The sequence below is a fragment of the Coffea arabica genome, chromosome 7e, assembly GCF_036785885.1.
Source record: "Coffea arabica cultivar ET-39 chromosome 7e, Coffea Arabica ET-39 HiFi, whole genome shotgun sequence".
Lineage (NCBI taxonomy): Eukaryota > Viridiplantae > Streptophyta > Magnoliopsida > Gentianales > Rubiaceae > Coffea > Coffea arabica.
This window is the reverse complement of record NC_092323.1, coordinates 22,290,643-22,362,731: the sequence shown is the minus strand read 5'-3', so window position 1 is coordinate 22,362,731 and position 72,089 is coordinate 22,290,643. Positions and strand designations below refer to the sequence as shown.

The 72,089-nt window shown below is 37.1% G+C and overlaps 1 protein-coding gene across 1 annotated transcript; it reads left to right on the top strand.

Annotated features, from left to right (window-relative positions):
* Nucleotides 1-34,189: 34,189 nt before the first annotated feature.
* Nucleotides 34,190-70,858, top strand: LOC113701894 (translation factor GUF1 homolog, chloroplastic). The gene is made up of 22 exons (XM_027222779.2): nucleotides 34,190-34,579; nucleotides 34,665-34,841; nucleotides 35,824-35,910; nucleotides 37,531-37,587; nucleotides 37,754-37,819; nucleotides 45,289-45,351; nucleotides 46,965-47,009; nucleotides 47,143-47,243; nucleotides 48,920-49,016; nucleotides 49,191-49,262; nucleotides 49,889-50,043; nucleotides 50,147-50,204; nucleotides 50,769-50,849; nucleotides 50,951-51,037; nucleotides 53,068-53,139; nucleotides 53,248-53,382; nucleotides 61,569-61,642; nucleotides 62,405-62,492; nucleotides 66,325-66,402; nucleotides 67,459-67,534; nucleotides 68,543-68,583; nucleotides 70,425-70,858. The coding sequence occupies exons 1-22, from the start codon at nucleotides 34,334-34,336 to the stop codon at nucleotides 70,518-70,520; spliced, it is 2,052 nt and encodes a 683-aa protein (XP_027078580.1). The 5' UTR covers nucleotides 34,190-34,333; the 3' UTR covers nucleotides 70,521-70,858.
* Nucleotides 70,859-72,089: the final 1,231 nt, after the last annotated feature.

Sequence of the window (72,089 nt, the reverse complement as noted above, 5' to 3'; positions counted from 1 at the left end):
TCCAGCAAGCTTAGCTTCCCTTGGTTTCCTTCCCTCATGACCGACCCACTTGTAGCCTTTTTCTTCCCTAGAGATTTGGTCATACTCTCAATTTTTTTCTCCTCACTTTTTTCTTGCCTTTTTCTCTCAAGTTCTAACTCATACTCCTTTTGGAATTTCATTTGATCCTCGTACGCTTGTTTTGGGGAGAGGGGTACAAGAGCCACTTTTCGATTACAATTAGTGAAGACATATTTGTTGGCTCTTTCTTTGAACTCCATATCTCGGTCGTATTGTCAAGATCGCCCAAGAATGAGATGGTTTGCTTGCATTGGAATTACGTCGCAAGTGACCTCATCTTCATACTTGTCAATTCGGAATGACACTTTCACTTGCCAGAATACACGAACTTCCCCTTCATTTTTCAACCATCGGAGGCGATAAGGTCTAGGATGTTTAATGACTGGAAGCCCTAGTTTTTCTACCATGAGTAGAGTAGCTACATTGGTACAGCTCCCATTATCAATAACAACACCACAAAACTTATCCTTGATATGACATCTCGTGTAAAAGAGGTTGTCACGTTGTATTTCCATTTCTTCCTCCTTGGCGCGGGTAGTAAGGACTTTTCGAACTACTAAGCATCCAATCTACTCATGTATAGGTATCTCTTCACTCGAATCATTTTCATCCTCCTCTAGAGGTGGCATTCCGTCGTACTCCTCTTCCTTATCTGATATAACCTCCCCATTCGGCAACAGTAGCATAGTCCTTTGGTTGGCGCATTGAGATGCGATATGACCAAAGTCTTGACACTTAAAGCACTTAGTGTCTCAGCCTCGCGGTTCGGAAGCTCCACTATTAGCCTTAAATTCAGGCATAGCTGTTGCTTTGGATGGAAAAGCATTCGGCCTTAGAGGTTGAGAAGAGACCGTGGGCTTCTCTTCCCTTTTCGGTTGAGGGATGCGCCAATTTTCAGTTTGGTATGTGGTGCTAGACCGTGTACTTCCCCTTCTCTTGAGGCGCCGTTCAACCGTAACCGCCTTCTCCAACATTTCATTCATGTCAAGGTAGTGTTGAAATTCCACTACTTTGGCAATCTTGGGCCTCAAACCATGCAAAAATTGAGCCATAGTGGCTTCTCCATCCTCACGCAAATCCGCCTTCATAATGGCCGTCTCCATCTCTTTATAATAATTCTCAACGGACATGGATCCTTGGGTGAGAGCTTATAGTCGACGGTAGAAGTCTCGACTATAATAGTTCGGGACGAACCATTTTCTTATTAGGCTCCTCATTTCTTCCTAAGTCTCCATGGGCCTCTCGCGGTTTCTCCTTCGACTTAGTCTAAGTTAGTTCCACCAAATGGAGACATAGTCTATGAACTCCATGGCTACTATCTTTACCTTTTCCTCCTTCGTGTAAATGTGGCATTCATCGACTAACTCAATTTTTCGCTCTCATTCCAAGTACGCCTCGGGGTTAGATTGATAACGTCCCTCAAAGAGATCCTCTTCCTCATTGGAGTACGCCGATTCCTTGCTTTTACTCAAGATAGTTGGAGGTCTTGAGTTCTCCAACTGATCAATCCTATCATGTAAAGGCTCAATGGAGTTCTTAAGCATTCGCTTGAACTCCACCATCATGGCCTCCAAGTGTAGTTTAATGTCCATTGGTTGGTCACCAACTCCACTACACATGCTTAGGTACACCTACAAAAGAAAATAAAACAAAAACGACTTCCTCCTTCTTTTTTTATAAAATGTATAGGTTACTCTCTCTCGTGTTTCACTCAAGTGTATCACTCTCTAATTATCTTACCAAGCAATTCTTTGGATTGCTAGTTGCTCAGGTTGAACAAACTAAGCGTCACCGTAAGGTACGTTCTTGACTAGTCAACAAGTGACACAATATAGTAGTAACGGATGGAGGTGAATGAAGACCTAGATACGACCTAAAACTCAGATTAGGGCTAATGACTCAAAAAGAAAGCAAAACAAGTGACTTCAAGGCTGAAATTTGAAAACCCTAGAAAACTCTACCCAACAACCCAAATTTTCTGGAATTCGTGAGCTGCTGTTTGTTGGCCTTTTGGTCAGGGTTTTGTGGTCTTTTGAGTGGCTGTAGGGTGCTCGAATGATGGTCAGCCTGCTCCTCTAAATCGAGTCCAATCAGGCTGGCACAAGTGCCCTATCGGCGTAGGGAAGTTCAAGAGTCAAGGTTTGGAAAGAAGTAGAGTTTGATCTGATTTGGGTCACTTAGGTTGCTCAAGGTTTGGAAACCTTGGAGTTTGGTCAAATTTAGAAATCCAAACTATACAGAATTCGGTTCTTAAGGTGATCAGATTTGGAACTTGAGGTTTGAATAAGAATTGGAAACTTGGAGTTTGATCAAGATTGGGAAACCTGAAGTTTCTTGTAGAGCCAGTTGTTCTTTCCTTTTTTTCTTTTTTTTTTCATTTCTTTCTTTCTCTTTTGCAGGTAACTAAGTTGCGTTCAAGAACTCAGATTCAATCCTAATTATTTGAAGTTTCGGATCAAGGTCCAAAAGTGCTAAAAGAATAGAAGTTTCTTCCCAAGTTTTCAAGAAAAATCAAGAAGGCTAATCAAGAACTTCAAGAACTTCAAAAAATCTGTTCAAGAAGCTCAAGAACTTTTCCAAATAGGTTTTGGTATTCAAGTTTTGGCAAGACACAACACAAAAGTTCAAGAAACAAGGGCAAACAGGTTCGGCCAGCAACCAGGAACAAATTCCAACAGCGCTACAATGAGCAACAAGGTATGCGACACAAAGCACCTTTTTTTTTTTTAACTTTTGATGGCTGGTTCCCATGACCCAACACATAATAACCAACAAGAATTATACCACAATCTAGGCAACAACCAGTAGGAATTAACGAAACAGAAATTTGGACAACTTGCGACACAAGACAACCTTACTTGATATGCGGCAATAAGAAAGAGAAACCCTAGCTGCCGCAACCCCTTTTTTGGTTTACTTGCTGGACAAATACAAAAACCCAACACCCAACACAACAATAGAGACACAAACCACGAAGAACTAATGCTGGAAAATTCGGACAGCAACAAAACACACAAAACAGATTTACGACAAGGCAATACGCAAGACAGATTTTTGACTTGACAAACCCTAACACTTGAGCTACGAATTTGGAAGACTAAAACAGACCCAAAAATAATAAAAAAAAAAGGATATACGTGATACCTCTAATCTTGCTCTAACACCAGATGATGCGAGAAGCAGAAGCTAATGCGGATCTTAGAGGACACGTTGCGGAATTGATGGAGTTGAACCCAAACTTGGACCATCAAGAACGAATTCAACGGTAGAGGATGCCACAATCAAGTGTGTTTGCTTGATTGATAAGTCAAAAAACAATCTAGAATCAATTCTAAGATGTTCAAACTAGTTTTCACAAGCTAAGGGAATTTGCCACAAGAAGTGGATGAAATTTTAGAATTTTATTAATGATATCGCAAAAACTGAATGTAACATCAATTTACGACTATTTATAACCTTGACTAAAACCTAATAAAGTTTGGAAAATATTAAAGAAATTCAGTCAGCCCATTCCTTTATCTTGGCCGAGCACTAGCCCAACAAAACATATACCGTAAGCTCCGAGGGCATCGCCCTCGAGACCCCACCGGGCAGCGAGACCCTCATACAGCTCAACGGAGCGCATCTTCAATTGTAAGCAACACTTTAGTAGTCTTGCAAGGATCTTCTAACTCAAACCCTTCAATGGGCAGTTTCTCTTGGGTTTGGATGGCACGAACTAAGGTTTGAAGTGACTCCTTGAATCTCTTAGCACGTGCTTGTGTCACTGGGACTTGGAGTACCTTCACAGGGTCTACTGAAGCACCATGGGCCTTCCGCTCAACCGCATCATAGTTTCTCTTGAAATTTGCAAAATTACACAAATCTTTCCTGAAATTAAGGTTTTGATAACAAAATTAGTCAAATTAAAAAAAAGTAATGTTAAAAAAGTACTTTAAGGAGAGAGATGAAATATTCCTTATGCATATATATATAAGTTGTATTATTAAAAGAATAAAAATAATTAAAATTAGAAACAATTAATACACATATTTCACCATTCAAAAAGTTTGTATTTGATTAATTATACAACATAAATAAGCAATAAAACTACACTAATGATCACAAGATTCAGCAAAACAAATTAGTCATCTCTTTTAATATGATATTTGTTATGATTTTGTGATTTTGAACAAAAAGATTTTCAAATTTTGCCTTTGTTTTCCCTTCTTTCTTTGTTAAGTATATCAATTGATATTATTTTATAAACTAGGGGGGAGTGTCTGAGCATCGCACGAGTGTTTGGTGCTTATGGTTAGAAAGAATTTTTTATTGAACAAATAATAGCATATTCTGAAAAGAAATAGTCATCAAATATGACAAAATTAATAATAGTACATTGTAATTGCAGCATACACTTGTACACTTCGCTTTATCAATACTTTTACAATTTTATCATTCCCAAAAGACCCCTACAGATGTCAGTTGAAAATTATTCAAGAGCTGACATAAGTTATTTCAGATAAAGGAATATCCTCCAATGGTTAGTTATGGCAACGTGTTAATATATTTTTGTGTTAATTGTATAACAAAAGTCACACTTCAATTAAATGTATTTATAACACTATTTCAGTAATTATACCAACACATAAACTTATATAAGTTGTATTCAATGCAAAAATAGTTGTAAAATAATTTCATATTCTAGAAATACCAGATGTCTCCATAAATCATAACTTTAAATATACCAAAATAAATGTATTTTGGTAAATATATCTAAACACATGTTGTCTTCAGCTGTATCAAAAGTTAAAAAAAAACTACACGATAGTCCACATTTCCAAAAAACTCCTATCTATGCAGTTGAAATTCAAACCCCTTAACCACAACTCATTCTTATATAGTACAAGGATAATGATACAATTGGACGAGATTTATTTGGAGAAGCCTTTGTCCTCCTTAAAAAATAAAACCAAAAAAGTAAAAAAAAGAAGGGAAGAAAGGTAAGTACAGTGTTAAAGAAAAATCAAAACTTTTTCTTAAAATAAGCACCTAATACGCTTGTCAAAACAATAATGTAGTAGTCAATATATGATATTATTAGTAGGAGGGGAGTGTCCGCTCATCGCGCATGTATTTGGCACCTATGATTAAAGAAGATTTTATTGTAGTTCAAACGAATATCAAAAAACTCACGCACATTGAGTTACAATATGGAGTAACAAAATATCTAATGTATACTGAAAAATGGGAAGGAAATTATGCATGCTATCTTGCTCAATTCATATGTTTTGAAACAAACACTTGTATACGAGTTTTTCATTAACAAGACTAAATGAACTTCAAACAGGTACACAAATGATTTAGAGAATGACAATAAACAAAACGATTATCCACTTAAAAATGCATCTACACAATATTCTTGTTGATGAAAGTAACCAACATTTTCAACAACGACAAATCATTCTCTCCCTTGGGAAAAAACAAATCGAAGACATGATCTTCCCTGCAGCCTCCACATCTCCACCTCACTCACTCTTCTCTAAAGCCTCCTTATAAACCCACCCCCTATCTTTCAGAAAATCTTTTATAGCAACATAAATGATAAATCAGCACCCTTTTGCAGCCTAGTCTCAAAAGATTTCATTCCATTAGAGGATTCAACAATGGATCATCAACCCCCCCAGATTTTGGGTGAACATAATTCCAGATGCCCTCAAAATAGGCTTTCGCTTGTAATTTCGTTAGTTCAATACCGATTAGCTCTTTCTATGAAGACCCGAATTTTACTTACTTTTAATTCTATTTTACTTGATTATTTAATTATTTATTCACCCATTTTCTCCGAATAATTTATTTCAATCATTTTAAATTCATTTACATGGAACAATGTCTCACTTATATTTTTAAAACGTCCCGTTAGCAAATTTAATTTTTTTAGGCTCGTTTAGTAAGGAATAACGAGTATACATTTTTCGAGACAAAATTTGATTCGAGAATATAATAATCTTGGAGAATTAAGAATGATCATTAGTAGACTAAAAAAAAGTTAATTGAGGGATTAGAAGTGAGTGAGTTCAAAATTTCGCTTTATCGCGCGCGAGTCGAAAGTTCGCGCATTGCGCGTCGAAACGACTAAGTGGAGATTTGAGAAATTAACATTAGACTCGTAAGAGTGAGTAATTACAGTGTTAAAGGAATTACATTGGAGGATTAGTGCATGAGCGTATCAAACCCGAGAGAAAATGGTAGTACGAAACCCTATTTTGCACTATTAAGATTTGACTTTTGTGCACCATCTTAAAGTAGCTTTTTCCATTCTTTCTCTCCAAGTTTTCATCACATAAAACCCTCCTCTCTCTCACCTTACTCAGCCGACCAACCAAGAGGAAAAAGGAAGAAGAAAAACTCCATTTCTTTGGCTCCAATTCACTTGCAAATCTTTATCCAACCTTCTAGTTCTTGGAGATTCATCCTAGTTTGAAGAAAGGCAACATCTTGTATTGTTTCTTGGAGAATTTTTGGTGGAGAAATCTGATTTCATCTAGGGTTTAGGAGGTGACCTTTCATCTCCTTTAATCTTTCCATTTATTCAAAGATTAGTGGTTAATCTTCATGGGTTTACAACCCTAAGCAAGAAAATAAGTTAGAGGACTTGAGGAACCATTTATTTCACATTAAATCATAGGCTAGCGGACTTAATGAGGCCTCTAGGTAGCTGACTTGAGGTTTGATTGTTTGGTTGTGGTTGTTTATGTGATATATAGCTTGATTACGGTTAGAAAGTGGAGAGAAATCGAAGGAAAACTTGGAAAGAAAGCTGGCCGAAAATTCTGTCCATGTTGTCCTGTCTTTATTTTGAAATTTTGATGCTTAGTTGGCTGTGAAATTGATAGATATATATTGTATATTGTGTGTACAAAGTGCCTTTCAAAAATCGTATTGAATGGTTACACAAAACTTGAGTTTTGGTAAAGATTCAAATCTGAAAAAACGTATAGCAGGGTACCTGGACAGTAGTCCTTTATCCGAATATAACTTTTTGTACAAAAGTTAAAATTGAATGCCGTTAGTAGCATTTAAAACTAGACATTCACAACTTTTCAACGGTATAAAAATCCCTTACTAGTTCATTTTGAGTGATCCGTATCTGTGAGGACCCGGAAAATTTCTTATTTTTATCGAATATTAATGGTTTAATTAAGTATTTATCCACCTGTTTTCCCAAAATAATTTATTACGACCATTTTAAATCCATTTGTATGGAATAATGTCTTCATTACGCTTTTAAAATGTCCCGTTAACAACTTCAATTTTCGGAGGATTGTTTAGGTGAAAAATAATGAGCACGAGTGTTTCAAGGTGATACTATATTCGAGAGTATGATTATCCTGGGGAAATTAAGAACGGACAATATCAGATTAAGAAAAGTTGATCGAGAATTAAAGGTGAATAAGTTCTAAGTGAGCATATACTACTCACGCGTGGATAGTTTTCCAAAAGATGCATGGATACAAGTTTATTGGAGATTTGAGGAGTCAATACTCGACTCATGTGAGGACTCGTAAAACTCCTATTAAAACCCTATTTTGAGCTTATTTAATTATTTACTTGTTCATTTATTCCGAATATTATTTTCTAGACCTATTGAACCTAATTACATGAAATTATAGCTTCATTATATTTTTAAAGTGACTTGATTCAAGAATAGTGAATAGTGCTTGGAAATTTTAACCGATTGAGAGTGCAACAAGCTTGGAATATTGGAGACTTATACAATGGACCTAAATTAGGTATTTTAATGTTTAAATACTCAAGTGATAGTTATTAGTATTATCGTTATAAGAATTTCTCAGAAGTTTTGCGTTATCGGTTTAAATTTGGAGATACGCGTTTTCACACGCGTGATTTTAATTGAGGGACTTTAGACCCTTATTTTGGGACAATTAAGAGTGAATAATATTTATATGAACATAAGTGCATTAGAGGTTTAGTGCACTAGTGGAATAAACACGAGAGGAATCGAGCCCAAACGCGCCTTACGCGCACTATTGAGAGTTGACTTTTGCTCCATTTTACACCACACAAATGAAGCTTCTCTTGGAAGCTAAAATTAGATCAAACACACTCTCTCATCCTCACAAGAGCAGCCGGCCACACTCTCTCTCTCTCTCAACCTTCAAGCTTCAAAAATTTCTACTCACAAATCTTGCTCAAATCATCTCCAAATCCTACCAAATTTCACACACACTTAGATCTACTCTTGGACACCACTTTGAGCTGCAAAAAGGAGTTAAAACTCACGGTTTTTCTGGAGCAAAAAGGACAAAAAAATCACTACCTTGGTCATCAACTAGAGTAAGTGGTGATCCACTCTTGAAAACTTAAAGTTTGGAGGTTATCTTACCTAGTTAAGTTTATTTATGCCTTTAGTTAGCTTGTTTATGGTGTAAAATGAAATGGGTGGGCTCTATGAACTCCCACCTTTGTCTTGGGGGCTGATCTCATGCTTGATGATGGATTTAATATTGGTTTAGTGTTTAAAATGGTAGATTAATGGTGCATAATTAGTGGAAACTTCAAGGAGTGTATAGGGTAAAAAGTTCCGATTTTGCCCCTGCTTTGTTCGGCCACTTTAATGCAAAATTTTGAGGATCTAATGGCTTGATTATGTTATTTACATGTTGTATTAGTTGTGTAAAAATTTTCATTGAAAAATATTGAGGTTTGGTTGGTTAAATGAATTTATTTCCCAAAGCTAGTAATCTGGAAACTGTTCCCGTAATGCTCAGACCAGTGTTCGTATTTCGTCCATAACTCCATGTTCCGATGTCAAAATCAAGTGCTGTCAGTGGAATTTGAAATTAGACATTCCCCCTTTTCAATGGTATAAAATGCACATTCTGGTTCCATGTGTGTGAGCCGCACCACTCTTCTGAAGTCAGCTGTTCTGTTTCTCTGTTCTGCTGGAATGAAATACAAAAGCTGAAACTTGGAGCTCAATTTCGAGCTAGTTGTGTACTGAATTTCAAAACATTTTCTTCTGTGAAATTATAGACCTATGAATGTATTTTCCAACACTATCAACCATGCTCAATTTCGAGTTAAATTGAGTGAGTTATGATCAAAATACGAAACCTGCCCTTCTCTTGAAAACTCTTGGATTTGGACAGATTTGATGCAAGACTTGTTGTGATCTTGCTAACTGAATTTTTTGATGTTAAACACCTACCAAATGCACCATGAATGTTTCTTAGTCTTTGATTATACAAATGAACCATGTTTGAAGGATTTGCCTTGACCGAATGATTGGAAGTAGAACACAAAAGGCTCAAGGCAGTTTGCCTTAGGATTTTCCGAAACTTCGATTGATTGGTTAACTACCTTCCCGAAAGTATTTTTCCATGAAATTTGATAGAGGGATACCTTTTATATAAGGGTACTACACTGCCAAATTTGGTCCCAATCCGAGTCCATTTCGTTATCAAACTAAAGACCCAAAGTTGGAAGCTCAAATCTGGAAATTTGTTCACCAGTTTTGAATTTTCCCAAACTTTGAGCTACCGTATCTCGGTGCTCGAAACTCCGATTCTTGATCTGCTTATTCTGTCCTAAACCTTACTTGTAACTCTAATTGAGTTATAAATCTCAAGAGCTGGTTTGCAACGAGTGAATTTTGCCGAATTTCCAAAATTGGCCAAAAACCAACTTACAACTACCCTGGTAACTCAAGTTACCAACTTTGAGCCAAAATTTAAATGCCTTTCACTTAGATTCGTGGAAAGGTTTCTTCTAGAAAATTTTAGTACTTTGGAAGACAATTCCATCGGTACCAAGTTTATCAATTTTAGACTAGTAGAAAGAAAGTTATGATTTTTCAAAGATTGTATCAAAAATCAAAAATTCTGGATTTCAAAAGAAATCTGCGCGAGAACTATTCTACCAGAATCCGGCCTTGAATCCAGCCAGTTTCTGACCGAATTAGCGGCTGGATTGGAGTGGAGAATTGAAAAAAAAAGGGGGGGCTTAGCCACTGCCCCCAATCCGGCCAGGAATCCGGCCGGATTGTGACGTGGCGCACCTCCTTTCGATTTTGATCGTTCGTTTTGCAATCCTTTCACTCGTACTCATTTTCATCCAACGATACCAAGGATAATAATCCGATTTTACTCGAGTCTTATACCCTTTTGAACCTTTAATTCCAATGATAACCTCAAGCGAAATTTCCTAAGGATTTCCAAACCTTACTTATGTTCGATCTCCTCATCACTTGGGGACCCATAGTAATTGTCTACTATTCGATATTCAGGCACGCACGAGGACCTCTAAGAGGACTCTACCGTGGAAGTTTGAACTCTCAATCCAACCCACTTGCTTGCATAACTTGGTGAGTGTCAAGTGTATGCTTACTTGAATTTTATGGACTTGATTCATGCTTGACTTGTCTAATTACATGTTTAACCTCCTTGGTTTTGAAAAATGGAGTCGGGTGTGTACTTTATCGCACTCATTCTCATTTCAAACAAATGACTCATGCTTAACATGATTTACCTGGTTTACATGCCTTGAAATACATGCTTAGACCTGTCAAATGCTTTATTACATGACATGGTATGCTATGGCTGCATACGTCGTTGGAGTGAATCTCCTCAACACTTACATGATACATGGGGGACGCCCAAACTCATAGGCCAACCTTGGGACTCGAGCCGGCATGGGCTTGGTCGGGAACTTTGGTGGGTCATGAGAATCATGATAAGTTTGATCTATTGGAGAGATCTTTCTTGGCATACTCGTGGAGTATAGCCTCATAAATGTCATGCGGGCCCGAAGCGGTGTATGGTGGACGGATGAGAAGTAAGTGGTGATCTACGGTTTGGAAATATCAACCCGGTTGACGGAGAGTCATCGCGGAAAGATATACGAATGAACTGACAAAGCAAGTGGAACTTAGCTCTTGAGAGCTACCATATCCTTGAATTGTTTCTGTTTACATTTCGTTGGCTTTATAAATTACTTGTAATTTATCACTTGAACTATTATTTGGGCTTGTTACCTGAACAACGTGCTTGCATGTGTGTTCTGTAGACACCAAATTTTTGGTGTTTTATTATTTATTTATTTACTATTCATTTTTTATTTGTTCTATTTTTATTTGTCACAATTATTTTATTTAGTTTTAGTTTTAGTTATTTTAGCCATTTTAGCGTAGAATTTCTCAAAGGAAAAAGAAAAGTGTTCAAAAAAAATATGTTTTAGTTGTTTTGGATTTAGTTTCATTATTTAAAAATGAAAAGAAAAATCAAAAATTGCCATTTTTGCTGTTTATTATTTCTAGTTTATTTATTTTTATCTGATGTTAATTAAATTGTTGATTTTTACTTAATTTTATTATCATTTTTGTTAAATTACTTTAAAAAGAAAAAGGAAAAAAAGAAAAAAAAAGAAAGAAAATTAGCATTTCGTTAGCATTTTTGCATTTATTTTTATTTTTTATTATTAGGTAATTAGTTATCTATATTAATTAGTTATTTAAAAAAAAAAATGTCGCGGCATGCACGCTGCAATTTTTTGCAGCGTGCAAAGGACAGCCACGGATGCCCTTTGGAGGGCTAGATGTGAAGGCAAGGGTAAGCTTTCATCCTCACCATTCGGGTGAGGGTTTAGAAGGTTGGTGAGTGGATATAAAAGAGAAAATAAAGCAGCAGCCGCAAGGTTTTAGGGGGTCGAGGGGCTAAGAGAAAAACTGGGGGAGGTTTGAGTGAGAAAGCATACAGGAACAAGAGAAATGAAGAGAGCATTGAGGGGCGGCTATGGAAAAAGGAAAGGCAGAGAGCGACCGAGAGGGAGCTAAGAGGGGGCTTGCGGCTGAAAGGGAAAAAGAAAAAATAGAAGAAGACTGGAGGAGAAGTTACGGGGAAAGGGAGAAAGCTACGCAGGAGGAAAAACAGCTTTGAGAGCTACGGGAAGAAAGGCGACGAGGGTTAGACAGAGGGCTAGAGTGGGGGGGGCCGAGTGAAAGAATAGCTGAGAGAGAAAAGAGAGGGACTGAGTGTTGGACTAGAAGTGGAAGCTACGGGATAGCATCTGAAGAGAAGAAAACAAGCAAAGACCGGGAGGAGGAAGAGCTCCAAGTTGCTGGCCAGAGGCTTTCTCACCATTTTCACGATTTTCTTGGGAGTATCTCACGACTAAACATTGCTGGAATAGAAGGTAATCCATATTTGACTCTGGTTCTGGGTAAAACTTTCACTTTAGCTTTCAGATTTGATGAGTTTGTGTATGGGTTTATAGTTTTCTGGTTTGGGTGATTCCTTGCTTTATGATTCGTGTATCACTGTTGCGGTGGATGTTGATGTGTTCTTATAAGTATGGCCCCTAGATCCTTCATGATAGTTGAGTCTATTAGGGCCTTTAGGGTCAGACCTGGAGTTGCTGCAATAAGCTTGAAATCTCGCGACCTCTTGCAGCAAGATTGACAGACCTGGTGTTCTTAAAATTCTGTGTAGTATTTGTCATCCTTCACATGTTTAGTTGATTCTTATTCTGCATGTGTATAGCCTTTCTCATTTTCTTTAATCTGGTTTTAGTGTTTGGTAATGGGTGAGTGTTGAAGTGGCGTTCCTTTGCAAAAGTTTTTAAAACCAGAAAATATGAGAGAAACCTGGAGTCCTTTATGCTCTCGGGTCTGACCAACCCAAATTATTGGGGTTTAATTTGATTCAAGTAGAAGCTGCATGTCTTTGGTTTGCGGCCTAGAGTCATTCATCTACCTCATTAGAATGGTTTGAGTTTGTGAATAAATTACTTTGCTCACAACAAAAATGAATACCGCTGATTTCCTTTGCTTGCTCCAGATTTGCATGCTCCTTTGTGAATAAGTTTTCCAGATTTGCATGTTACTCTCTTCGGAATTTTTGTGCTTAAGTCCAAGGATTTCTGTGTCGAAAAGTATGAGATACATTTGATGATCTTGTCGCCTGGATTTAGTTTGCCTTGCGCTTAGATTGGCGCCCAAGAATCTGGACAGATCCTTTTCTTTCCTTTACTTGTTGAAGTTCAGGTTTTGTTTGAACTGTTTGGTCCGCTTGTGGCTTGATGGGTGCACCACCTATGTATTCACCCGAAGCTGTCTTCTTGTTGTCTAGTCGTATGGTTGGGACTTTTGGGTAGAGGCTATTGCATATGGGCAGCATTAACAACACGGGTTGGAAGCTTTGGCCTTGGGGTTTGGTGGATAAGAAATATTGCAGAAAACCTGCGGCCCTTTTTCCTTTTTCTATTGCCGTCTTGCTGTTTAGTCGTTTACCCTTGATGGTCAGCTTCACTTCTTGTTTTAATCCTGCAATAAGAGTTGCTGTCTTAATCCTGCAATGATGGAGTGGTTATATGCTTAGATGAAATGGTTTTGATCAAAGCTTGGAAATGGAAAGTAAAAATGCAGCAGTTTGCTTGGTTTTAGAGTTGCCATTTGAAAATAAATCTTGCTGCAGCTTTCTTTCCTTCTTTTGTTGTTGATCAAAACCAGATTTGCCATCTTAATCCTGCAAACAAAATTTCATGTTTTGATTTGGGTCAATAATTTCTGGTTTGATGAACTTGTTTGTATGATGAAATGGATGTAATTATTGCTGGAATTTGCCGCAAGTTTGAGAAAAGGCAACAGGTTTTTGTAGTTGTAGAAAACTCTGTTTCTTACGTAGCTGCATGCATGATCAAGAAGGAAAAATTGTACTTTGTTCCCTCTAGTCTCTAGCTATGCTCCAAAGGCCCATTTATGTGTTTTGTTCTTACAATTAGGTCCTAAAACAATTGCACCTTGACTCCCCATGTCTATCTTAGTTCTACTATGACCCAACCAATTAAATGTTTTCTTCAATTTGGTCTTTGGCTGTTTTAATTCTACAATTTCATTGCTTGTTTGTTTTAATTAATTACTATGCTTTGTTTCAATTGCACTTAATTCATGACTTTAGGGGCTTTATGACCAAGTGAGCTTGTGTTTGCCTATTTTCCCAAATAAATTGGTACCTTGACCATTTCTTTTATTTTGGAGGATAAATAAGTGATTTCACTCCATTTAAGGCATCGATTCAAGGGAGGTACACTCTATCCCTTGTTTGCACTTTATTTGACCCTACGTGCTCCTACGTGTTATGTGAATATGTATGTCTACTTCGCTTTCCTTGCCTTTCCTTATTTCCTTTCATTTATTTCATTTACTTTTGCTTTTTATTTAAGTTATTCATTATGGGGTATGTGTACACCTCTTGGCTTGTAATAGATAGGGCTTGGAGAGCATTTTGTCCATTTCCCCCATCCCCTTTTGTTTTAGTTAGCAAATGTAATAGGTTCATTAGCTTGGTTATTCGCTTTTGTTGCTATGTGTTAATTTGCTTTATTAGGCTCTTGCATCTAGTCGAGCATGCTAAGTGTTATGTGCTACGTGTTTATAAGTGATTTGCATGTCTACTCGCTTTTTATAGTCATGAATAAATGTGATGGATGAATGGACGTCACCACACTAGTCCAATGCTAGTTGTGGCCCCCTTTCTCGTCACCACTCTAGTCCAACGCTAGTTGTGGTTCATTGTCCCGTTTTCTACTAGTCCAACGCTAGTAGGAAATTCTTAGAAAGGGCTAGTCCAACGCTAGACCCAATAGGCCGTCCCCCTTTCGATTAGTGCATATTTGCATGTTCACTACATTTCATGCATTTTTCTTAGTTTTTATCATTTGGCATGCTCCTCGAACCCCTTTTCCCCTCATTTTAAGATTTTTGCACCTCATGCTAGTTATAGGATACATTTGCTTGAAAAGTCCCCTTTCGACAAGGGAAACGAGCGAGTGTGGCTCCACAAATAGCCTTAGCATGCTAGTTCCCCCTTCTAATCAAAGGGAAGATTAAAGTCACAAAGTTAGGACTCCCCGTTCCGTCTTGATGCATTCCTATAGGATTCATGCATTTCATTTATTCGCTATACTATACACTTCTACTTTATATTCTATCCCTTTTTCCACATTCTCACTTCACACTACTTTTGGACGTTTTCACTTAACTACTCACACTTTATACCGTATCACTCGCACACATGCACTTTATGTTATTTTCACATTATCATTCTTTACTCACCTTACCTTGTAAATACATTTGCACACCTCCACTTACATCCTATTATTTTTATCACTTTTCTCACTTCACACAAACTCACATTTTCACCTGGCATGCATTCCACTCATTTTTACGTCATTTAGGATTATGTGTGACCTCTCCAAAGGATCATTATTGGGCTTCACAATTAATGTGATTGGCACCACTCAACCTTTGAAGAGAAATTTCCCCCACGTCCCCCTAGGTCTAGGTTTTTGCATTCATATAGTCATATCCAACACGCGATACATACCTTGGGTAGAAAAATTAGGAAAAGTCGGGTTAAATCGCGCAACTAGCCTTGGCTAGGGTGAGGGAGTGCCTTAGGCCTTGCCTTTGCCTTCTCCCTCATCAAATGTGACCCCCGATCCCTCTCTTTGGTTACGTAGACCCAAAAGTTCTTTAAAAGGGTTTATTTACTTTTTTCATTCAAAAATAAAAAATCATTTTTGGGTGACTTGGTACACCCTAACTCTATACCAAGTGGCGACTCCGTTTTTTATTCAAAAACTCTTTTTGAATTTCGTTTGGCCAAATCGTCGCATTTTCAAGTCCCATGGCCTTTTATTTTCATTTTACACACGTTCACATATTCCACACTACTCACTCTCTCACACACACACACATAGTCGAAAAGTGGGGCGCGACAGTTGGCGACTCCACTGGGGACTTCTTAAGAGGGTCCAAGCATTTGATTTGGCTATTCTTTTCCTTTTTCTACCCTTTTTATGTATAACATTTGGATATTAGGGTTGCATTTTCCATTTTAGGACTTTTTGCCTCGCGCGCGTATCAAACTATTCCCTCACTCACGTATGTGTGATTGGTTGCTTGGATGTATGTTGTATTTATTTTATCTCGCGCTTTGTATTGCATTTGGGGGGGTGTGTGTCACCTTTAGAGCCTCGCGATGGTTCTCAACCCTTTCCCTCAAAATAGGGAGCACTTCATACGTGCACGTTTATTTATTGTTATCCCATTTTATTTTATTTTCGTGGGCGTTTCCCACACCGCCTTGTAGGATTATGATCGATCGCCTTGGGTAGGCGGATGGTGTGCGCTGCGCCCATAGCGCTACCTAAGGGATCACTCGAGCCACCGACCAAGGGCCCTGGGAGTGATGACCCTTTGCCTTTGGGTCTGAAGGTTTGGGGACCTTTTAAACCTTATCGAGTCTAGTTGCATTAGTGAACCCCAGCCTCATGCATCCATGTTAGAATTTTCCTAGGTTAGAGTCAGCCTCATCCTATTTTAAGCACATTAGGCACGAGGGAAGGGGTTCCACCCCTTTTACTTGTTTTATTGTATTTCTTTTTCTTAATTGCTCCCAATATGTTATGTGTATTATCAATTGCACTAACCATTCTTTTGTTTTTTTTGGCTTGCATTCATGTGCCTTAGCAATAAGAGGCCTTTTTGGCACTCTTTTAGTGACTCACCCATTAGATAACTCACATGTTTAAATTTCAGTCATTATACTTAATAAATACATTTCATTTTAGACCTTTTTCCCCTCGATGCATTATTCATGTCCTTTAGGTCATAGTTGTCACATATTTACATAGTTTTAATAAGATGGCATCATGCATTAACCCTAGAAAGGGAATGCCATTTAGGGGATCCCGTGTCAGGAATAAGCCACCTTGTGTCTCAGATACTTAATCCAGTGAGACTTGCACGTTTACATTTTGTACCATCCAAAGGGGTAGTGCACAAGGTAAGGTGGGATCCGATCATTTTCATGGAGTGATCTTTGGCATATGAGCATCTAATAATCACTTTTTGGCCACATACCTTTTATCAAAATTGGTAAAAATCCCTTGCGTGAAGGACATTAATTTGAAGAAATTCACAAATGATTCCTCCTATTGAGACGATAAATAAATTGAGGCCAAAATTTGATTTTTAGAAGGTCATAGACTAATGCACCTCAATAATTTTGAAATAACCAATGGCCGGACAATCCAACCAATTCATTTTGCCAATTCATTCAATAAATCATCAATTCATTTGACCAATTTACCCTTTTTAGGGTCACTTGGTCGATTTTTGAATAAATCATCAATTCATTTGACCAACTTACCCTTTTTAGGGTCACCTGGTCGATTTTGAATAAATCGTCAATTCATTTGACCAATTTACCCATTTTTAGGGCAACCGAGCCGATTTTGAATAAATCAAGTTTCGTTCAATCTATTTGATCAATTTACCCTTCTTAGGGTGATCTGACTTATTTTGGATAAATTAAATTTCAATTCATTTGACCTGTTTCCCTTTTAGGGTCATCCGGTCGATTTTTAATAAATTGTCAATTTCATTTGACCAATTAGGGTTTCAATGTCGAATTTCAAAATAGAAAACCTAGTCGATTTTGAGAAAACCATCCATTGTATCCAACTATTTGATCAGTTGGGGTTTTGACTCGTGCTTCACTGAGAAAATTTGTCAACGAATTCCAATCTCTTCGATAAGAGGTTCGTCAAGGTCAAACCCGTGCGTTTTGCAAATCAAAGGTGATCAATCTATTCGGACGTTGTCCTCATTTTGACAAATCTCTCGTCACTCCAATTGACCAAATTCTTTCAAAATTATTTTTCACTCAATGAGTTGATCAGATCCATCAGGTATGGTATAGTGCTTACCTCAGAAGATTGCATCCTCATTCTAGGCCTACCCTTGGCACAAAAAGGGTTCCCCCATAGGACATGCATCCGAATTTTCGGGATATCTACTAACTCTTGCCTTTTTCTTTTCCTTTTCTTAATTTTCTTTGGAATAATTAAGCGATGGTTGAATCTAAAGGCAATCTTTCAAAAATTCTCAGGTAATATTTAAACATAGCTTCTCGTCGAAACCCCATCATAACGCGATCCCGTAGCCAAGCCCAGAGGAGTCGTGTAAACATGAGTTCATAACCGGAACAATCGGATAGGTCTGCTACTACCGCCCAGCCTGAGACTGCAAGTTTAGGGGTCCAACTGACCGAGATGCTTACGAAGTTTGGTGAGATGGCATCTGAAATGGCCGCCCAAAAGAAATTAATCGATGAGCTTATCAGTAGCGGAGTTCAACCCGAGCCTGTACTCGTCAGTCAATCGGGGCCAGAATCATTGGTCATGCCCACGACCAAACTACTTTTACTCCACCCTTCATCATTCCACCCGAAGGAACTTTCACCTATCCCACCATAAATTTGTCATACACTTACCCTCCTAACCCTTCGTTCTTTCCTACTCACATGCAAGGTCCCCAACCGCAAATCACTTCAAACATACCACCTGAGCCACATACCTTTTATCACGCTGCTGCTGAGCCTTTCTTGCCAGACCATACCATTCAAAACAAGCCAGCAATGGGAGAATCTTCTGCTCCCATTGATATGAAGCTTCTCAAGCGCCTTGACCGTTTTGATGAATTTATGAGGAAAAGTCAGGGTTTAAACAAGCAAGGAGTGCTGGACTATGATGAGCTTTGTCTCTTTCCAAATGTTCAATTGCCTGAGGGGTTCAAAACTCCGAAGTTTAACAAATACGATGGCACGGGCAATCCCAAGACACACCTCCGATTGTTCGCCAATAAGTTGGGTAGGCCGGTCGATGATGAAAATCTACCTTTAAGGCTATTCCCAGAAAGTTTGGAAGGCGACGCACTTGATTGGTATTCAACTTTGAAGTCTGAGGAAGTAAAAATCTGGATTGACTTGTCCAATGCTTTTGTAAGGCAATACGAGTATAATTGCGAGTTGGCTCCGACACGAACCACGTTGGAAGGAACAAAAAGAAAACCCTCTGAGGATCACAAGACTTATGCCAAGAGGTGGAGGAAAATAGCTGCAAAAGTTGAGCCACCGATGACTGAGGACGAAATCATACGCATTTTCATTAAAGCACATGATCCGCCGTATTTTGAAGAAATTTTCCGCATGACTGGATGCTCGTTCGCTGTCATTTTCAATAAATTTGAGGAGTACGATGACTTCGTGAAAGTTGGAAAGATTGTTAACGTCTCTGCCTTCAAGTCCCAGTTGGATGCCTTGCAAGGACAGGGGAATAGTGGGAAGAATCCGCAACTTAAAAAGAAAGAGGGGGAAGCTGCTTCCATATGGGATCAAAATCCTATCCCAAGACCTAAACCTCGACAATACCCCACCTACTCAAACCCTTACCTTTATTATTCCAACCCTCATCCTGTTTATCACGCCAATATCACTCATCCTCGACCTCGCCCAAGCTATCCTAATCCACCTTTAGCCCATTTTCAAATTTCTCAACCAAATTCTCGCCAAAATCGTCATCGGCCTCCATTCAATCCAGGAATGCCTCCACCAACCGTTTACAACTACCCTCAGCCCCCTAAAGCCAACAACCCGGGACGTAACCGCACACTCACCAATCTCGACAGGCCTTTGGATAATTATATGACCAATTGAAGGCTGCTGGGAAAATAGGTATCATTCCCCCTCCAACCTATCCGTATGGCATACCCGTTGGGTATAACCCACAAGCTGTCTGTGCTTATCATTCAGGGGCACCCGGCCATCCGATTGCTGAGTGTAAAGCACTCAAGCATAAAATTCAAGACATGATTGAAGCTGGAGAGATTGTAATTAGAAGAAAAGAGGCACAAACGCCAAATGTGGATAAGAACCCCCTGCCAGAGTACGATAACACCATTGGGGTTATTATGGACAATATGGAATTTAAGGAGCCTGTTAGAAACTCGTCAAGTGAGGCTGAGGTGTTTGGAAATGATGCAGAATTTCCCGACATTCCTGAAGGGTCAATTTTCAATTGAACAGCCGAGTTTCTGCCATTCAGAAGGAGTTTCGTAAACTTAAAGGGGTTTGTCATCCATGCGAACTCATTGAAAATGCTTTTGCATCTATAAATAGCTAATGAAAGCATCTTTATTTTTGACTAAAAGTTTGCACATGTTTTCATTTCATTTTCACTTGCTTTCCTTTTATTTCCGCTTTCAATCAAAGGTTTTATGAAAAGGCACAAGTCATTCTTGTCATGTTATTGTGTTTATTCGTTTGTTTATATTTCGGTCATATTGCTTGTTCATTTGTTTGTTGTATACTTGTTTGTTATCCCAAATTCCTTAATTCTTTCAGATGGCCAAAAATAAAGCTATTTGAGCCTTTGGATATACCCATTCTGGAATTTAATAATGGCAATATCTATCTCACTCACGACTTGAGAATTTTGGAACCCAAATTTCCAAGCGAGAGTGATAATAAGAAAATATTTGATTCTTTTCAAAAATCTTGGACAATATGAGGAGAAATTCGAACCAAACCAAGAAGCCACAGCAATTGTTCACTTTGGCACTGAGAATGAGGTCAAGAAGACATAAGTCAGCATTCGTTTGGACGAAGGCAGGAAAGGAGATGATTAATGGTTTGACCATGTGTCAAAGTACACAGATGGTTGGATGCAGTCTCGTTTGCAGCAGCAAAAATTCTATCTTTGCACACTCTAATGGGAGTTCAACCCCAAAAATGCCGTTTGTCATGAAAAGTTACAAAAAGGCATGGCCTGGGCCTACAACAAGAAGTTTCATCAGCATACATTTTGAGGAAGGCGACAAAGCACTCAAGCGAATTTTGCCAATACAAGACAAAGGTAGAGGCAAATATGCTCCAAATCAGAAAGGGCCGTTCATTGGCGGAACACTTATTTTTGGCAGAAATAGATAGGCGAACATTCCCTCAACCCATCAACTCGAATATGTGTAAGAAGTTTTTCATTTGATCATGCAAATTTTCTTTAGAAATTCATGCAAATGGCGAAATGCAAGTCAGGCCATCTTCTTTTACACTTAAAACATTCTATCCCTACTTGTCCCCTTTGAGCCATCAGAATTGACAAATTTTCGTTTGATAACCCCTGAGAATTGCAAACCCCACACTGGGGCAAATTTATTTCGAAAGAAAGATGATCGAAGAGGAAAGAAAACCCACACTGGGGTAAATTTATTTTTTAAAGAAAGATAAAAGAGGGAGAGAGGAAAGAAGGAGAACCCCACACTGGGGCAAATGTAGTTTTTAAAGAAAAACTAAGTCCAATCAATGCAAAAGTGAGGAAAATGCAATGCAAAAAGAGAAAATCCGATCAAACTGGGGCAAATTTTTTCTCAGTTTCGTTCAAAATTGGAGACAATTTCAAAATAATGCAATCTCAAGTTATTTCACACCTCGCATCGAAATTTGCTTTCAAGCCTCAACTTTTCTTGAAAACACCCCACCTGACCTCATTACAAGAGCCCAAAGTCCTGGCTTTCGTCACTTGCTGCATTTCTACTTGAAATTTGTTAATCAATTGGCAAATGATGTCCATAATGCCTTCGCCTAATCTTATAAGGAAAGTGCATTTTACTGATGCCCGAAATTTTTAACTCACATTTCTGAGTCGATCATGGTCGAGATATTTCGTTGTTCTTTAGGTGAAAACCCGAAAGGGCGCCTCGAAAAAAAAAGGAAAAAGAAAGAAAAAAGAAGAAAAGAAAGGAAAAGAAAGAAAGAAAGAAAAGACAAAACAAAAACAAAAAAGGAGGGTGGGGGCAACTTTGGTGAAAATCCGAGAGGGCGCCACGGCAGTTTTTCTCAACAGACAAGCACGAGACGGAACAGCTGGGGAACTGGTTCATTTGGATTTTTCCTCATTTTTGTGATACTTCTGCCAGTATCGAATTCCGAAGCGGATATATCCAAAGTCTTGAATATGATATTCGTTGGCCAAATTTGTATTGTTCTTTACAAATATCCTTTCGCAAAATGTATGTTCATAAACCTCTTGATTTTTTTTCGATTACTTGCGTTCGACTGCTTGTGGTTGTGTGTCTTCTTTTGCATACTCATTCTTGCCTGACATAGCAAATCATCTTGTATATATAATTGATTTTTATATTTTCATACATCACTCATTCTTTCACCATTGGATTCGAATGGATGATAAACTCTAAGGTTTGTGAAATACGTTGGATTCGATCATCTATTAAAATAGGTGCTACACAGATTTGTGGATGTGGCGAATGCGTACTTCATCAGTCTCAGGAGTCAAAAGGTTTTCACAAATTCAACCAAGCCAGACACCGCAGAGTAAAGGCAAAAGCATCAAAAGACTCATGTTTGCACGATTCTCAAGGAAAACTGGATCCAATGATGGTGGCAAGTTCGTTATTTCCTCTTTTTCTCGCAGGAATGCTACATCTACAAATGGAAACAACCACCATCTTTTCTCGCCCAAATTAGTGTCGGAAAAACTCCCCAGTGGACAAAAGACGAATCAACAATACTATTGGCAAGTGCAGTCAGAAAAAACAATACGTCAAAACAAAGTCAGCTACCATTTTGGCAACAAGGACCAAATTTTTCCTCGATACAAAACTTTTAGCTGTTCTCAGGCAAAAACTCAACTCATTGTTTGGGTCTATCCCATTTACATTTCTATCTGGGTCTATCCCATTTACATTTCTGTTCGGGTCTATCCCGTGGGTCTATTCCATTTTAGACCATTTACATTTCTGTTCGGGTCTATCCCGTGGGTCTATCCCATTTTAGACCATTTACATTTCAGTCCGGGTTTATCCCGTGGGTCTATCCCATTTACATTTCAGTCCGGGTCTATTCGGGTCTATCCTGTGGGTCTATCCCATTTACATTTCAGTCCAGATCTATCCCGTGGGTCTATCCCATTTACATTTCAGTCCGGGTCTATCCCGTGGGTCTATCCCATAGACCCATTTACATTTCAGTCCAGATCTATCCCGTGGGTCTATCCCATTTATATTTCAGTCCGGGTCTATCCTGTGGGTCTATCCCATTTACATTTCTGTTCGGGTCTATCCCGTGGGTCTATCCCGTTTACATTTCTGTCCGGGTCTATCCCGTGGGTCTATCCCGTTTACATTTCTGTCCGGGTCTATCCCGTGGGTCTATCCCCTTTACATTTCACTCGCGTCTATCCCGTGGGTCAATCCCATTTAAATTTCCTGCTCGGGCCAGTCCCGTTTTAAATGCTTATTCGTGGGAATCCTTCTGCAGCCAAATAACACAGGTGAGTATTTGGTGTCTACTTCTTTGTCTCAAGTTTTTTCAAAACTCAGACAAAGAGAGGCAAACTGTAGACATCAAATTTTTGGTGTTTTATTATTTATTTATTTACTATTCATTTTTTATTTGTTCTATTTTTATTTGTCACAATTAGTTTTATTTACTTTTAATTTTAGTTATTTTAGCCATTTTAGCGTAGAATTTCTCAAAGGAAAAAGAAAAGTGTTCAAAAAAAATATGTTTTAGTTGTTTTGGATTTAGTTTCATTATTTAAAAATGAAAAGAAAAATCAAAAATTTCCATTTTTGCTGTTTATTATTTCTAATTTATTTATTTTTATCTGATGTTAATTAAATTGTTGATTTTTACTTAATTTTATTATCATTTTTGTTAAATTACTTTAAAAGAAAAAGGAAAAAAAGAAAAAAAAAGAAAGAAAATTAGCATTTCGTTAGCATTTCTGCATTTATTTTTATTTTTTATTATTAGGTAATTAGTTATCTATATTAATTAGTTATTTAAAAAAAAAAATGTCGCGGCATGCACGCTGCAATTTTTTGCAGCGTGCAAAGGACAGCCACGGATGCCCTTTGGAGGGCTAGATGTGAAGGCAAGGGTAAGCTTTCATCCTCACCATTCGGGTGAGGGTTTAGAAGGTTGGTGAGTGGATATAAAAGAGAAAATAAAGCAGCAGCCGCAAGGTTTTAGGGGGTCGAGGGGCTAAGAGAAAAACTGGGGGAGGTTTGAGTGAGAAAGCAGACAGGAACAAGAGAAATGAAGAGAGCATTGAGGGGCGGCTATGGAAAAAGGAAAGGCAGAGAGCGACCGAGAGGGAGCTAAGAGGGGGCTTGCGGCTGAAAGGGAAAAAGAAAAAATAGAAGAAGACTGGAGGAGAAGTTACGGGGAAAGGGAGAAAGCTACGCAGGAGGAAAAACAGCTTTGAGAGCTACGGGAAGAAAGGCGACGAGGGTTAGACAGAGGGCTAGAGTGGGGGGGGCCGAGTGAAAGAATAGCTGAGAGAGAAAAGAGAGGGACTGAGTGTTGGACTAGAAGTGGAAGCTACGGGATAGCATCTGAAGAGAAGAAAACAAGCAAAGACCGGGAGGAGGAAGAGCTCCAAGTTGCTGGCCAGAGGCTTTCTCACCATTTTCACGATTTTCTTGGGAGTATCTCACGACTAAACATTGCTGGAATAGAAGGTAATCCATATTTGACTCTGGTTCTGGGTAAAACTTTCACTTTAGCTTTCAGATTTGATGAGTTTGTGTATGGGTTTATAGTTTTCTGGTTTGGGTGATTCCTTGCTTTATGATTCGTGTATCACTGTTGCGGTGGATGTTGATGTGTTCTTATAAGTATGGCCCCTAGATCCTTCATGATAGTTGAGTCTATTAGGGCCTTTAGGGTCAGACCTGGAGTTGCTGCAATAAGCTTGAAATCTCGCGACCTCTTGCAGCAAGATTGACAGACCTGGTGTTCTTAAAATTCTGTGTAGTATTTGTCATCCTTCACATGTTTAGTTGATTCTTATTCTGCATGTGTATAGCCTTTCTCCTTTTCTTTAATCTGGTTTTAGTGTTTGGTAATGGGTGAGTGTTGAAGTGGCGTTCCTTTGCAAAAGTTTTTAAAACCAGAAAATATGAGAGAAACCTGGAGTCCTTTATGCTCTCGGGTCTGACCAACCCAAATTATTGGGGTTTAATTTGATTCAAGTAGAAGCTGCATGTCTTTGGTTTGTGGCCTAGAGTCATTCATCTACCTCATTAGAATGGTTTGAGTTTGTGAATAAATTACTTTGCTCACAACAAAAATGAATACCGCTGATTTCCTTTGCTTGCTCCAGATTTGCATGCTCCTTTGTGAATAAGTTTTCCAGATTTGCATGTTACTCTCTTCGGAATTTTTGTGCTTAAGTCCAAGGATTTCTGTGTCGAAAAGTATGAGATACATTTGATGATCTTGTCGCCTGGATTTAGTTTGCCTTGCGCTTAGATTGGCGCCCAAGAATCTGGACAGATCCTTTTCTTTCCTTTACTTGTTGAAGTTCAGGTTTTGTTTGAACTGTTTGGTCCGCTTGTGGCTTGATGGGTGCACCACCTATGTATTCACCCGAAGCTGTCTTCTTGTTGTCTAGTCGTATGGTTGGGACTTTTGGGTAGAGGCTATTGCATATGGGCAGCATTAACAACACGGGTTGGAAGCTTTGGCCTTGGGGTTTGGTGGATAAGAAATATTGCAGAAACCTGCGGCCCTTTTTCCTTTTTCTATTGCCGTCTTGCTGTTTAGTCTTTTACCCTTGATGGTCAGCTTCACTTCTTGTTTTAATCCTGCAATAAGAGTTGCTGTCTTAATCCTGCAATGATGGAGTGGTTATATGCTTAGATGAAATGGTTTTGATCAAAGCTTGGAAATGGAAAGTAAAAATGCAGCAGTTTGCTTGGTTTTAGAGTTGCCATTTGAAAATAAATCTTGCTGCAGCTTTCTTTCCTTCTTTTGTTGTTGATCAAAACCAGATTTGCCATCTTAATCCTGCAAACAAAATTTCATGTTTTGATTTGGGTCAATAATTTCTGGTTTGATGAACTTGTTTGTATGATGAAATGGATGTAATTATTGCTGGAATTTGCCGCAAGTTTGAGAAAAGGCAACAGGTTTTTGTAGTTACAGAAAACTCTGTTTCTTACGTAGCTGCATGCATGATCAAGAAGGAAAAATTGTACTTTGTTCCCTCTAGTCTCTAGCTATGCTCCAAAGGCCCATTTATGTGTTTTGTTCTTACAATTAGGTCCTAAAACAATTGCACCTTGACTCCCCATGTCTATCTTAGTTCTACTATGACCCAACCAATTAAATGTTTTCTTCAATTTGGTCTTTGGCTGTTTTAATTCTACAATTTCATTGCTTGTTTGTTTTAATTAATTATTATGCTTTGTTTCAATTGCACTTAATTCATGACTTTAGGGGCTTTATGACCAAGTGAGCTTGTGTTTGCCTATTTTCCCAAATAAATTGGTACCTTGACCATTTCTTTTATTTTGGAGGATAAATAAGTGATTTCACTCCATTTAAGGCATCGATTCAAGGGAGGTACACTCTATCCCTTGTTTGCACTTTATTTGACCCTACGTGCTCCTACGTGTTATGTGAATATGTATGTCTACTTCGCTTTCCTTGCCTTTCCTTATTTCCTTTCATTTATTTCATTTACTTTTGCTTTTTATTTAAGTTATTCATTATGGGGTATGTGTACACCTCTTGGCTTGTAATAGATAGGGCTTGGAGAGCATTTTGTCCATTTCCCCCATCCCCTTTTGTTTTAGTTAGCAAATGTAATAGGTTCATTAGCTTGGTTATTCGCTTTTGTTGCTATGTGTTAATTTGCTTTATTAGGCTCTTGCATCTAGTCGAGCATGCTAAGTGTTATGTGCTACGTGTTTATAAGTGATTTGCATGTCTACTCGTTTTTTATAGTCATGAATAAATGTGATGGATGAATGGACGTCACCACACTAGTCCAATGCTAGTTGTGGCCCCCTTTCTCGTCACCACTCTAGTCCAACGCTAGTTGTGGTTCATTGTCCCGTTTTCTACTAGTCCAACGCTAGTAGGAAATTCTTAGAAAGGGCTAGTCCAACATTAGACCCAATAAGCCGTCCCCCTTTCGATTAGTGCATATTTGCATGTTCACTACATTTCATGCATTTTTCTTAGTTTTTATCATTTGGCATGCTTCTCGAACCCCTTTTCCCCTCATTTTAAGATTTTTGCACCTTATGCTAGTTATAGGGTATATTTGCTTGAAGAGTCCCCTTTCGACAAGGGAAACGAGCGAGTGTGGCTCCACAAATAGCCTTAGCACGCTAGTTCCCCCTTCTAATCAAAGGGAAGATTAAAGTCACAAAGTTAGGACTCCCCGTTCCGTCTTGATGCATTCCTATAGGATTCATGCATTTCATTTATTCGCTATCCTATACACTTCTACTTTATATTCTATCCCTTTTTCCACATTCTCACTTCACACTACTTTTGGACATTTTCACTTAACTACTCACACTTTATACCGTATCACTCGCACACATGCACTTTATGTTATTTTCACATTATCATTCTTTACTCACCTTACCTTGTAAATACATTTGCACACCTCCACTTACATCCTATTATTTTTATCACTTTTCTCACTTCACACAAACTCACATTTTCACCTGGCATGCATTCCACTCATTTTTACGTCATTTAGGATTATGTGTGACCTCTCCAAATGATCATTATTGGGCTTCACAATTAATATGATTGGCACCACTCAACCTTTGAAGAGAAATTTCCCCCACGTCCCCCTAGGTCTAGGTTTTTGCATTCATATGGTCATATCCAACACGCGATACATACCTTGGGTAGAAAAATTAGGAAAAGTCGGGTTAAATCGCGCAACTGGCCTTGGCTAGGGTGAGGGAGTGCCTTAGGCCTTGCCTTTGCCTTTTCCCTCATCAAATGTGACCCCCGATCGCTCTCTTTGGTTACGTAGACCCAAAAGTTCTTTAAAAGGGTTTATTTAATTTTTTCATTCAAAAACAAAAAACCATTTTTGGGTGACTTGGTACACCCTAACTCTATACCAAGTGGCGACTCCGTTTTTTATTCAAAAACCCTTTTTGAACTTCGTTTGGCCAAATCGTTGCATTTTCAAGTCCCATGGCCTTTTATTTTCATTTTACACACGTTCACATCTTCCACACTACTCACTCTCACACACACACACACATCGTCGAAAAGTGGGGCGCGACATGTTCTTGGCCTCACGAGCGTTTTGCTCACCCTGTAGATTTGTTTTCCTTAACAGGATTGAACTTGGAGAAATGTTGGAGAAACCCCTCTTGGCGTACTGTTGTTTTAGGGTTTCCATTGTATTTTGGGGTTAGACTTGTGGTTGATGTATATTTTGAATATTGATGTATTTCGAGGACCCGATGTAATGATTGGGCAGATGTTGAATATTGATAAGCTTGAATGCTTACGCACTGATTATATTTATGATATTTAATCGTAACGTCTAGTATTGTATTAAGGTTGGACGGAAATTGCATGAGTCCTGGCGAGAGCTGGGCAGGCGTCCCGCGGATACCCTTTGGTTCGCCTTAGGGAGAAGTGGGGGCGTCACAGTATCGAGTTAGCAAAGTCGGCTGTTCTGTTTTGACTGGTTGTTTGAATGAAACTGGAAAGTTGCATCTTGTGGCTCGATTTTGTTCCACTTGTGAAAAGATTTTCAAAATGATATCTTCTGATAAATTGTAGCATATTGAACCTAGTTTCCAATGCCATCAACCATTCTCAATTTGGAGTTTAATAGAGTTAGATATGGCTTGATTTCGAAAAAGCGACAAAATTGGAAACTGGAAACTTTTCCCTTTCTTGCTGACCGAATGGTCAAATCTGTTTTGAGATGTTATATTTTGAATCCATTGCTTATTAAATATTTTTGGAATCTTGGTTTAAAAAATGGAGTGAATTGAGACTGATTTCGTCGGACAAAACTTTTGGAAAAGAAAAAGGAATAGGATGACAGATTCACTTTGAAAGACTTCACGAACTTTGGTCATTTTGTTAACTACATTTTCATGCGAATTTTTATCTAAATTTTGATAGAAAAGTAGTCCATATATAGAAGTTTAAGTGTACCAAATTTGGTATAATTTCAATACCAATTTGATACCCAAAGGATGCTCCAAAATTTGCTCTTCAAATCTGGAAATTTACTGTTCAAGTAGTGAAATCAACCGACTTTAAGCTGTTATATTTTATTGTTCAAAACTCCGAATTTAGTTCCGTTTATTGTGTTTGAAACCTTGTTTATAACTCTTATTGTGTTACGAATTTCAAAGGCTGATTCATTCTCTATGAATTTTGCCGAATTTCCAAATATTACCGAAAACCAAGACTGGTTCTGTCTTGTTTAAATCAGCAATTTTGAGTTGAAAAATGAATGCCTTCCGTTTGGAACCATGAAAAAGTATCTTTGGATCTAGTTTCCAACGGTATAAAGTTTTCCATTTTTGGACATACAAAACTCAAGATATGATTTTTCTAAATTTATCACGCAAAGCTGAAAATTCTTGATTTCTTAGGAAATGAGTTTTTAAGAACTTTCATTTCCTTTTGGTATTGATAGTTTGTTTTAAATCCGATTTCATGGAGGATATGAGTTATCCCTTGTGACTTTGAACTCTCACTTTTGGATCTTGAATTTCATTAGAATGACTATCTTTTAAGACATTGTCTTAGTATTACGCAAGTGTACATTCTTCCTTGTTTGTCAAGGAGTGTGTAAGTATTTGTGAGTGATAGTTAATTACTATTCCTTCAGGCGCTCAACTTGGTCTTGAGGAGAATCTCAGAACGAACAACTAAAGACTTTACTTGCTCACTTGCTTTGATTTGGTGAGTGTCAAGTGCATGATTTGTTGTTTAATACATGCAATACTTCTTGTTGAATATGTGAATTGTACTTGTCGAGACGAGTGTGTACTTTATCGCACTCGCTCTCTTTTACTTGATTAGATACTAGATTTGCTCATACTTGAAATTATAGTTGTATTTGACTTGTGTCGATTGGAGTGAATCTCCTCGACTTATATTTGAAATCGTCGATTGAAGCGTTGTCTCGTATACCATTCTTACTTGTGGGGGACGCCCAATCTCATTGGCTAACTTTGCGAATCAAGCTAGTATGGGTTTGGTCGAGGAGCTTAGTAAACCATGAGCAAATATGAAGCTTGATCTATTGGAGAGATCTTACTTGGCATACTCGAGTAGTATTGTCACGATATACTCGAGTAATATCAAAACCTTGACGAGCGGGTCCAGTGTAGGGGGTGTAACGGTGAATGGGATCTGGGGAAAGTGGAATTCTACGGGTTTGATACTTATTTGGTTGACGTGTCAATATGGAATTTGATTAAGACCTTAATCCTGCTACGTGGAATTTAGCTCCTGAGAGCTACAGTATCCTTGAATTGTTTCTGCTTACTTTTCCTACTTGAAATGTTAATTACTCGAACTTTACAATTTTACTTCATGTATAAATGTTATTGTTACTTGAACTATGTGTTTGCATGTGTGTTTCTTGGCCTCACTGAGCGTTCGCTAACCCCATTAGTTTTGTTTTCCTTAATAGAAAATCGGAATGGAAAGAATTTTTGGAGAAGACAGTTGATTACTTTTGATTAGTATTTTGGGATATAATTGATTAGTCGACTTCTAGTGGTGGTATTTTGGAAAAGTTGATGTAATTTTGAAAACATGTGATGTAAGACTTGAAGATTTATTTAGGAGAGAGACTTCTCCTTATTTTGTCTTTTATTATTGGTTGTATACCTTTAAGTTTAAATTGGACTTGTATTGAATCTTGGCTAGAGTTGGGTAGGCGTTCCATGGATATTCTTGGATTCGCCTTTGAGAGAAGTGGGGACGTCACACTTTCCCCCAAAAAATAAGGACAATTGAGAAAAATCGCATTAAGGTCGAAGCCGCCCAGTATCTTAGCTCCAGCCAAACCCTTGACGCCATGTTATATGCTAAGTTGCCACCAGCATTGTCTCCACCATAGAACACCCTATCAAAGTCAGCATAATCCCTAAACCATAACTCAGGACCCTCGCCATTCGAATGAGAGGCAACCCATTTGACTGCAATCTAAGAATCTTCATAAGCAGTAGGCAGAGGGTGCTCAGGGGCGAGTCGATAGTTAATTGAAACTATTACAACACCAGTTTCTACAACTACTGCATTAAGATGCGTGTGATATGTAGGAGAGACGGCAGATTTGATAAAAAAAATCCTCCACCATGTGAGTAGACCAGAAGAGGAAGTTTTGTATCTCCAGATCTATTCCAACAAAACCACACTATTTAAATTGTACAGAATAACCAACTTTGTGGGGAAATAATAATATCAATATTAAATTGCGCTAACAGAGTATCCAATTTCAGAATGGAAGCATTTAGTTGATAATAGAAACTATGATTTTACAAAGCAAATCATACCATTCAAAAAAAAGAATGAAAGCTAACCTCAAGCTGAACCACCAAGAATAACTTCACCAGAGAACCATATTGAAATTCAGAGTAAAATGATAAGACAAATAACTATTTACCGGAAGACGAAAGGAATATAACGGAAGAATGTGAAGGAGCGGACATTTGAAAAATTGAAGTTAAAACTAATGCTCAATCATAAATTCCTTAATAAGCCATGTTGTCCTTGCTTTAATTGAGATGAAAATGACATTTGAAGGTCTTCAAGTTATAATGGTAAAGCAATATTAATAATTGATACAAGTCAAAACAAATGTCTTTACAAGGATATTTTAAGTAATTACACCAATAAAGAAGCTATTATGGATTGTACCCGTTGTAGAAAAGATGACCAAATAATCTCACACTCCCAAAATACCCAAATCTTTGAATAAATCGTCACTGTATCTTTTAAAATACAAGGACATTTTGATAAACACAAGAATATACATGCTATCTTAAGTAGTACCCAATGCTATAACTACAATTAAAACAATCTCACAATTCCAAAATATTCCTACTCTTGTGGTTGAAGTTTAAAGCCATTTTTTTTTACTCATACTCATTCTTATACAGTATACTAGGAGGAGTGCCCGTGCATCGCCCGGGTGTTTGATCCTTGTGGGGAAGGAGGTTTTTTTGTTGGACAAACAATAGTATATTGTGAAAAGAAATAAAATTTAGTATGAAAAGATAAACGATATAATCAATCAATTCACACAGCGTAACAATAAAACTGTATCAAATTGAAAGTCGTTGATAATGCAGAAAGGCAGAGCAACACAGAAAGCTAACCTTATTCCAGAATCTCCACCGAGAGCTCTTACTTGCTATTGCTGCAAACCTATAAGATTATAACCAATCCAGACCAATTGGAGTTAGACAACGCGATAAGAGTCGCTAATTGTAGGTACTAAGAACACATCGACAAAATTAAGGGAGGAACTGAAAAATTTGGGGGGGGGGGGATGAAATCTAACCTCACGCTGAACCACCAAGAGTTGTTGGGACTGAAGAGCATTCTGAGCTGATTAGTCTGGTAGAATTATCCCAATTCTAGAATGCGAACAGGGAGAAACTGATAATCAACCGTTTAGGCATTAACATTAGGGGTAGCAATTTCTGACACGACCTGAAAACATAATACGAATCTACCACGAAATTAATAGATTTGGGTCGAGGTTTCGCGGGTTCGGATCAGAATTGGGTCGAATCCGATGGACCCGAAAAGAAAATGGATCGAATTCGGGTCAACCTGTGGGTGACTTGATATGACCCGATAACCAGTTTTATGAATTAAAAATAATTTAATAAATATAAAAATTACTTTATCTAACTAAACTAAGTTATTCTTTTTTTTCAAAGGTATTAATCACTTAGTCCTAAATGAAGTTATTTAACTCGTGTGAAGTTGAAATTATTATATTTGGACAAATAATGTATTATATTATTTTTTACTTTTATACTATTTTAATTTATTTTATATTTGATTTGGGATAAAACACTTTTACAGTGTTTTAATTTATTTTAGATTTGGTTTGAGATTATTTATTTAAATTTTTATTACTTGATTATGTAATTAGTTTTGTACAAAATTGATTTTATTAGAAATTACAGTGATAAATTAATAAATTAAAATTAAGTTTCGGGTCATTTCGGGTTGACCCGCTAATCCGAAATTTTTGGATTCATGTCAGGTATTCTGATCCGTTTCGAGTTGGCGGGCCAAATTCAGGTAAGCGGGTTTTCTGTTATACACAGATCTCAAACTGAAACGGACCCGATTGCCACCCCTAATTAACATGCCAATGGTTGGACAATTGAATTGGGTGTAATTAATGACGAAATAATATGTAATTTTAGAGTTGATTTCGGATGGAAGAGAAAATGATAAGGCAAATCGTTGTAGACAAAGACAAAAAAGGAAAACTTAATTCCTGAAATTGTAAGGGAATAAACTGATCAACGTTTGTGGCTCATAAATGCATATTATAAATGATAGAGAAATGGATTCCTACCATGGATAGAGAAATCGTTGGTTCATTTCCTAAATCCGATTGCTATTCAAACGCTTCAGACAAAGCAACATCTCAAACGGTTATTTGCGGCTGTAAAGGAGAATTATTGGTAGTTAAGGGATATTCTGGTAATAACACCAACACACAAGCATATATGGGTTGTACAAAATGTAAAAACGGTTGCACACTAATTAAAAATTCCATCAATACTCAGATGGCTCATCAATGACAACTTTAAATGTATTAAAATGGGATCAGTTCAGTAAACATACCCAAATACATACTTTCTTAACTTGTATCTAGAGTTTTTAAACTAATACACAATATTTCACATTTTCAAAAAACCCCCACCTATGCGGTTGAAATTCAACCTATTTTTTGATTAAAACTCAATCTTATATTATATAAGGATATAAGTACACGGATACAAGTCATCATTAGTCATTAAAAGAAATTATCAATAGTTTCCAAAATGTAATTTTTTTTTCCTGACGGAGTGGGTGTCTGGATCAATTTTTGTGGAACCCAACTAATCTCACTCCGGCTCGGGAGGAGAGGTCCCATCCCCCCGAACACGATAACCACGGGACTCGGACGCTTGCGGGCACTGGATACCAACTCCTAAAGAAACTTGCTGAGACCAATCGAGTTGCCCATGAGGGACAGATAATTTGGTGGAAGGCAAGAGTTGAACCCCCGACCTCCCACCTCACCAAGAGAGGTGGGGGCCACCAAATGTAATTGGATTCTGACTTTGACCAATTTCAAATTACAGAATTTCTCTACAAATAGCGGTTAAATCAAATCTTACTCATTCCCGTCCGCGCGAGGCTCCTCTTTATTTGTGACTCGAAACAGTTTGGCTTTACCAAATAAACAAAACCAAAAATAGAAAAAAATCAACCGAAGATAGGCCACAGCAAACTCTCCACTCTCCACTCTCCATTGGCTGACTGCGGCCTTGAAACCATTTGGCGAAGTTCAGCAGCGCCAATTTTGAATGGCCACCGCTGCAGATTTTTGCCGCCTCAAATTCATGCCGTCATCTGTAAACTCACCATTCCACCACCACCACCAGCACCATGGCTTTGGCTTCAACTATTCCAACAAGTATGAATTCAGCTACTCTGGTCGCCGTAGCTTCCGTGTCAACTGCCAGACTACCTCCGGCGTGGAGTCCAGCAGCAAAGTTTCCCATTCCGACCTTCAATTGGCTGCTCTTGTTGGGAAAGATCGTCTCTCGAAGGTTAAAAGTTTGATTGCCAACTTCAGTTTTTTTTAAAAATTTTTTTGGGTGAATTTGGGATAATTGAGTGAAGAGTTATATGCAGGTGCCGACTTCGAATATTAGGAATTTCAGTATAATAGCGCATATCGACCATGGGAAGTCGACGCTTGCGGACAAGTTGCTTCAGCTGACAGGGACTGTGGAGAGCCGAGAAATGAAGGACCAGTTTCTGGATAACATGGATTTGGAGAGAGAAAGAGGAATCACTATCAAGTTACAGGTTGCATTTTGCATTTGAAATTACAGTGTTATATTAAGAGAAGATGACAAAAGTGTTATTTCTTTGTTTTTATTTTTTAGACTGTTATCATATTTGATTTTCAAGGAATGTTATTTTGTTCATAGAATCATATATGGTTGGGAAGAAAGGGATATCTTAGTTGAGTGTACTGTGTAGTCTGGACCGACATTAACTGTATATTTTTGTAGCTAAGTTTATGTGCTTCATTGCGTCTATTGATTCGAGACATATTAGTGAAGTGGAGATTAATTTAGTGTTGTACAATTGAGGTCCTTAGAGCTAATGAAGTTTTCCGAGGGCTAACTTTGAAGAAAAGTGTAGTGCGAGCAGACATTAAGATGGTCGGGTATTTGAAACAAAAGATGGATATGTATCATCCTGTTAGTTGTGAAGCAACTTGGCCAATGGGGTTGACAGTGTGAATGGAACCATAATCTAAACTGTTGGGATGACTGGGAAATAATCATGTTTACTATTCCAAATGTCTGTATTTAACTTAATGACTCACTTTTAACTTAGATGAAGGCTTATTGATATGTCCTCCTCTCTCTATTAGTTATCAAACTGCAGCTTTTTATTTCATGGAAACAAGGATTTTTGTTGTCTGCATTTTTTTGTCATTGAGGATTTGTGCATTAAGAAGGATGGTTTAATTGATGTGTTGTTGATTTTTATAGTTATCTAGCCCAATAGAGAACAGATTTCTTGACAAGAAAAGTATCTGGTTAACTGATTTGTTTCTTTCAAGGTACCCAATAAGGATGTTTTAGCTTTCTATCATTGTTTATTTTGGTAAAAGATGTGGAAATATTTAAAACTGTACACCAAAATAATATATGTTTAAAGGTGCTATGGTCACTTCGTGAAGCAAAATTTCCAATTGGTGCTGGATATTATCTAGCCGACAAGGACTTTCATGTATGCCAGCATGATTAATGCCCTAAATTGCCATTTCCTGCAGGCTGCTCGGATGCGTTTCACGTATGAAAATGAACCACATTGCCTGAACCTCATTGATACTCCTGGTCATGTTGACTTCTCTTATGAGGTACTTGTTCGAAATATTCTCAGAATAACGCTTACACCATTTACATAACAGAACAAGATGTCAATCTGAAAAGAAGTATTCTTGGTTGATTATATATTTGTCTATGTTACGTAAGAATTTCAGATCCATTAGCTAGTTAATTAACTTCATTTACTTTAAACTGATATTGTGGTCGTTGTGTTTTTCTGGTTCAGTACCTTATTAGCTGTGACACAGTTTGACACGCTGTGCTTTTGCTTTGGGTTAGTTGAGCATTTTTTATTCTATGGTTGCAGTTTTTGGATGTGTGCTTTTAGGAAAGTAAGATTCTTTCACAGGTGTGGATGATAGACATTTTGCCCTGGTTCTTCCTTTTCACCTTCTGGTTAGGAGGAATTAAATCTAGGTGGTAAAATGAGGAGAGGGAAAACTATTAGCAAGGAAAATATGCTTTAATTGATTTCTAAACTGCTTCTTTTGCTCCAAAATAGCACTGGCCTGTTTGAATAGGGAGAGTGTTAGTAGGAATGGTGGTGGACAAGACAGGGTTGATCTTGTCTCCTATCTCTAGTGGCCAAAAGGAAGGATATGGGGCTTCTGAAGGGTTCTGAATGAACAGGAACACAAGGATAAAGAGGAGAGGAAGAGGGAATTCAGGGGAATCTTGAGGAAGAAGAAAAAGAAAAAAACTAATAAGCAACAACTCAATTCTCTATTGATCAAATCTCCATGTAAATAACCGAACAACTAGAACAATCACAAGCTATATACTTGTCCAAAGATACAATCCTATTACGATTTTGATTTCTATTTTGCTATTCTAGACCGATAACCATATAACTCTTGAATGTATTTCTAAATCAACATGACTCCAATCAGTTTCCTGATTTTATCAAGTAACTAATTAAGATTGAACAAAAAAATTTATCAAAATTCCCAGTGGCTGATAAGAAGGACCAAATACCTGTGAAACCTGAAAACGTACTAAAATCCAAAGAATAAAAAACCACTCCCTATTGAAAAGTTATGAAGATCTCTAATTTTAGATTTCCTTTTGTAACTGCCTGCATAGGAGTCGTGACATTTGAAAGATTGATTTGGGGTGAATACAAATACTTATTTTTTTGAGCTGTCTGCATTAGTATGTGAACTGCTCACTTCCTTTCAGTCGCTAGTATAGTTATTAAAAGAATATTCCAAATATTCCACTTCATAATGTTTGACATTTTTATGTGCTTCATCTGGAATTAGTGGAAAACATTGGTTGATCACCTTTTCTTGCCCACCTTATGTATATGTTAAATCTACCAAAGCAAATATAATACATATCTTTTGGGAGATTTGGTATTTTATCTACTGAACTTGAGGGCTCTTGCCAAGTAGTTTCTTTGTTGTTGACTTGTAGTATAGATATATTTTTGTCATATTGTTAAAGTGAATCTCTTGCCCTATATATTTTAGCTCCAGTGGATTTTATTTTCTAGATTATTTTCAGCTTTGTATATGGCTTTACTCCACATTATCCACTATATGGCAGATTTTAAATGTTCTTGCAGGTATGAGCACACATTGATATTAGTTTTTACACAATAAGTTGTGGTTGACAATCTGAAGTTGGTACTTATTTTGCTAAAACCTCAGGTTTCACGTTCTCTTGCTGCCTGTGAGGGTGCTCTTCTGGTGGTAGATGCATCCCAGGTAAACTTTCTTTCCCACTTACTTCTGTTATCTTCATAAATGATCATTCTTAGGCAAAATCACTCTTTCCATTTTTGTGGACTTGCTTTCAATTTACTTTGTTGAAAAAGCAACTAAAAGTGAAAATTGGTCTTTGTACTAATTAGAGTTCAACCATATTGTGCAGGGAGTTGAAGCTCAGACACTTGCTAATGTCTACTTGGCTTTGGAAAACAACCTGGAAGTTATACCAGTGAGTTGACCATAGTGCTATGTTTTCTTATAGCAGATTTCTGTGCTGCTACATTTCTTTGAGCATTTGTGCTGAACATGAGACCAAGTTTCATCGCTAGTACACCTACATAACTTTAACATCTTTACAGTAAATTCATCCTACCCTGAAGTGAATAGGATTAAAATGTTTATCATATTCTTGGTCGTAGCATGTCATGCAAAGCAGTGATAGTTTGATATGTTTTACTTATTCATAGGCCAAGTGTAGAAGTCTAGAAAGTGAATCTCATTGCCTAGGTTGAATTTCTAGCATGATAATTACCTTTATTCAGTCAGGTCTAGCAAAGTTTTTCAGCTATCCTAACTTAATTTGTCTTAACAATTTGAGCATTCGAGTGATTTCTGCATGGCAATATGGGGCAGGATGCAATTCAGTTTTCTCTAAGATAAATAATATATAAGAATAGTGATAAAGTTCATTCTCATTTTTACCATTTTCCACTACATTTGTGGCTTCTTCTATCCATTTGATTCTGCAGAAAGATGTCTAAAATTGGATGAAATTTATGATTGCCCCCATTGTAATATGCCTATGTCCATCCCTAGATTAGCATCCCTATTTTTTTGAGACTGGTACATTGAAGGAGCTTAAAATGGGAATATGGAGATTGCTGAATGAAACACTACAACTGGCAGTCCCTTCTTTCTTTTCCCTCTTTTTGGTCAAGTGCACTTTAGTGTTTTAGGGGTTCCTTTTATAAATTTCTGTAAAGAGGTATCTTGGGAGGAAAACATCTAGTCACCGTATTATGAGTGACCAACTAATATTTATAGGAGTACAAACCTAACGGACTGTTTACAAGAATACCCTTACTAATATATTATCTACAAGAATACTAATATTCTCCTAACACTCCCCCTCAAGTTGGAGCATATATATCATAAGCACCCAACTTGTTACAAAGGTATTTCACCCTAGAGCCCCCTAAACTCTTGGTAAACAAATCAGCCAATTGATCTGCAGACGGTACATGAGATGTCTTGATGATTCCATCAAGTAATTTCTCTCGAATGAAATGACAATCAACTTCAATATGTTTTGTCCTTTCATGAAACACTGGATTAGACGCAATATGGACAGCCGCCTGATTATCACACACTAAATTCATAGGCTGTTTATACTCAAACCCAATTTCAACTAACATGCTTTTCAACCAAACCAACTCACACACAGTGTGAGCCATAGCACGGTATTCAGATTCTGCACTTGATCTGGAGACAACTGTTTGCTTCTTACTCTTCCACGACACTAAATTACCACCAACAAACACACAATATCCTGTGGTCGATCTTCGATCTGAGGCAGAACCGGCCCAATCTGCATCACTATATCCTTCAATATCAGTGTGTCCATGATTTTGATATAGCAACCCTTTTCCAGGAGCACCCTTAAGATACCTGAGAATTCGTATAACAGCATCCCAATGACTAGTACGAGGAGTATCAAGAAATTGACTCACAACACTCACTGCAAATGAAATGTCAGGTCTCGTTACAGTGAGATAATTTAACTTACCCACAAGTTTTCGATATTGCTTAGGATCATCAAGTAATGCTCCTTGATCTCTTGCTAATTTCACATTGGGATCCATAGGAGTATCCACAGGTCGGCAACCTAACATCCCAACTTCACTCAACATATCGAGTACATATTTCCTTTGACATAAATAAATCCCATATTTAGACCGAGCTACCTCAATACCCAGAAAATACTGTAAATGACCTAAATCCTTTGTCTGAAAGTTTGCCTGCAGATTGGATTTAAGTTTCTGGATCCCCACAACATCATCACCTGTAATCACAATATCATCCACATAAACAACTAATAAAATTTTACCAGCATTAGAATGCCCATAAAATACAGAGTGGTCTACTCCACATCTCGTCAGACCGAACTCCATGACCACACTACTAAACCGGCCAAACCAAGCCCTTGGAGACTGTTTCAATCCATATAAGGATTTTTTCAAACAACAAACCAACTGCGAATTCTCCCCCTGAACAACAAATCCAGGAGGTTGTTCCATATATACCTCTTCTTCCAAATCTCCATGCAGAAATGCATTTTTCACATCCAACTGATGCAATGGCCAATTGTAAGTTGCTGCCAAAGAGATAAGAAGGCGAACCGAGGTAATCTTTGCAACAGGAGAAAATGTTTCTAAGTAGTCTACTCCATACACCTGAGTAAATCCTCGAGCTACCAGACGAGCCTTCAATCTATCAATAGAACCATTAGGCTGCACCTTTATAGTGTACACCCATTTACAACCAACAACAGGCTTACCTGAAGGACGAGGGACAAGATCCCAAGTACCATTTTTCTCCAAAGCAAGCATCTCTTCCTGCATAGCTAACCTCCAACCAGGATCATTGAGAGCATGGGTAATAGACTTAGGAATGGATACCGAATCAAGAGATGCAACAAAAGAAGAATATGACAGAGAGAGACGAGAATAAGAGACAAAATTAGAAATAGGATGAGAAGTACAATGTCTCTTACCTTTACGTAAAGCAATAGGAAGATCTGACTCACAAGAGGGCGTCATACCTGGATCTGAAGATTGAGAGTTAATTGGTGAAGTGCGTAGCATATCAGGAGCTTTCTCAACCATGGAACGACGAGAATAAACTTGAAGATTAGGATGAGATAATCGAGTGGTGGAATCTGGTGAACCCGATAACTCAGGTAATAAAGATGAAGGGACTGGTAAAACAGGAGGAGAAAAAGAGGAACACTGGTCTAACTCACAAGACATAACTTGCTTCATAAAATAAGGAGTGGATTCAAAGAAAGTAACATCAGCACAAGTGAAAAAACGATTTAAAACTGGACTGTAACATCTATACCCCTTTTGCGCTCGTGCGTATCCTAAGAAAATACACTTAATGGCACGAGAATCTAATTTATCCACCCCGGGAGCAAGCTGATGAACAAAACACACACAACCAAAAATACGAGGAGGTAATTTAAATATAGGGTCCTGAGGAAAAAGAATGGAGTGAGGTAGTTGGCCTCCAAGAATATCGGATGGCATGCGATTAATTAAATAACATGCAGTTAAAACTGCATCACTCCAAAATTGTTTGGGTACATTCATGTGCAACAAAAGTGTCCGAGCAACTTCGATTAAATGTCCAATTTTTCTTTCAGCAACTCCATTCTGTTGTGGAGTGTGAGGACAAGAGGACTGATGAAGAATACCGGACTTAGTCATAAAGGTATCAAAAGGAGTGGAAAAATATTCTTTCGCATTATCACTGCGAAGTATACATACAGGCACACCAAATTGAGTCTTTATTTCTGTAACAAATGCACAAAAAATGGAATATAATTCTGAACGATCTTTCATTAAATAAAGCCATGTAACTCTGGAAAAATCATCAACAAAGATTACAAAATATTTAAAACCTAACTTTGAAGTTACTCGACTAGGACCCCAAACATCAGAATGAACTAACAAAAAGGGTTCCGAAACCCATTTATTGACCCTAGGGACAAAAGAAACACGATGATGCTTTCCTAATTGACAAGACTCACATTCTAATGAAGACAACTGACTCAAGGTAGGGACCAACTTCTTCAAATTTTGTAGAGACGGATGACCCAAACGACAGTGAATTTCAAGAGGAGAAACAGTAGCAGGGCACGCAATCGGACCATTAGAGTTGAGAAAGTAAAGACCATTATGCTCATGTCCTCCACCAATCGTCCTCTTTGTCTTCAAATCCTGAATGACAACAAAATCAGGAGAAAAAATAACTGAACACTGTAGAGATTTAGTAAGCTTACTAACGGACATTAGATTAAAAGGCAAACTGGGAACGTAAAGAACAGAAGGCAGCGGAAGAGATGAGTTAATTTCTACAGTGCCTAGTCCTTTAACTTTAGTTGTAGATCCATCAGCTAAAGTAACATGAGGGAAGGAAGTAGACTCTTGAAAATTAGAAAAATTTCTAGAGGTACCTGACATATGATCAGTAGCTCCGGAATCAATGATCCATGAGTCAAAATTAGATGATGTGGAGAGACAAGCCATAGCATTACCTTTTTGTGCTACAGAAGTAGAGGGAAGAGATGCGTGATTTGCAGTTTGGTACTGCAGAAATTTGATATAATCTTCCTCAGATATGGTAACAGTCTTCTGAGACCCTTGTGCTAAAGAACTTGATTCAGTTTGATCAGTGGTAACCGTATTAACAAACCGATGTGGTTTTCCATTTAAATCCCAACAAGTATCACGAGTGTGATTCTTTAAACCACAATGATTGCACTCACGGGTGCCTCGACCTCCACGACCCCCACGACCTCCTCTACTTCTTCCTCCACGAGAGCCACGTCCAAAATTAAGTTGCTCTGTCCGATTATTGTTAGCAATTAAAGCAGATTTGTCATTAATTAAAGCACCATCACCCTGTGCATTGTCCTTAGATGCAGAACGTAAGACCCGAGCATACGCCTCTGCAAAGGATGGTAATTGTTCACCTGCTAAAATTTGAGATTTGATTGGTTCAAATTCCGGCTTGAGACCAGCCAGGAATTTGAGCACAAGCATTTGTTCTCTTTGCCTCTGCATAACCTTGATATCACTTGAGAGAGGCATTACAACATTTAATTCCTCTGAGACTCGCTTAAGATCAGCAAAGTATTCAGTTACTGTCTTGTTATCTTGTTGCAACTGAAAATACTCCAAAGAAATATCAAACATCCGTGAGAGATTACTGCAATATAATAACCGGACATAATCCCAAACTTCTTTTGTTGTCTCACAATGAGAACACATGTAAGCAATTCGTGGCTCCATAGAATTCCATATTGCTCCAAGAATTTGGGCATCCTCTTGAATCCACATTAGTTTCTTGCTATCCTCCGTAGGAGAGTCATCTGTGAGATAACGTTGCTTTCCTAAGCCTGTCAGATAAATCTTAACAGCTTTTGACCACTGTTGATAATTGGTATCATTCAACTTCCAATTTGTGATTTGAGGCATCACCATTGGCATAATATTAGTGGACGTCACAATACTTTTTGATAAACTTTCAGCCATAGCGAATAGCACTTCAAACCCAAGAAAGGGTCAAAACTCGAGACGCGTGAACAGTACGCGTGAACAGTACTTTTGCTAGATGTTTAACCTAAACCCTAGGACTCTTGCTCTGATACCATGTAAAGAGGTATCTTGGGAGGAAAACATCTAGTCACCGTATTATGAGTGACCAACTAATATTTATAGGAGTACAAACCTAACGGACTGTTTACAAGAATACCCTTACTAATATATTATCTACAAGAATACTAATATTCTCCTAACAATTTCCAATTGTTGATTCAAAGTCAGCTTTATTTGCCCAGTTCATTCTGTTAGATAAGCTGATAACTTACATTTGAATAGATTTAGACCTTAGCTATATTCCTCAATATTATGTTAAAGAATAATAAAAAGAATTTAATATAACAAGTTGAAGTCCTAGGAAAAGGCACATGGCTATGACCGTGCAAAAGGAAACAAATTGTTTTTCCCATTGGAACCTTTCTAATTTATTGCTTCTTTGCTTCCTATTTAATTTCTAGTAAATTGTTTCCTTTTATTACTGCAAATCATTTAAATTATCTTTGGCAAGTATTTACATGTGTTGGCTGATGAAATATATGTGCATTATAGCCCAAGTTCTGTATTAACAGGATTTTAGTGAGCATAGCCCAAGCCAATAAACTGGTGTGCCCTAGAACCAGAAAAAGAAAATACCTAAATAAATTAAAAGAGATGTAGGAGTTGTTTTGGCAAAACCAGGGCCTACATGATACTGGTGGTGAGTTGTCTACAAGCATCAGTTTCATGGTTCCAAGTGTTCTACTCAGATTATGCTAGCCCCTGAGTTTTCTACAAGCATCAGTTACATGGTTCCAAGTCTTCTACTCAGATTATGCTAGCCCCTCTGCAAATAAACCACTTTATGTATGTTGTTTCTGCTACTTCACTGTCTTAAGCAGAGTTCAGATTTTGGAAGTGGCTCAAGTAGCTTTTGATAGGAAGCTGGAGAGTTTTGGAGGTTTTGTCAGTTTTATAGGGGAAGAATGAAGTCAACTATGAGTTTCCTAATTAAAAGTTGTCTACTTTAGATCTAAGATTGCTATATATGCACATGCAAATTACATAAGTATTACACAGTATGCTTTAATATATGTTGAACCATTATTGTGTAGTTTTCTGGCACAATAAATCTGTGGGAATTGCTACTTTATACATATTAATAGTTGTGGATAGCAATATTTGTCTACATACATGTTGATTGGCATGAGTTCCACATCTTTTCCTGTAGCTTAAGTGTAATAGTTGAAGAAATGGAACTTATTGTCATTTGCCATGGGAATAATTTCTGACTTGGGAAGAACTCTGGGTTCCTTGTGGGAGTTTATGGCTTCCCATTGCGTGTTTAATGCGAAGATGTGGTGTATATTTATGAACATATAGGAGTAAAGAGGATTTGGTCTTGTTACATTGGTCTGATTGTACGATGGGAATATTAGGTCCTTGGTGATCATATTTGGTGTCTTTGGTGAGTTCTGTGGGTTCATCTGCAAGTATAGGAGGAGCAGTGACCATGCTTGGTATCCTTGGTGAGTTCTTTATGCACGGGTGCAAGAATTTAGAATGAAAAGATGCTGCCATGGCTGAGAATAAGGGTATATTTATACATATTTATTATGTTCCATTTTTATGAATATAGGTAGGTCAACCTTATTGGGTGTATTGAATTTTTTCCTCTTAAGTCCTCTGACATGGTGCCAGAGCAAAGATTCGGGAGAAAAGGCAATCTGATAGTATGAAGTGATTTACTTTCATAGTACTATTCGTCCAACTCTGTGTTGATTGCGTACTATACATCCCAGTGTTGCTGTTGATCGTGACATGTCCATGCATTGTAATGTTCATAATTAGTGACCTCTACTCATTATTATCCCATTTGTTAGTGCACAAAGTTACTCTTGTCACCACAGTTCTTACAGTGTGAGAAGTATCAAAGATTGAATGAGTGGTGGTGGTCATTTTATTTATAGGCGTTTCTATTTTGTTGGTTTGCATGCCTGATTGATCGAAGCATACGAAGTCATAGGGTACTGCTTCCTTAGGTACTCTTGTCATGAGAAGTACGTTGTAACTTACTTCATGGCCTAATTTCCTAATTCATACTTTTCTTATAGCTAGATGTTGAGCTTGATTTGCCAATTAAACCTTGAAGTCCAACAATGTTAAAACGAGTTACAAAATTTTTAGGTTTACCTTTTAAAGCACTCAAATTATTGTTTGTTGGAAGACAGAGGAGCTAATTCATCTCTTGCTCAGAAGTATTTGTTGTGTAATCTCATAATGTCTTGTTTGAATGAAATTAGATGGTTGATCCACAAAAGCTAATGATATTCTGCAGGTTTTGAACAAGATAGATCTTCCAGGAGCAGAACCAAATCGTGTATCCCAAGAGATAGAAGAGGTAGATTCACAAAGGCAAAATATTGCTTATCTGAAATGAAAGGTGTTCATAAGGAAATTTTTATGAAATGAAAGGTTTTCATCAGCTGCAAACATATGCAGATACAGCTTTTTTTCTTTCCTTGTTTCAGATAATACGTACGGTATAATGCTACTGTGAAACTGCCCCCTAAACATCCAAGAGCTTGTCTCTCAATGCTAATATTCCAGTTGGGATTCTCCATCCCCTCAAAACTATATATTCTTTCGCCTTCCACAGCACCTGCGTAATGACTGGAGCTCTAAATTCCTGCAAGGTTTGACATAAATCCATGTACAACAATCAAATTATAAAGGGTCCTCCAAATTTTTGCTGAAATTTCGATCTCCAAACAACTCTGCCTCCACTATGACCAAAGCATCAGTTCAGTCTCAAATAACGGTTGCCTTTTTTTTTTTTCCATGAATTGGAAAGTGAAGCTGTTTTGGTGGAAAAATTTTTAAACAAACCCTGCAATTCCTCTGTTAAAACTCCATCACGTTAACTATTCTGACTCTGCTTTAAGGTCTCTATTAGGTGTTCATTTTAACCCTCCACCATCTAGACCATACAATGCACTAAACAGGCCCATGGGTGTGACCTATGGTTTTGTGAGCAAGCACAACATTACTTTGTTTCTTCCTTCCTTGTTGAGATTATTATATTCAGTGCTTAAAAGTCATATGGGACTTGCCGTTTCAATTGGTTAAACTGGGAAACTGTCATCTGGTTGCTCTGGTTTCACTGTCAAGTCAAACTTGACATGAAAACTGGTCATAAGTTTCACACTGTATAGATCAATTAAACTGCAAACATATTAGTATGTGTTCCATGCGGATGTTTTCTGTGATTTTCTTCATTTTGGACAAATATAAGGGGAATACCTTTTCCATTTCCAAAGTATAAAAGTGATTCACCTGGCCGGTTAAAATGGTCAGACCAGTCAACTAGTGAACTGGTCAGCCAACCAGGAAACCGATTAACTTCCTGGTTTGCCATCTAGTTAGTTTTGAAACCATTGGTTCCCCTATGTTGTTCAGTGGGACTTGGGCTTCCTACTAAAACAATTGGAGTCTTGTACTCATCCTTCGGGAAAAATTCATGTCCTTGTTTCATTGTGGCTTGATTATCAAGTCTGAACACCTTAATAGTAGTATTGAGTTGGAGACTCTTGGAAAAGCTTCTCAAATAAATTTTCCTCAGTTTGACAGACATATTCATATTTTATATTCCATTAAGAAACTGAAATTTTGAGTTATCCTTCTATAATCTCTTAAGCATGGAGATAATCAGTTCACTGAGTGATGCTTATGAAATTGCATATGCATTGTTCTGGCAAGAAAATTAGCTTATTTTGCATTAATGTCATAGCATTTTATAATTCCTAGGGCAGGACAAATCTTCAATTGCTTGTCAAACAGTATTGAGCATGTATTGCTTGTTGAACAGTATTGTTACTAATGTTCACAGTTCATTTTGGTTGTACTTTTAAGTATTATTACTATTGGCTGCTGTCAGGAAATAATACCATAAAATCGAAGCTTTTAGTGGTCAGACCTTTTGATGAATACTAACTAACAGGTTGTCTTTGATAGGTTATTGGTCTGGATTGTAGCAATGCAATTTACTGCTCTGCAAAGGTTGGTTATTTTCTTCTTGTTGCATTCTTCTTGTCAAATGATAATTAATTAAAATGAGAAACTCTACAATTTGAAAACTCTCAGGTTTTTTTTTTTAATACTTTAATAGCATCATTCTTTTTCTTGTTTCAAGGAAGGGATTGGGATCACTGAGATCCTAAATGCAATTGTTCAAAGGATACCCCCGCCTCATGATACTAATGGTAGACCTTTGAGGGCTCTAATTTTTGATAGGTACTTAATTTACCTGCTGGATTCCTTTTTTGTTTCTGTTCTAAGTTGGTATAGATTTTCTTAAAGCAGCTCAACATGTGGTAATAAAAGGTGGTTTGGTATATTGAAACACTGTTTTTTACTTTTGTTAAAACAAACTATTACAAGAAACTTTTTCTTTTGGTGCTTTTAACAGAGAACTGTGAAAACTTCATTTCAGGATAAATGAATAATTTCAGGAACCTCCCAAGACATTTCTCATAATATGACTTAGCACAGCTTAGGTTTTCAGAATCTGAGCTACCTCCCTCGGATTGACATTTTTTGTAACATTTTAGCCTCTTTGGAAGAAATGTGAGAAAGATAAAACTTTTGTTCCAATACTACCCTTGTGTTACCCTACTTATGAAACTTACAACAACAATAAAAAATAAAATAAGGTTAAAAAGTAAAAAGATGAAAATTTGAGTAGTTATAAATGCAATAACAAGTAATTTTGTAGATATACAATAACTAATACGTACTCTAATGAATGATGATTGAACCAAAAAAAAGGATATTCCTAGATATATATTCGGTCATTAGATTGTTTTTGATTAATTTTTTTATTCTAACTTATTCATAAAACCTTTTTTCTATAAGTAGGATTTATATTACAAACCACATGTATGAAGAGATTATTTTAATTTTCAGTACAACTTAAATTACATCATGTATTAAAACATATTTCGTAAAAAAATTTCTTGACTTCGTTATAACTATTCTACAATTTTTCAAGGTTAATTACTTACCAAAATCCTTCTAAGTGGTTGACTTTGACTAGATTTAATTTATGCACGTCCTTTGCTGTCCAATCACCACCTTGATACAGAGAAATATGGACCAATATTGGATAGTGATTTGATTATCTTTTTATCTGCATTTTTTGGTTAAAAATTCTCTTTTTGTTTTGGTTTTTGGTTAAATAGTTATTTAGGGTGCAAGGGTAATGTTGTCCATTTGTGACCTTTGATAGGGACATTTGGTCTTGTCAAGCTGATAGAGGAGGTAAGTGAGATCTTAAAAACCTCAAGGGAGTTGAGTGATATTATGAGAAACCTTAGGGGAGGTTTTAGAAATTATCCCCAAGGTAAACCCAGTGGTTGGAGAAAAAGCGACTACTGAAAACTATTTCTTGTTTAAAATTTTCTGACTCTTTTTGTTAAACAAAAATAGCTTGGGGGAGTTTTTGAATACACGTCGTACATAATTTAGCTGAAATAATTAATTCTTCACACTAGGCAACCTTAAGATATCCAATTTTAAAAACTACAATTGTAGATTTTTATGTTTGGTGACCTTTCATTCCCAAGTCTGAAGGCTATCTAATTGAACTTCAACCCATATTAATTCAAAATTCTTTTAGGAACCTGATCATTATTTATGTCACTGTAGATCAGTTTCTTTATACGGTCAGCAGTTGTGCGTTCAACATAAGTTCTGTATGCATATCCATATCAAAACAAAGCTAAACGCATTTAGACATATTGTCTATACATTACTGTTGGTATGACCCTCGTTCATCGGCATTTTCCAACTCCCTGTGCTAATTGTTGTGATTTTGTATTTACTCTTCTGCTTGTGAATGCTGGTATTGGATAATGTAATTCACTCTAGGTGTTAGTTTATGTATCTCATTTAGATTTTTTATTTTGTAGCTATTATGATGCATACCGCGGTGTTATTGTATATTTCCGAGTTGTTGATGGGACTATCAAGAAAGGTGACAGGATTATTTTCATGGCAAGCGGGAAGGTATATGTTTTCTTTTGGTTTTGAGTCCTCATCTCTGATTTTTTTTTCTCTCATCTGTGAATACCTCGTAATCTTATTGTTGTCTTCTTGACAAACAACATAGAACCGTACTCACATTGCTGCACAGATTGTATTCCACCAGTTTGCTGATAATCCTAACACCCAAAAATGCAGGATTATTTCGCTGATGAAATCGGAGTTTTGTCTCCTAGTCAAATGCAAGTTGAAGAATTGCGAGCTGGGGAGGTAGAGAATCATTTTTGAGTTTTTGGTTTGAAAATATATTCTTAACCTTTAAAATATCTAAGCTTTCCTCTTCAGAGATGCATTCGTCTCTTTGCCTGAACTTATGGTTGTTGTAATTTTAAGTTCCCAACTGTATGGATCCTAAGTTTCTTAGACATACCAAACCTTGAACCTTTTGTTTGCTTTGACAGCACCTTAATTTATCTACTAGTGTGAACTCTGAAGATTCATTCAAATTCTCAATACCGTTCTGATGAATGGTAGAAAGTTTGAGTAGTTTTTGAAACCCAAGAATTTTCTATTGCCCTTTGCTTTGTTGACCATCAAATATACAGGATTTGTAATAAGTTAAGTAATAAATATTGCTAAATGCATATTACAGAAGGATAACGGCTTGTAGTCTTTGGAAAGGGAGAAGATAGCTAAAAACATCTGTTGTCTTAGCAATGAAAATGAGATGGCTAAATTTTTGTTCTTTCATCTCGCATCGGTTGTTAATGTCTGGAATCTGTTGACCTGAAACATGCATTGTTTGAGATATAAAATAGCTGGTACTTGCTGTTCATGTTACCTGCAAAACATTATGTCTTGTGATTTAGAATGATATTGTATTCCTAGTTTTTCAGGTAGGATATTTGTCAGCTTCAATAAAATCAGTGGCAGATGCTAGAGTTGGTGACACCATTACACACTACACTAGAAGGGCAGAACAATCACTACCTGGATACAAGGAGGCTACTCCAATGGTGTTCTGTGGCCTGTTTCCAGTTGATGCTGACCAGTAATTATTTGTTTATTATACTTTTTCTTTACTAAAAGTGTCATTGGAAGTATTTGTGAACTGCTATTCCCCTTTAACAAATGTGTATTTATGATCTTGATAGGTTTCCTGAGCTGCGTGATGCATTAGAAAAGCTCCAGCTTAATGATGCTGCTCTGAAGGTTTGTTCTGTATCCTTTGGGAAAAATTATGTTGAATAAGCTGCATTAAGACCTTCGTTGATTTCAGAAACTGATATAGGTTCTTGTCTTCTGAACTGAATACTTGTAGATTAAGACCTCTTTCGTCTGATTTGATACCTGTACTTCTTGGGTTGTACAGCTTGTTATTTTGATGTTGTAATTGCAATGAACTTTGCAGCGAAGTACATTTTAGGTAGCCTGCAGGTCAATTAATTTTCAGCTGAGATGTTAATGTCAGTAAAAAGTTGGATTTTAAATTATACCATGGGACGAACAAAAGGGACACAGTTGTAATATTAGCCTACAAATTAAAATTAAAATAAAGCAAGGATTACTATAGCTTTCTTCAGCATTGCAATAAGTACATAATTCTCCTAGGACAGATGTCAACTGATTTATCATGGGGGATGTTCTTGAGATTTTGAATAGATGACTATATCTTCCTGGCAAAGCAAGCTGCACTTATTTAAGCTACTATTTTAGCTGTGTTTTTTAGCTAAATTCTAAGGAAATATCTTTTTCATGAATGATATTGTGTTGCAGTTTGAGCCTGAGACTTCTAGTGCTATGGGATTTGGCTTTAGATGTGGTTTTCTTGGTCTTCTTCACATGGAAATTGTTCAGGTTGGGGGGACAATTATTCTGTCCGAATTCTAATCTTGTTGCTATTTCTCATCCTTGGAAGTTGATCTGTATGGTTCTGGTTTTGGAACTTTATTTGACAGGAAAGACTTGAGCGGGAATACAATTTAACATTGATCACTACAGCTCCAAGTGTTGTTTACAGAGTGAACACCATAAATGGTGATACTGTAATTCTTTCTGATCCTAACCTTCCACCTTTATTTAGCTTTTCTATGTATTTCTTTCATATGTTATGCAAGTCTTAAGCTTGTGGAATCATTCAAATGTATGGTAAATTAAGGATAGTTGTGATGATGGCCTTTACCCATTTTATGCCTGTGTGTTGGGATCGTTTTCAAGCTCAATTATAGGTCTATACCAACTTGTACAGATAGACGATTAGGAAGGTCATGTTTCTCAATAAAATGGAATTGAAAACATAAACTCTACAGTGTTAGCTACAGGAAATTTCTTTTCAATTTGCATTTCTCTGTTACTCACGATGGTGTATTAGTACACCATCAAACTTATTGATCATATGTAATTGATTATTCAGAATGTGAATTATTGTTTTGATACTTTTCTTTTCTTTCATTTTCTTTTCCCTAAAAGGAAACACAGAGAAAATCTTTGCATAGGTTGCTGCAAAGTGTCTAAGCATTCTCTTAGATTTTGCCAGGGAGAATTAGGAATTTTGGAGTTTTTAAGGATTCTTTGGTGATGAAGAAATCAATATATGGGGCAGAATTATTGTCATTGTGGGATATGTGGCATAAATGTAAGAAACTGAAGTAGATACAGTGGGAACTTTTTCAAGGAGGGGAGCTAGGTTAGTTTGTTAGTTTTGCTGCTGCACTAATAAGAAATAAATTTTTTGCAGGCTCATTTGTCTGATAAAGAGAGTGGAATGTGTTTTGATTGTGCAAAAGGGTCTAAGATTTTGAATAGAAACCTAAGAAGCTCTTTTTGCGATGATTTGTGGTTGAAAGATGACTGCATAAAGCCCAACTGCTTAGCATAATGCAGAAAATTGGAGAAGGGAATAGTAAGAGGAAAACAGGCATTGGAATAAGACGGCATTTAATTTGATTAGAACTGGTTGACTCTGAGTCTCAATCTCATGTGGAACTCTTTCGGCTTATGAATAAACTGAGAAGCTTGAATAAATAAGTCAATTTTGGTTAGCTGATAGGATATTTGGTATAGTTATTTGAAAAACAATGGAAGATAATAACAAATTACATATAGATTCTAGAAATATCAGGGCTTTTTAACTACGGCAATTGTTAACAGCTTTCAACATTTTGTAATGGCACTCCCACTATTTTCTTTGTCATTGTCTCTTACTATGAAAGAGAAGATAGTCAGAGTGCCACTATAAAAAAGTGGTGTACAATTGACATTTTCTTTTGACTATAGATGAATTATGGTGAAGAATCTAAATCACCAAAGGTGCTTCCCATTAGGCCAAAATGGCTTCTTGCAGGTAGAGCGACCTGAAGTCGCTGTTTAGGCATGTAAATATCATAGTTCTGGTTTGTTTCTTTTGTTACTATGTTGTTGGATTGCTTTATGTTTTCCTTTTCTCATTTAAGTACAGCTATTAGATTGGTGTTGCATACAATTATTTTGAATTTGGCCACACAAGATTGAAGGTTTATTTAGAGGCAAAATACATATTGATTTCTTGTGGATGAAATTGTACTTATAAAATGCCATATGGGTAGATGCTCAAATTTTTTCCATTTTCTATGTATCCTGGGGGACGGGCAATTTAGTGGCCTTTGCGAGGATGCAAGGAGTTGGACACACGTGATTTATGGGATCCCATGTGCCCATTTTATCAGAGAGTTGATAAAAACTCCTAACAAATCAGTGTTGTGCATTCAATGTCATCTGTTCTTATTAATATTTGCAATAATCAAATCATTAGTTTTCATGAAAAGATGATTAAGTTGGATCTTATAGGTTCGATAGTGTCTTGTTACATTAAAGACTATCATGTGCTTCACAAGGTTGCATGGGTTTCAACTCTCTGTGTCTATTTTTCGTTCCTATTTTAGATCTGTATACTCTTTTTTCTTCAGTTGCTATATTTTCCTTTGGTCTTAAATCAACGTACTTCAAAGTAACTGCTTTATGCTCATCGGCACATGCACAATACACACTGACTTCTGTTTCAACAGACTAATGTGAAATGTGATTTCTGTTAATCTAGGTTGAATGTTCTAATCCTTCCCTTCTACCTGAGCCCGGAAAAAGGAGTTCAATTGAGGAGCCGTATGTCAAGGTCTGCTGTAATCCCATTATCGGAGTTTTTATTGCAGAATCCAAGTTATATTAAATTCTTTAACTGTTAATATCTGATATTGTCATGATATTGTTCCTAAAATTACAGATAGAGCTGCTCACTCCGAAAGATTACATTGGTCCACTCATGGAGCTTGCTCAAGATCGAAGAGGAGAGTTTAAAGAAATGAAGTATCTAACTGAAAGTCGAGCTTCCATCATCTATGAATTACCTCTAGCTGAGGTATTTAAATGCACTGGTTATATTTTTATGGATTGATTGTGCAGAACAATATGTTTCAAGTGCATTTAACGATTTGGTGACCAATTAGAGATTCTTAACCAGTTGCCCTTGGGATTTCATAATAGAGTATGATTGTTGAGATGAATGCACAAGTCCATTTTGGAAGGATGCACTTTGACTGTGTTTGTTAATCCCATTTCATACACTCTTCACAATGGTCGCTCACCCTACTTTGTTGATGAACCAGTTTTCTGCTTACCTTAGACAATTCAGTGCAAGTTCTATGATTATCCACTTGCTTCTGAGTGGACAAATAAGATCCTCTTGGTGTTAATGCATTTTCTCAGGTATTCATGTTTTGGGTGTAAGATTCTAGCTTTTAATGGCTTCTGCAACTATATTAATCTTAACTTTTTGCCTAAGAGTACCGACAACTTGTACAAATTTTTAATCCATTTGTGAATTTTTTTTTGGGGGGGGGGGGGGATGTAGACTTACCTCTCCTCTGCTGTCTTTAACTCCATCCACTCTTTTATTGGCCATAATGCACCATTTTCCTATGACAACTGCCTTTTACTTACCACTTTGGGAGGCCTCTATTTGGTTATTTTCTTTTAAAAATTGACATAATTTCTCATGCTTCTTTTTGTACCTCAATCAAGTCCTTTAGTCATGGTGCCTTTTTCTACATTTTCCTTTTGCATTAAACACAATTTAAGAGAATTTTATTGACATCCTATATTTAATTCTCTATGATGGCTGTAGTGTTCCGTTTGTGTTGCTACGTTATTGTGACAACTTTTCATCCTGCTTAGACAGTGGGTAATGGTACAAGGAATGTTATTTTCATAAGACTGACAAACATGCTTCGACGTCTTCCCAGTGGTTTAATTGTCTGTAAATGAACATTAGTTGTGATTGTTAATCATCTAGTTGTTTGGCTGATAGGTTGAAGAGTTACCTTGTTGCAATAGAGCATACACAGTTTTATGCGTTAACTATAAAAGAGACTTTTGGTCCTGTTGCCGAATAATGTCTTTGGTCTCCTGATCTGAGCACCTAATTGTGGAACTTATGCTTTGTTTAGGTGTGAAGGTTGCAATTTTACCATGGAGATCTTGAGGTGCTTATGATTTTTTAATGCATGGTATTTGATGTAAACTCCTAAAATGGTAGAAACCTTCTCCTTAAGCATGTTTATTTGACTTGAAGGAAGTTGTTAACTGGTATTTTGGGAGGAAAATATCTAATCATCGTATTATGAGTGACCAACTAGTATTTATAGGAGTACAAACCTAATAAACTATTTACAAGAATATCCTTACTAATTTATTATCTACAAGAATACTTCTATTCTCTTAACACTCCCCCTCAAGTTGGAGCATATATATCATAAGCACCCAACTTGTTACAAATGTATTTCACCCCAGAACCCCCTAAACTCTTGGTAAACACATCAGCCAATTGATCTACAGACGGTACATGAGATGTCTTGATGACCCCGTCAAGCAATTTCTCTCGAATGAAATGACAATCAACTTCAATATGTTTTGTCCTTTCATGAAACACTGGATTAGACGCAATATGAACAGCCGCCTGATTATCACACACTAAATTCATAGGCTGTTTATGCTCAAACCCAAGTTCAAGTAACATGCTCTTCAACCAAACAAACTCACACACAGTGTGAGCCATAGCGCGGTATTCAGATTCTGCACTTGATCTGGATACAACTGTTTGCTTCTTACTCTTCCACGACACTAAATTACCACCAACAAACACACAATATCCTGTAGTCGATCTTCGATCTGAGGCAGAACCAACCCAATCTGCATCACTATATCCTTCAATATCAGTGTGTCCATGATTTTGATATAGCAACCCTTTTCCAGGAGCACTCTTAAGATACCTGAAAATCCGTATAACAGCATCCCAATGACTAGTACGAGGGGTATCAAGAAATTGACTCACAACACTCACTGCAAACGAAATGTCAGGTCTCGTTACAGTGAGATAATTTAATTTACCCACAAGTCTTCGATATTGCTTAGGATCATCAAGTAATGCACATTGATCTCCTGCTAATTTCACATTGGGATCCATAGGAGTATCTACAGGTCGACAACCTAACATCCCAACTTCACTCAACATATCGAGTACATATTTCCTTTGACATAAATAAATCCCATATTTAGACCGAGCTACCTCAATACCCAGAAAATACTGTAGATGACCTAAATTCTTTGTCTGAAAGTTTGCCTGCAGATTGGATTTAAGTTTCTGGATCCCCACAACATCATCACCTGTAATCACAATATCATCCACATAAACAACTAATAAAATTTTACCAGCATTAGAATGTCGATAAAATACAGAGTGATCTACTCCACATCTTGTCAGACCGAACTCCATGACAACACTACTAAACCGGCCAAACCAAGCCCTCAGAGACTGTTTCAATCCATATAAGGATTTTTTCAAACGACAAACCAACCGCGGATTCTCCCCCTGAACAACAAATCCAGGAGGTTGTTCCATATATACCTCTTCTTCCAAATCTCCATGCAGAAATGCATTTTTCACATCCAACTGATGCAATGGCCAATTATAAGTTGCTGCCAAAGAGATAAGAAGACGAACAGAGGTAATCTTTGCAACAGGAGAAAATGTTTCTAAGTAGTCTACTCCATACACCTGAGTAAATCCTCTAGCTACCAGACGAGCCTTCAATCTATCAATAGAACCATTAGGCTGGACTTTTCTAGTATACACCCATTTACAACCAACAACAGGCTTATCTGAAGGACGAGGGACAAGATCCCAAGTACCATTTTGTTCCAAAGCAGACATCTCTTCTTGCATAGCTAATCTCCAATCAGGATGATTAAGAGCATAGGTAATAGATTTAGAAATGGAGATAGAATCAAGGGAAGCAACAAAAGAAGAATATGACATAGAGAGACGAGAATAAGAAACAAAATTAGAAATAGGATGGGAAGTACAATGTCTCTTACCTTTGCGTAAAGCAATAGGAAGATCTAACTCACAGGAGGGCGTCATACCTGAATTTGAAGATTGAGAGTTAATTGGTGAAGTGCGTGGCATATCAGGAACTTTCTCAACCATGGAACGACGAGAGTAAACTTGAAGATGAGGACGAGATAATCGAGCTATGGAATCTAGTGGACTAGATGACTCAGGTAATAAAGGGGAAGGGACTGGCAAAACAGGAGAGGAAAAAGAGGGACACTGGTCTAACTCACAAGGCATACTTTGTTTGATAAAATATGGAGTGGATTCAAAGAAAGTAACATCAGCACAAGTAAAAAATCGATTTAAAACTGGACTGTAACATCTATACCCTTTTTGCGCTCGTGCGTATCCTAAGAAAATACACTTAATGGCACGAGAATCCAATTTATCCATCCCGGGAGTAAGCTGATGAACAAAGCACACACATCCAAAAATACGAGGAGGTAATTTAAACACAGGTTCATGAGGAAAAAGAATGGAGTGAGGTAATTGACCTCCAAGAATATTAAATGGCACGCGATTAATTAAATAACATGCAGTTAGAACTGCATCACTCCAAAATTGTTTGGGTACATTCATGTGCAACAACACTGTTCGAGCAATTTCGATTAAATGTCCAATTTTTCTTTCAGCAACTCCATTCTGTTGTGGAGTGTGAGGACAAGAGAACTGATGAATAATACCAGACTTACTCATAAAGGTATTAAAAGGAGTGAAAAAATATTCTTTCGCATTATCACTGCGAAGTATACGTACCGGCACACCAAATTGATTCTTTATTTCTGCAATAAATGCACAAAAAATGGAATATAGTTCTGAACGATCTTTCATTAAATAAAGCCATGTAACTCTTGAAAAATCATCAACAAAGATTACAAAATATTTAAAACCTAACTTTGAAGTGACTCGACTAGGACCCCAAACATCAGAATGAACTAACAAAAACGGTTCAGAAACCTGTTTATTGACTCTAGGAGCAAAAGAAACACGATGATGCTTTTTTAACTGACAAGACTCACATTCTAACGAAGATAATTGACTCAAAGTAGGAACCAACTTTTTCAAATTTTGTAAAGACGGATGACCTAAACGACAGTGAATTTCAAGAGGAGAAACAGTAGTAGGACATGCTATCGGATCATTGAAGTTGAGAAAGTAAAGACCATTATGCTCATGCCCTCCACCAATCGTCCTCTTTGTCTTCAAATCCTGAATGACAACAGAATCAGGAGAAAAAGTAACTGTACACTGTAGAAATTTAGTGAGCTTTCTAACAGACATTAGATTAAAGGACAAATTGGGTACGTAAAGAACAGAAGACAGCGGAAATGATGGATTAATTTCTACAGTGCCTAGTCCTTTAACTTTAGTGGTAGATCCATTAGCTAAAGTAACATGAGGATATGGAGTAGACTCTTGAAAATTAGAAAAAATTTTAGAGGTACCTGACATATGATCAGTAGCCCCGGAGTCAATAATCCATAAATCATTACCTTTTTGTGCTAAAGAAGCAGAGGGAAGAGATGCGTGATTTGTAGCTTGGTACTGTAGGAATTTAACATAATCCTCCTCAGATATAGTAACAGTCTTCTGGGACCCATGTGCTGAAAAACTCGATTCAATGTGGTCATTGGTAACCGCATTAACAAACCTTTCAACCATGGCGAATGACACATCAAACCAAAGAAAAGGTCAAAACTCGAGATGACAGTGACGTGTGAACAATATGCCGTGAACAGTGCTGCGCCGTGAACAGTAACCACGTGAACAGTGCCGCGCCGTGAACAGTGCGGCTGAACAGTACTTTTGACTAGATGTTTAACCCTAACCCTAGGACTTTTGCTTTGATACCATGTTAACTGGTATTTTGGGAGGAAAACATCTAATCACCATATTATGAGTGACCAACTAGTATTTATAGGAGTACAAACCTAACAAACTATTTACAAGAATATCCTTACTAATTTATTATCTACAAGAATACTTCTATTCTCTTAACAGAAGTGAAACGCTATTTCATATATTCTGATCTGAATGCTCCAGGTCTTGTTATAATTAGAAGTTATGACAATTAGATTCAAAAGATTCATAGCCCATTCTTCAATTAAACTCCAAATTGAAGACTTACGTGAACTGACTTATTTATTAGGTGATAAAGTTGCTCAATTTAAGTTGTGGTATTTGTCATGCCAAAAATGTTTTTTATATGTTGATGGAAGTTAGAATGTTGAGTCTTCCATTGTTAAATTAGGGGTAATAGGATGAGTTATCATTTGATGCTTGCTTGTGTTTAAAAACTCCTATGAGTTTGAATTGTCTCTTTGTCACTAGACCAGACATTTCTATTGTGTCTGGCCTGATCAGTCAGTTTCTAGTCTCATCAGACAACAAGAATCAGTTTCCTGAGAGAGTTATGATGTATCAAAACCACTGGCATAAGCAAGTAAAAGATAGACATTCAGAGGTTGACAATAGTGTACTGTTTGTTAGTTTCATGAAATTTTATTTGGAAGAAGAGTGAAGACAGACTGCTGCTGCCAAGTCAGCTGCGGAATTAGTATATTCTGTTATTGCTGATATTATGTTTTGAAGCTGAATGGAATGCTACGTGGTTCTTGCTCATAAGTAGTCTATGAAGTGCAAAGATCAAGCAGCAGGTTATCCTGCACGTAGTTAGTGATAAATAGAGTGTAAAGTATATTGAAGTTGAGTATAATTTGGTCAAGTAGAATAGCTAGAGGAAGTGATTGCAACATGTCAAGTGATAGCTATAAATGCTCAGCTTGTTTGTTAATTTGAACTTGTAAGGTGTTTGTGTTACAGATTTGTAAGAGTGAGGAGCTTGTGTAGCTTAATTTTCCTAGTGATGCAAAAAAAAAAAAAAAAAAAAGAATTTATACTTGCTCTGTCTGGTTCAGCCTGTCATATTTTCTATGCTGGTTTATTGCAGAATTTTGTCACTTCCCAAAAATCTCAAACGAATTCTTCCTCTCCTTTTATTTTTACCCTTATATTGATAATGCATTATGTGCCAAAATATGGGACGACTAAAGACTTTTACAACAGATATTGAGGAAAGACCCACAAATAGGTTCCTGACTTGTGCAGAGGTATGCAGTATTTAGTGTACTATTGTTAGTAACAAAATGTTTGAAGTCTTAAAACATTTTCCAACATGTTGAAACTTGAGAATAATAGACAGTTGGGCAGTGTGATCCTGTTGATCTACTTTAAGATGGGCAGCATGGTCAAGGATAAATTGTAAAGTTTTGTCATATTTTCACTTCTATCTCACTAATGTTTAGCAAAAGCTCATTTCCCAAAGAGTGATAACCAATAACGGGGTTACTCTAGAAAAGGATAAAACAACAGAAAAAATAAGTAGCTTACTGGGCTTGGATATTGTAGATAAGCTAAGAGAAGGAAAAGTAAGTATATTAGATCAGGATTCTAGATAGGGATTAGTCTTCTATGTATTATTCGCGCATCTATTCTAGATAGGAGTCTAGTTTTTCTTGTTTAAGGAGATTTCTTTTGGGCTTTTTTCTTAATGAACTCTGGCTTATATAATAGCCTCTACCCAATGTTTTTCCTGGTTTTCCCTGAAAATGAAAGCTTTGTCTTTGATCAAAGTAATTTTCCTTTTTCTCAAGCTTCTTCTAAAAGTTAATATTTGAATTTTGTCCATTTACTTACTCCTGTAATTGGTTTTCACTTGGTTAACTTAGATATTCTCATGATACATTGGTAGGTTTAGGTACATTTGCCTGCATAACATTTGACGTGTTAATCTACCCTAATATTATTTGCATTGCAATTTAGAATGGACTGGCGCCGTGAATAAACATTATACTGACCTCCCCCAAAGTTTTTTTTTTTTTAATTATGGATCTGGCTGCCCTTTAGTTTCTGACATTGTTATGCTCTTTCTTGTTAGCTTTTCAAGTGTTTTTCTTTGCTACTTTTTGTTTTGTTTTTTTTTCTGTGCTTCAATGCACGCCCTTCTCTACAATTTGAGTACCGAATGGTTTGTCCCACATCAAAAGTGTGTGCAGTGGTTGTATGCTTTATAATGTTTTAGGCTAGGTGCCACTAACAATGTGGCTTAAAAATATTATTGGTTATATAACCAAAAGTTGCTAGGTGCAGTGCACCCTGTCTTCCCCATATGGAATGTTGAATTAATCATCAAGCAGCAAGGTTTCCTGGAATTTTCCTTCCTTGCTTTACGTGATTCTAGATTGGTTCATCTTGCTTCATTTTTCTGTATTATCTTCTATTCTTGGATTTGAATAACCCCACTTGGTTCAATATTTAAGCAGTGAAGGTCATATAGCAGGAAGCAAAGCCAGGAGTTTGTGCCCTTCCCATAACCTTCAGGGCCTCTCTTTCTCCTTTTTTCTTCCTTCCCAACCCCCTCCCCCTGCCCCAAAGTCTCTCTCTCAACACTGGGAATTGCTCAATGGCGCTCATGCCATAAACAAAGCAGAATTTGGTTTCCATTTACTCTGTTCCTCAACCTAATGCTACATCTTTGGTCTGCACTAAGCCAATTACTTTTGAATCTCTAACTGTCTTAAAATTCTTAAGGCACTTTTCCAATTTAAGGCCTCCATTTAAACAATTCCAACATCGCTGACGTCACACAAACAGCTGGGACTGATTTCTCTGAAAACACTAGCATATCTTTTGCACATAGGCATTTGCATGAGGCTTATAAGATGTGTTTTGCAACTAAAGAATGTTCATCATGACTTAATAAAATTGAGGAAAGTTATTTGTAATTGTGGCAATTTTACTTGTGTACTATGTTCCTGAATCTCATAATTTGTGGTTGCAATCGCTCTATATTCTTGATTGCCATTCAGACTTCAAAGATACCAAATTTGAAAGCTCCTTTTATCTAGAAAATTAGATGAAGAAACGATGTCAATGATATGATATGGATGATTTTGGAAATGTTAACCATGCAAGCAGTGCTAATCAATGAGTATGCATAGAGTTTATCTATGTATGTGTTTAATTTGGTTGACGTATGCTACCAGTATTGCTGTTAGATTTTCCTAATTGTACAAAACAGATTGTTTCTGCAGTTCTAAGCAGGAATATGTGTATTTCTTGTATATATTTATGTATTTAATTGCATTTTGCAGATGGTAGGGGACTTTTTTGATCAGCTTAAGTCAAGAAGTAAAGGTTATGCAAGCATGGAATACTCTTTTATAGGGTGAGCATCCTGTACATAGATTGTTCAGTTTCCTGATTATTGACACAAAGGAATTGTTATGTTCTAGTTCCATGCACTCTGACTTCATTGAACGAGTTTATGATTGTGCCTATTGGCTATATCATCTACTATTCAAGGACAATTGCTTATTCTTCATCCTTATTGAATGGGGTGATTGTAATCTAATGTCTTTTACTGTATTCACTTCTTAGCTGACTTTCCAGAAATGAAGCAATAAATAGCACTTTGATGTTTCTAATTCCACTTGCATAGCCTTAACTATTAGCCAGTTGCATTAGTTTATCCTTGCAATGATAGAGAAATGCTAAGATTGCCTTAAATTTGATTGTGGAATGTCATATCAGCAAAAGGATAAATCTGAGTTTAGTATCTCCTTTTTTTTGCGCTTTTATCCAAGAAGAATATTATAGGTTCCCTAGTTTTCAGTTATCTTAAGTAGGTTAATGTTTTCAAGAAAATGGATACAGTACTCTACAGCTCCAAAATTTTAGCTCTTGCAACATGGACGATGGTTTATTTATTTGAAGGTCTAGAACCTTTATCACAGCTTGTTGCCAAAGAAGGCAATTTGTAGGATTTAACTGCCTGTGAACTTGTCCTCTGTCTTGGTTCTGGGCAAGTGATTTTGGACTTGATGCTAAACCTTTTTTGGCTCAACGCACAAGATAATCTGGTCGAAAAATAAATAACACTCTTTATACGGAAATGAAACTAATGTTTCCTTATGATTGGTTGTGCCAGGTACAGGGAAAGTGAATTGATCAAGCTTGACATTCTAATCAATGGTGATTGTGTGGAACCTCTAGCAACTATAGTGCATAAGGATAAGGCAAGTAAATTTTGATCTATTGTTCTTTTTTCATTTTGAACGTAATTTTTCTGCAAATAAAATTATTTGCTTCAGGAAATGTGTTATTGTTAAGATAACAAGTTATCGACATAGACTGAACTCAAGTATACAGGGATTTGTTGCCATTGTGCTGCTACTTCAAGATGATAGATTATAATATGGTCATAACGTCGTCCAAATGCTGTTGTTAAAGTGTAAAAGAATTAAAATGTTGTTCCTATATTCATTTTATAAACAAAAATATCCGTGCTAGTGGGGAATATGTATAAGACTACAAAAATCGATGTACTGGAATATGTATAGAACGACAAAAATCAATGTACTGCCTAATGTCAAGCTAGAAAAATCCCAGAACCAATATGTTTAAAGTCTGCCTATAATGAAGTCCTAAACTAATCATGCATATGTTGTTACAAGTATAATCCATCTTTCTGGAAAAGTCCCCTTTCTGCTCTCCCAATTTTAAGTTGACCAATTGAGTTTCTATTCTGCTGAATCTTTTACTTAATTGAAGTAATAATCAATTTCAATGTGTTTAGTCCTCCCATCAAAATGTGGATTGTCACACCACAACTTTCAATGGTTGTGAGTTAACAAGGCCAATTTCATTCAGTAATTGATGTATCCTCAAGATCGCACAGAGATTCTGACATGGGTGCATACTTGGATTTATGACTAAATTGAAACCCTGGATTTGTTCTGCACACTTCATGAATGTGATACCCTGCCCCTTAGTGAGGGGAGGGTAAATTTTATACCTCGGCTAATGGCTGGTATAAACTTGGCTTAAGCATTGGGCAAGCTCAGACCTAGGGTGTACGCAAAAGAATACAGGAACTATGTGCTACGTCAACCCAAGGGTAGGAGCCACCTCTAGAGCCCGTACAAGCCTGCCCTACATTCCTATACAACCAAGTCTCCGTGTGGATTAGGTGTTTTTGGGGGTGTTCTCCAAAAATTTTTATGTAGTGGTATATATGAAAAACTTTTACTGTAGATGGTTAGTTTGTTTTTGGGGCTGCTTTGAGGGTGTTTTTGGGGGCATTTTTGAGGATGTATTTTGGTTCGGATATAGATGGTTTTGCAAGGACACAAAGGCCTTGCACCCTGGGGGGAAGATTGGGTGAGCATCATACCTGGTCCCGTATGTGGTCAGAGTAAAGAAACAGATTAGAATATTATATGCTGGTGGATGGGCTACTAATAACTTGGCTTAAGCAATTTGGCCAGTGGTTTAGGTCCAAAAGTTACTGGGCCCTGGGGTGCTATAGTGACTACAAATTACTTTCCATTAGGACGTTAGCACGTACTAATCCTCTGTCACAGAATCTGCATATGAGAATCAATCCGAAAATGTATATAACTGCTACGCATGTATTAAATAAGGAGCTTCCTTGATGTGACTCAAAATTTCCTATAAATTTGCCAGGAGATAAACTGACAGATACAATGTTTTAGGATGAGTCTAACATTATTTAGTTTTCCAACCAAGCTTCTGTGCTTCTCAAGATGTTTTAAAAAAAAAAAAGAACTCCTAACTTGGGGTTTGACTAATTCTTTGAAAACTAATTGAATATTGGAAAAAATTTGAATAATTCTGTGCTTCAATTAAAGATCGAGTGAGGGAGAATTTTGCTTTAAAAGCCAAGAAGATTTGTCCCCCACTAATGGAGATTAGTTTTCGGGTAACAGATTAGTACTTCATCAGTTGGATTTCATCTTTCATTGATCCCTGTCCCTCTTATTATCCACTTACCACTGGTACAAGTGGTGATTGCAGATGCACAACAAAGTTAAGCATGCTACTTTTCCACTTAGGCACTTTGGATTCTTTCGGAACTATTTGGTTTTATGTAACTATGGAAGCCAACCCCATGATTTCTGTTTTTTTCTTGCTGTTGTTAGTACTTATCTGTCATATATTACTTGAACTTCTCCTGCCATTCAAGCATCATTTTTTTTGGAACTTCCTCAAGCTATATTTTAGTGTTCTTTTCTTACTTCCGATTAATCACTCATCTTTCCTTTTGTCATTCGAGCATGAATTTGACTTTGTCCCTTTACGGTGTATCCAATTTTACAAATGGAGAATCTGGGATACTTATCTGGTCCTATCTCCTTGAATTTCATGTCTTTTCCAGTTTTTTAACTAATATTTTGCTTTTTTCTTATCATTTAGTGAAACACTTCCCCAGAAATATTGTCCTACTGCAATAGCATACTAGGACTCCAATTCCTTTTTGAGGTCCCCTTTAATCAGCATATTTGCTTGTTACTAATGACAAAAATGGAGTATTAAAACTGATTTGTTCCAGATAAATAATTCTGACATTTAGCTTTTTATTTATTCTAACAATCTATAAGACCCACAAGTAGTTGCCAATCTAAGAGTCATACAGAAAATGAGCGATTAGGTATTGTCTTCTACATTCTTTCTAATCTATGTTAGACCTTTGATGCCTTTAATTGTTAATCAAACCATTACTTTTGAAGTAGAGAATCATGCAACATACCTTGACGTGAATTTTCTCGCATTAGAATGCTTTGCCTCTAGTAATAACCAATAAAATAACTAGTACCTCATTATTCCTTTCCCCTAATGACCTAGATCCAGCCTGATGTGTCCAATGTTATGTTGAAAAGATTTAACAGGGGGCCTGATCCTTTCCACCTTCATTATCAAGGATGTAAAGAATTCGAAGAATTTTATTACATGTTTGTGGAGTTAAGATAAAATTGTCACTTAATGGTTTAGGTGGAAATTTAATACACCTTTTATGCCTTTGCAGCATTTTTCCCTTTTGTTTACTTGCTGAAACAGCTCTTTTAAAGTGCATGGTCAGTGCTACGATAAAGTCTTCTGGAATGAAAAAGACCAAGAAGCCCCAGCACCCTTCCCAATGCCCCTCGCTCCTCCCCTTCCTCCTAATTTTTGTCCTCTCATCCATCTCCTTTGTCATTACACAAGCACTAAAATAAGTACTCAACTGCTTGAGGATTTGATTCCCATAAAAAGTTATGCACTACTATTGCATATGATTTCTTTTTTCCTGGCAAAAGACCTTTGATAGCACATATGACTTTGCAAGCTTAATTAGTGAGATTTATAGGGTTTTTTTTTTGTGAATTTTGACTTCTCAATTGCCCATCAAATGTATGGAACTTTGATTGCAGATGTGTAGTACAATGTGGTGAGGTAGTGGACATGGTGATCTAGGAGGTGTGGACGATGGAAGGGGAAGGGTTGTTGAGAAATTGGAACTTGGGTGTGGTAACTGTGATTTGTTTTCCTATTCCAAACCCGAACTGGACAATCTGGCATCCATTCCGATTTAAATCCAATTCACAGTCAAAAAGCATCTGTGAGTTGAAAATGGTTATGGACTGTGATTTGACAAATTCCAAATTATCGATATACCCTTTATCTTTGAGATGCTTTAGTCCTTGTTATCTTTTCGCCTGATTCACATCTGATCTATCGTTAAGTAGTCTCAATTTTTGTCTGCTGCTATTTGTTCTTAGGTTTCTATTTTTGGGAGAGAGACTGTCTACACTTGTTCTTCATTACTGTACTACTATTGAAAAGCACCAAATTTGAACCCACCTGAGTCATTTACTACTTTACTTTAGGAATGATGTATTTCTTTCTGTCATTTACACGGCTTCATCCTTTCTAAGTTGATATGACATGGGAGAGTTAAAAATTGCCAACTGCTCACCGATATTGGTGGCTTGTCGTGAACTTTCACGTAGTCCACAACTTTTGATTTACATGTACTTCTGCGAAACTTATATATGGTGTTTCTTTCAGGCTTATGCAGTAGGAAGGGCTTTGACTCAAAAGCTGAAGGAACTAATACCCAGACAAATGTTTAAAGTTCCCATCCAGGTTAGAACTTTGTTGATTTACTTCAACTATCCATTTTGCTCAGTGTATGGCAGGCCAAAATTTTGGTCAGGCAAATAACTCCAACAGCGCAACAACATTCTCTTTCCACCACTGAGAGTCTTAATATGTATGGACTGCAAGTTGCTGACCTTTATTACTAGAACAAAGTGGTTTCTGTCAAAATTGGGGAATTGTCGTTCATTAAAAGAAACTAAGTTGGTTTGAGCGACAAAGAACACTATTGAAACACGACCACATATAGCATGGAACAAGAATTGTGAGACATGATTAGCTACAATAGTGTATATGATAAATCAGTAGAGAATTTGTCAAACAGGTCTTAGATAGAGATGAATCTGCTGTTAGGTACTTGAGCTGATACCATTATTTATGTAGTACTGCAGGTTTCTGTTGAACATAGATAGAGTAACAGGAATGCTTGTTAGTTGCCAAGCAGAAACTTGCGAGAGGGACTATGCTAGCTCATCCAATTTACTGAAAGTGAAAACTGAATATTGACTGGAGACACAGAATCATAATATCAGAAAAAGCACAATGAGAACTGGTAGCTGAAAAATTGAAATATGAACCTAAGACGCATTCTAGCCTTTTAATATTTTCACAAGATTAACAGAAACGTATCTCCACTTGTAAATTTGAGAAGGAAGTGACAGTTTCATGTCACTTTTCTTGCTGTCATGGGAAGTGTCATTTGCAAGTGAATCTTTTACTCCAGTTTGTCAACCGGCATTTCCTCCACAGTCACAGCTATATGGTATTATAATAGTATACTTCTCACGTCTACCACTCTAAAATCTCCCTCATTTGCTAGAGGAAGCACACCATTTCTGGGTGATGTTTAATGATTTTTGTTATCTACAAAAGCTGTGGGATTCATTAGTTTGATAAAAAAAAAAAAAAGTTATTGGAGTAGCTATATGCCTAGCATAGAGCAAAAGCTATTAAATCCGCTAATTGGCATTGTTTGATAACTTTTGTAACCACATTCTTTCCAATAGTCTTATTTTCTTTTCTTCTTTATATATGATCCCACAGGCTTGTGTAGGCTCCAAAGTGATTGCCAGTGAATCTTTGTCTGCTATCAGGAAGGATGTTCTAGCTAAATGCTATGGTAAGAAGTAGCCCTCAGATCTTCAGGTTTACTTTTCTAAGGTCCATATAAAATTTTACTAGAGATGAAGTATGGTCATCTGATTCTCTTTTCTTTATTCATTCTTAGTTTGGGTGCTTGAAATTGGAAGTCAGTAGCCTTATCATAGTTCGCTCGATAGTAGTCATTTCATTCGAATCGAGACCAGAGATCCAGTACTATATCAGTTTCTAAATCCTTCTCTGTGTTCCTTTTTCTTCTTTTCCTCATCCATCTTTTCTGTATTATAAAACTTGCCATTACAGTACTATCTGCGAGTAAACATTATATGCTATCAGCCACTATCAGCCAATATATGCTATGCCAGTAAACACCCTTCTGGTTGCATAGCTAATTTCTTGTTTTGAACCAAAAACTAACGAGAATTGCCTCAAGTCCATCATCATAGTGGTGGCAATGCCATGCAACTGCACAAACAGATCGCAAAATTCTCAAATTATATATCCAAGTCTCATACTTAATTGTATGTCAACCTTCAGTTTAACAGAAGTATCATGAAGTAATGAGTTAAGCCAAAATTCTGGGACTTGACATAAGCTAGAAGTATACAACATGTTCGGATAAAAAACTGCTGCTGCAGATATATTTCTGTTGATACTAAAAAGGGGCTCAAATTTCAAAAGCTGTCTTTTAAGGTATCCAATGCAATCATGTCCCCAGCAGCACCACTTTCTTGGTTTTTTCCATGTTAATGCTGCTGTTGTTTTAGTTTTAACTCTCCATCATTTTACTTTCATAGAATGAATGTGTAAATTGAAAACCTACTCAAACTAATTTTCATTTTATCAAAAAGGTGAAATTCATTATATTTCTAGATGTAGTAGAATTATATATCTGTGAGAATTAAATTCCAACTTCCATGTTTGTGAATGCAGCATGATTACATAGTAATAAAAATCATCAACTTCTTGCCAGCATGTAGATTAAATGATAGAATTTTTTGAGTTCATTCCTATATTGCTTATGTAGGTGGGGACATCACAAGAAAAAAGAAGCTGCTAAGGAAACAGGTGCCACTCTTTCTTTTGCCATAGTTTAATCCTCATATAGAAATTGGTTGGACTACAATTGTTCTGCCAGCTGTTACGAACACATGCATCTGTTGATTGATTCTTTTGATGATATTAGTGCGCTGCAGGGTTTACAGTGATTTTTCATTGAAGTGCCAATATGTATATTTTAAACCTTTAGCTTGTAAACTGTTGCCAGTAACAGCTAGCTTGTAGTCACAATTTATTTACTACAAATTAAGGTGAAGTAATAGGAGAGAATAAAATGAAGAGTATTTGTGGATTAGTGACAGAATGATTGCAATCATACTCAACCTCTCATTCATTAGCAATGTCACTGTTATTGCTTGTATTTTGTCAGTATTGGAATTTTGATTACTATCTATCATCGTGCAAGCTCTAAGGTAGTCTGGTCATATAGGATAAGCCCTCTCCATGTTCTTAACCAGAGTGGTTGGTGGGTTGGCTATGGAAAAGATTAGCATCTACTATCTCGTACCAGTTATCATGCTTCTTTATCTATCATCGTGCAAGCTCTAAGGTTAGTCTGGTCATATAGGATAAGCCCTCTCCATGTTCTTAACCAGAGTGGTTGGTTGGCTATAAAAAAGATTAGCATCTACTATCTCGTACCGGTTATCATGCTTCTTTATAGTTTTTTAGTTTCATTTCACTTAAAAAATTCCTGGGCACCAACCGTAATGTTTTGGTGAAAATGTAAATGTGATGAGATCTCTATTGCAACTCTATCATGCATGTCTGAGATTTTATACCCCTTCAAAACCATGTAGGTAATGGACATTTTTGCACTGTATTCTGCTTTCTTGCTTCTTTTCATTTCTTGGTGCTGCTTATGTTTTCCTTGTAGGTCCGGCAAAACTGTTTGTCCTTTACTTCTATGTATAAATTTCCCACAAGAATTTCTATTGATTCTTGACTCATTGTTTCAACTACATCCTAGAAACCGCAAATAAGAAGCTGCAGATGTAATGACCCATCTGCTGACTTAGTTGTGGAACTTGCTGCTGATCTGCAACCTGTCATTTTAATAATTCTCAGAACCTAAAATATGTGACAAACATCATTCTCTTTTTCATTCTGAGAGGCTCATAATTTACACCATGAACAGAAAATGTAAGATATGCAGTTCATTAGCTGCTTCATTTTTAGGCTGGCAATTAACAAATGCCAGTTAGTCAACTGTATACTTTCATACTCTAGATTTTTCTGTATTCTCTCATTTCTGAGTAGATTTAGGTTATTTGTATATACTTTTAGTTCAATCAGAAAGACACTCATTGCTTGTGTTTATGGAGCCTATACTTCCATTATTAGCTAAAGAAGAGATTTGTGAGTTGAAACCTGTATCAGAAACAGTATAGTTTTTTGTTTATATTTAAGGCAACGTTATTATGCGAACTGACACAAACAAAATAGTGGCGCATGATTTTTGAAGAGCAATGATGTATGACTTAAATTTCGTTTAAGGTGGAAGAGGGGATTGAAAAAGAAAATGCAATATAGAAAATGAGGTCCTTGTCTTCAATATACTGCAATTATTGCATGTTGCAAATTTGTTTAAATATTTGGTTGTATATATTAAGTAGCATCATGTACTTTTAGTTGTCAAGAGCGCTCGACTTGTAGTGATATTGCTGGAACTTTTTGTACTGGAATTGACAGTAATAAAAAGTGAGTGCCAAGATAATGCGATCTTGCTCAGTTGACTACTTGATAAATCAGCTTGTGGTTATATATCAGAGTTCGTTTAACATTATTTTGTTATATTTGATATATCATTAGTTGATTCTTGTTTTTTCTATTGCGTTCGCTGTCAACAGGCTGAAGGAAAGAGAAGGATGAAGGCAATTGGAAAAGTCGATGTTCCTCAGGAAGCATTCATGGCTGTGTTAAAACTTGAAAAAGAGGTATTGTAAATGTAGTATAGGGTGGGAAATTGTACAATATTTACTGGCCCCAAGTGTACAATGAATCGAACGTAGAGGGAAGGGTTTGGCGTTTTAAGGTGCCAAATCTCCTGGTAGAGTTGTTGGATGGTATGTGGATGTCATTTCAGTCAAGTTATTGGGGGAAAAACTTGAAAGCAACATATTGGGTGACATTGTTTTTGTAGTATTAGTAATTCATAGTCAATGTTAACTAAAATACTTGGACATTATTCACATCCGAGGATGGAGTCACCCCACATTGGGTGACCTACTAGTGCATATGGGACTATGTAATCAATACGAACAAAAAAAGTTTGCTCTCTTAACCTTTCCCCAAGTTGGAGGTAGTATCATAAAGACCAAACTTGTTACAAATATATTGTGGTAATGAACCTTTTTTTTTTTTTTTTTTTTTGGGGAAACCATAGGGGAGAGGAATGTCAACCCTAAATTTTTTTGAAACAATAGCAAGGAAATAACGAGGAGGGGATTAAAGTCTTACCTCCGGTACAAGAGGGTAGGAAAAAAAGGGTAAAAAACTAGAAGTACTAATCTCTTACATGTAATAAACGAACAAAAGGAAAACTGTAACTGTTTAGATGCAAAAGACCTAATACTCTACTGGGCAGTTGCTCCAAAGCAGAGAAATTCGAGTCCGATGAGCATCCAAGGTCTGATGAAATATCCAAGTGTCACGGGCTGCTCGTAGCTTTTCCGGCTTAAAGCTTGCTCCCCAGAAGAAACCAAGGAAAACAAGCACTTGGTCATCAGCCTCAAACATCCAGCAAGTTGAAACCACGTTATAAGCATAAGAGCAAACCAAATTGTAAAGCTTTAGCTTCCGCCATCAATACATCCACATCTCCAAATTCTTTATAAAAGGCAAATACCAACTTACCCCAATGATATCAAAGCATTCCTCCACCCGTGTTTAATTTGAAAAAAAAAAAAAATTACCTGCAAAAGGCTTCTACCAACAAATAACTATCACCTTGGACTTTGGCAAAGGTTGGACCTCAAACAATTGAGAGAAAAAGGTTCGTCACCAACAATTTGAGCTGACTTCAGAGAGTGAGTTGATCCTAATAAATATAATAATTGTTGAGTACGAAACAAAACTGAGGAAGCTTGGAAAGATATTCCGTGGTGTCTAGCTGCATTTTTACCACACCAAAGAAACCAAATAATAACCAATGGCACCATACTTCTTGCATGCGGAAAAGGATCAGATCAGGCCGAGAGAAACCACTCCATTAGTAAGGAAGAAATGCATGAATAATCCTTACATTGGATGCCAAAGAGCCGAAAATAAAAGCTTTGTACTGGTGCTACTGCACCATTGAAGAAGATATGCATAGCTGATCCAATGCAGAACAACACTCACACTTTGAATTGAGAAAACAGAAAAGCCCTTAGATTGCAAATGATCACCAGTAGGCAAGAAGGATTTGAGCAATCTCCCACACAAAATGATGTCTTAATCGGGGCTAATGAACTTCTCAAATGCCTTTGTAAATGAACTACATCTTGATCGAGTGATCTTACATTAGCCAATTT

Coding starts and splice junctions, on each gene's coding strand:
- LOC113701894 (XM_027222779.2), top strand. CDS start 34,334: ATGGCCACCGCTGCAGATTTTTGCCGCCTCAAATTCATGCCGTCATCT. Junction 37,588..37,753: donor TGGTGGTAGATGCATCCCAG/GTAAACTTTCTT, acceptor CATATTGTGCAG/GGAGTTGAAGCTCAGACACT. Junction 66,403..67,458: donor TGTTTAAAGTTCCCATCCAG/GTTAGAACTTTG, acceptor ATGATCCCACAG/GCTTGTGTAGGCTCCAAAGT.